This window comes from Dendrobates tinctorius, unplaced genomic scaffold (genome assembly GCF_039654945.1).
Source record: "Dendrobates tinctorius isolate UK_male_01 unplaced genomic scaffold, ASM3965494v1 ptg000177l, whole genome shotgun sequence".
Taxonomy (NCBI): domain Eukaryota; kingdom Metazoa; phylum Chordata; class Amphibia; order Anura; family Dendrobatidae; genus Dendrobates; species Dendrobates tinctorius.
In genome coordinates, this window is record NW_027361844.1 from 6,384,177 (window position 1) to 6,456,265 (window position 72,089).

Sequence of the window (72,089 nt, forward strand, 5' to 3'; positions counted from 1 at the left end):
CATTAGAAGAGCCTTTATTCATCAATTTTAGGAAAACACAAAATGAAGGTAAATAGAATAATTTCAGTATTTCAATTGTTGCATTCTTTCTTTTCCGCTTGTCCTAGCTGACATTTTTGTTTTGTTTTGTATAGGTAAGAAAATGGTTTACCTGGAAGCCCTTTCTGGACTCTTGGGAACTGTGGAAGACATTTTAGAATTCACAAATATGCAAATAAAGTTCGTGGAGCCTCATTTAAGAGTCTCAAACACCGGACTAGCCAAATCTTCCTCCAGGGAAGGACCCAGCCAAGGAGTGCCTTTGCCGTACCCCAACGCGCGTTTCGGAGAAGTTCCTTCCTCAGGGGGCGTGTGCTAAGGCCGATATCTGCGCAATTTATAGGATAATCACGGGGACCCTTAATTATGCCCGGTGTGTGTAAGACCTTCCCCCCCATCCCAACATGGCAACCACCGCTGGCGCTGACACACAACAGAGCCCCGTGATGTCAGATGCCAGACAGTGGGCAGAAGGGAGGAGGAGAAAGGTGACATCATCCTGCACGTCAACCCGCGCAAGCGCAGACCACACTATTGCAGCAGCGGCCATCTTAGAAAGGGGCAAATCAAAAATAAACAGCATAATACATAATAAACATATATCGCCGCATTACATAGTGCGATCAGATGTCCAAAAGGGAGATTCAGACCGCAAGTAAGGATGAATATATAAAGATTACACGCAAATAAATGACAATATATCATATGAAATCACATTAGTTGAAACATGAATAAGGGCACATTTATATGCTTGATAACCCTTTAGGACCAAAAAAGTTTTTTATATGGGGGCAACAATTGCCATGGAAGCACTTATACAAACTATAATTATCTAGAACAGTTGGATACTATAAACTATGCATAGAAAGCACAGAACATATATAACATTAATACCTAATTATGTTTTTTATTAGATAATAAAAAAATAAAAAATACATTCATAAACTTTTTGGTCTATATGTTGAATGGAGAACCACGGGCCAGAGCTTCAAGATGTTGGTAGACAAAAGTGGGGAACAACCGAAGGCTGGTATATATCAGATCCACCCCGAAATTGAACAGACGACGGCCAAATTGGAAAACACAAGGTCACTAGAGTTAAAAACAAAAAATAATTAAAACACACACTACAAAAGTGTCACATAAGCGGACATAGGCCTATAGAAAAGGAGCAAAAGAAAGGCATTCATTAAGACCACGTGGATGGACTGTCTTAAGCTGCCATATCCATTTTGATTCAAGCTGACCGAGTCACTTAGACAAACTACCACCCCTGATATCAATTCTTAGGGCATCAATGCCTCTAACTTTCAACTGGGTAGCATCACAAGCGTGATGATCCTTGAAGTGGCGTGGAATGGTCTTCAGGGTGGTGGAGTACTCATGTGTACGCGCTGCCTGGATCCCCAACACATGCTCCCTTACCCTCACTTTAAACTGGCGTGTAGTGAGGCCGACATAAATCAAATCACAGGGGCAAGTAGCATAGTAGATGACATACCTTGTGGTACAGGTAATGCTTTGGCGGATGGCATAAGTCCTAGTACCACTGGAATCAGAAAAGGAATTGCTACGTACTACATTGGGGCATGCCACGCAGCCACCACATGGGACACAACCCACCCTGGGAGTAAGAGCATTCAAAAATGTAGTTGGTTTTTCTGCAGAATAATGGCTGTTAACCAGATGGTCTCTGAGATTTTTAGCACGCCGGAAAGACATGGATGGTTTGTCTGTTAAAAAACTCTTCATAATCGGATCAATCTGTAAAATGGGCCACGCTTTCTTTAATGCCTGACGTACAGAATCTGATCTAGAACTAAATGTTGTCAAAAATCTAACGGTCTGATTTGTGTTCACAGGTCTAGTTAATTGAGAACGGTACAATAAATCCTGACGGGAAGTGTATTTCGCCCTATTAAAGGCCTTCTTAATAGACCTGCGGCTGTAGCCACGTGCTAGAAAGCATTGACGTAGAATTTCTGCCTGCCGAAAAAAATCATTATCTGTAGAACAGATCCTACGAAGCCTTAAAAATTGACCCACTGGGACAGCTCGAATAATATGTTTAGGGTGGCTAGAAGTTGCATGCAATACTAGATTAGTGGCGGTTGTCTTCCTGTAGATGTCAGTCTGCAACACCCCAGCATGGTCCCTCCTAATGGTAACATCAAGGAAATCCAAAGATTTAGTACTGTGTGTAAAAGTAAGATGAATGTTGCGGTCATTGGTGTTCAGGAAGATCATTAACTGATCAAGGTCGACGGGCGTGCCCTGCCAGACGAAGAATATATCATCAATGTACCGTGTCCAAAAGGGGACACGGCACATTGAGATACCCTCGTCTGACATAAAGAGGTCCCTCTCCCACAGCCCCAGGAATAGACCAGCATAGGAGGGCGCGTAGGCCGCTCCCATAGCGGTCCCCTGGAGCTGCAGGTAGAAGGACCCCTTAAACACAAAAAAATTGTGTGTGAGGGCGAACTCGAATAGTTCCAGCAGGAGGTCCCTCAACCCCAATGTGAGGTTAGATGTGCTAAGAAAAAATTTGACAGCCTTAAGGCCGTCTGTATGTTTGATATTAGTGTAGAGGGACTCTACATCTGCTGAAACTAAAAGAGATTCACCCTCAAGGCAAAGCCCGTCGACCCTGCGCAGTAGATCACCAGTGTCTCGGAGGAACGAGGGAAGGTTTATTACTAGAGGTTGGAGATGGAAATCAATCTATCTGTTGACGTTTTCAAGAAAATTCCCCCGTCCTGAGACAATGGGTCTCCCGGGTGGCATAGAGGAATCCTTATGAATTTTTGGAAGGCGATACAGGGTAGAGATCCGAGGCTCTGGTACCAGTAATGCACTAAAGAGAGCCTTGGTGATAATGCCGTCCTGTACCGATCTTTTCAAAATGGTTTCCAAATGGGGGGAATATGTAGAGAGAGGGTTATATGTAAGTTTTTTATAACAGATGTTATTGTTAAGCTGTCGAAAAGCCTCTCTCTCATACATATCCACCGGCCACAGGACGACATTACCACCTTTATCTGCTGGTTTAATTAAAATCCCCGGTAAATCCTGAAGTGATCTCAGCCTGCATCTCTCTTCGTTGGTCAAATTGTCATTCAAAATAAATCTAGGGATCTTGTATAATTCCTCCGTGACTAGTCGTACAAACATGTCTATGTTTGCACAAGAAGCTAACGGGGGAAATTTCTTGGACCTTGGACGGATAGAGGGAGTAATCTTACCTCCATCACTCTCGTTTCCAGATGCCAATTCCTCCAATATGTCTAATGCCGCTTGTTCCTCCTCTGTGGGAAATAGGGATCGAGTGTCATTAGAATGAAATTATCGCCTGAACAACAATGACCGCGCAAATAGGTGGAGATCCTTAATGGTATCAAATAAGTCAAATCTAGAAGTTGGAGAAAAGGAGAGCCCTCTACTGAGGAGTCGCACATCAACATCAGAAAGGCAAAAGTCACTAAGATTAATCACCTTATTGTCATATTTAGATGTTGAAGACCCCAAATTCCTTTTGTAGGGATGAAAAGTATGGTCTCGTAATCTTGCCACCTCATTGTTTGTAGTGGATGCAGTAGAAGCCGAAGACAGATCCGAACGTCCACTCAAAGAAGAAATGGATAAGGCAGATGAAGCCTTACGTATGGAGGAATGGTTATTGGAATTATGTTTCCACATATACACTTTCTTGGATTGATAATCTTTGGAGTCTCAATTACATTTCAAGATTTGAGAGTCCTGAATTTTTTCCACCATAACATCCATGGATTTGTCCAAATCCATTTCAAATTTCTGCATCCTTTCAACTGGACACATAGCACGAAATTCATTAAGCGCTGTATCAATCAAATTGTCCAAGTTACTGATGACTGAGGTATTGTGTTCAATCAGCAACTGCAGAAAAGATGCCGAACAAGTGTTGCATGCTTCCTCCCATTTGATGATGAAATTTTCACCATCAATAGGGAATGAAGGGATTACCCTAACCCTGAGACCCCTTGGTATCATATTGCTTTTCATATACTTGTCAAGAAAGGACCTATTTCACCATAATTTTGACCTTTTGTTAAGCATATTTTTGATCGTAGAAAATTTATCTTCCAATCCTATGTCCAAAGGCTGTGATGTATCAGCTGTATTAGTGCCATACACCTGATCCATTTGAGAAAGCCAGGTTTTTTCTCTGGCACGAAAGTCCATGTTGCTGACCAAGGCACCTGTGCATAACACAGTAAAATTGAATAATGAGAACAAATGGTAGCAAAATGAGCTGGAATACTTAGTCAACCACATATTAACACTGAATGTGCTGGTGACCACCATCAAGATTCCAGCACATCATCATTTTAGAATTCACGTCACACTACAATTTTGTGGTATTTAGTCTGCCATTCACTTAAATGTCCAAAGCTTTAAATGTAGGCTATGTGCAATCATTAAGTGTCAGAAAGCTGAGAGGCTTTACATTGAGATTGCATTTTTATTACTACAGGTTAAACAATTGTATTTTAGTTAGAAAAGCCGGATGTTGGAATTTACCTCGTTGAAATCATTGTAGTATGTAATCCACAGACAAATTATGGTAAGAAGTTATGTTTAACTGCTTTTTTGTTCTTGTGCAACACCCACACATTTCACAATGACAAATGCAGTAAAAGCTCTTGTCTTAGGATTGGTTTTAATGCATTGTGGTGAAATGATGTGCATGCACAGAACTATGGCCTTTTGCTCATTACAAGAGCATCTTTGACAAAAAGAAACTTTAAATTATACGATTGTGAGGACATTTTGGACCTTCTATCAAGAAAGCATTATATCAGAACAACACTGAAGATGTGTGGCTTTTATTTATCTTGATTTTTGCAAAACACCATATCAAGGTAAGTGAAGCAACTTTATTATTTAATTTCATTAATTGGATCTAATCTACTCTGTGCTAATTGATACGTTTTTTGGTTTTGCTTTTTTTTGTAGGTCACAGCAATCCAGATATGGAAGCATTTTCTGGATCCTTGGAATCCATGGTAGACATTGTAGAATTCGTTTAATGCTCCACCTGGATGGTAAGCATTTACTTCACCGTTCTATCACATTTTCAAAGCTTTATTCTCAGACAATTTGCAATCATCAGGTCTCAGAAAGCCAAGAGCCTTTACATTGAGATTGCATTTTGCATTACTACAAAATAATCATTGTGTTTCGATTAAAAAAAAAAGGAAAGACCAACCTCAATCCAGGTGATTTCTTTCTTGCAGTAGCTACAGTGTGTTATCTTCAGGCTAATTAGGGTGAGGAATTTGTGTTCAACTGCTTGGTTGTTCCTGTGCCATACACAGAAGTCTCACAATGATAAATACAGTAGAAGCTCTTGTCAAAGACTCGATTTCACTACATCGTTGTGAAATGATGTGCATGCTCAGAGCTTAAGGTGTAAACTACTTGCGTATTGTATGGGCCCTGGAATGATTCAAGCACTTTTTAGAACAGTAGGACATTTCCACCATCTTTGACAAAGAAGATGTTTAACTACTTTTTTGTTCCTTTGCAGTACCCACACATTTCACAATGACAAATGCAGTAAAAGCTCTTGTCTTACGATTGGTTTTACTGCCTTGTGGTGAAATGATGTGCATGCACATAACTATGGCCTTTTGCTCATTGCATGAGCATTTTTGACAAAAGGAAACTTTAAATTATATGATTGTGAGGACATTTTGGACCTTCCATCAAGAAAGGAATATATCAGAAGAACATTGAAGATGTGTGGCTTTTAGTTATCGTTTTTTGTAAAACGCTATATCAAAGTAAGTGGAGCAACTTTATTATTTAATTTCATCATTTGGATGTAATCTACTCTGTGCTAATTGATAAGTGTTTTGGTTTTTCTTTTTTTCTCGGTCACAACAATCCAGATCTGGAAGCATTTTCTGGACCCTTGGAATCCATGGTAGACATTGTAGAATTCGGTTAATACTCCAACTGGATGGTAAGCATTTACTTCACCGTTCTATCACATATTCAATGCTTTATTTGAAGACAATTTGCAATCATCAAGTGTCAGAAAGCCAAAAGCCTTTACATTGAGATTGAATTTTGCATTACTACAAACTAATCTTTTGTGTTTCCGTTAAAAAAATTGAAAGACCATTCTCAATCCAGACGATTTCTTTTTTGCAGTACCTAAAGTATATTTTCTTCAGGCCAAATACAGTGAGAAATTTGTGTTCAACTGCTTGATTATTCCTGTGCCATACTCAGAAATTTCACAATGATAAATACAGTAGAAGCTGTTGTTAAAGACTCGATTTTACTACATTGTTGTGAAATGATGTGCATACTTAGAGCTTAGGGTGTAAACTACTTGTGTGTTGTATGGGCCATGGCATGATTCAGGCACTTTTTAGAAGAAGAGTAGGACGTTTCTACCATCATTTACAAAATAGCGTCAGCTAAATGCTGCATCTTGAGGACATTTTGGAACTTTTATCAAGAAAGGATTCCATTAGAAGAACCTAGAAGGCCTTTATTCATCAATTTTAGGAAAGCACTAAACGAAGGTAAATAGAACAATTTCAGCATTTCAATTGTTGCATTCTTTCTCTCTCCTACGCCTCATTGGGGGGACACAGAGACAGTGGTTGTTATGCTACTTGCCACTAGGAGGACACTAAGTAAACCAGAAAAAAAGTTAACTCCTCCCCTGCAGTATACACCCTCTCGCTGGATGAGATATCTCTAGTTCATGCTTAGTGTCTGTAGGAGGCACTTGGGTCTAGCTTCTGATCCCACCGTTTTTATTTTATTTTTGAATTTTTCTGTAAATTTGTATTTTTTAATTAACCGAGTAAAGGGGGCGACAGTTCCTTTCTACGGCCCACTCTCCCCCGAACCAACAACAGGCAAGCACGAGGAGTATACTTCCCCATACACTTTCCTGCAATGTTTGGGGCTGATTCCTCTGGCAAAGTTTCCGGTAATCCACGGATGAGGGCAGGTGCACGGATTGGAGAAGACTGGATGGTGCTTCTGAAGGCCCTGAATCAGCCCCATAGCTCTCCATCCCTCTACCTTAGGGAGGATCAATTGAGCATGCCCCTTTAAGAACTCCTCCAGCTCTGCTACATCAGCCCAGGAGAATGAGAGCCTGCATGGATGGCCAGGAAAGCGCTGAGCACTGTAGTTGAGGTATGGGGTCGGGTCCTGGCCCCCGAGAGAAGCGCTGACTTAGCGTCAGCGGCGGTGCACAGGTCCCCCATCGCGGCTCCCCCTCGGTGCTACTGTGGGTAGCCCGAAAAAAATTTAGCCCCCGGCTTTTCCCGGCCTGCTAGGCCGCAATTTCAATAGCGCCACCCACTAGCACCGTCCCGCCCCCGGTGCCTACCGCGGGTAGGCTAAAAATTTAGTCCCCGGCTTTTCAGGCGTACTAGGCCGCAATTTGAATAGCGCCGCCCACGCTATTATCGCCGCCCCCTCGTCCTGGTGCCTCTCATCCCTGACGAGATGCGCAATCCTAATCTCAGGGGCCATATCTTTTTACCTCAGCCTGCTCTGGAGAGCTGTGAGGTGAGCATTCTGCCGGAATCCGGGTGACACCGCAGGGCCACCGCTATTCCTTCCGGGGGACACAGCACAGGACTGGGTAAGCTGCATCTGCCCTCACATTAAAGCTTAACCCCTTCCCGGCACATTCTCTGCAGCTGCAGACAGACTGCCGTTAACACTTTCAGGAGCGCTATGTCTCAATCTAAGGAGGCTAAACGGGCTGCTAAAAAGCGCACTGCATTTTTTACCATCTCTACCACTTGCAAGTCTGCCTTACCCAGTTCACAGACTAATCCATTATGCACAGACTGCGACCTGGCCTGCGCCCCGACCTACGCTCAATCGCCCCTCGCCGCCGCTGCTGACTGGCTTCCTGCGTTTAGTACCCCTGAGTGGGCTGCGTCCCTGTCACGGTCGGTGGAGCCTCGACCCAGGCTATTTTCTCCCTCCAGGAGGACTCTTTAACCCAGAGAGTGTCCTTACCCCCCGAGGAAGGCTCTGGCATCGGCCGGGAACTGTCCACCAGCAGGGGCCGTACTCATTCAAGGGATGGTCAGGTCTCTAGAAAGCGAACCCATGATGCGTCTCCTAGTCCCGTTCGCGCCTCAGTATCTGCGACTCCTGTCTCTCGCTCTCCCTCTCCTGGAGTTCTCAGCGAGCACGACTCTGAATTCGAATCTGACACGTCAGCCCCTCAGAATCCCCCATATGATCAAGAGTTGCTTGATTCTCTTATAGAACAACAGGATTCTGAAGTTGTATGAGGATAATGTTCCGGCTCCAGTACATCCTATTTCACTTAAGAAAACCAAGTGTGTGTACAGTGTGGTGCAGTGACCACTGTGTCCACTAGGGGGCACTGTATGGATGTCCCAGGAGAGTGGATGAATGGCAAGATACTGAATGACCGTTATGTATCTCAAGGTGGGTGACCTTGAGATGGAGATTTATGTGTGTGTTAATCAGCAGTGATATTGCTGAGGTGCTGGCTCAATGTGTCAGGGACTAGTTACCTACAAACCCACCCAGGGGGTGTGTTTTAAGATCTTTCCTGGTATAGGAGTCAGACTCACCGGCCTATAGTTGCCTGGGTCCACCTTCTTCCCCTTTTTGAAGATAGGAACAACATTTGCTCTTCTCCAGTCTTCTGGGACTTCTCCAAGAATTTTCAAAGATTATGGAGAGGGGTTCAAAAATTTCTTCCGCTATCTCCTTCAGTACTCTGTGGTGTAATTCATCTGGACCTGGAGACTTGAATTCATTTAGGTTAGCTAAGTGTTTCCTCACTATCTTTCTGTTTATAGATATCCTGGATTCTTCTATTCCCTTAATAGGACAGTGAAGAACAGTTGATGTTACATTTCCTTTCTGAGAGAAAACAGATGCAAAATAGGAATTTTAAAGTTCGGCCTTCTCAACATCCTGTCTTACCATGTCATCATTTTCATCCTGTAAAAATCCTATAGCATCTTTGACTTTTCTTTTACTTTTGACATATCCCCAAAATCCTTTATTATTGCTTTTGACATCTCTTGCAAGCCTCGATTCATTGTCAGCTTTAGTAATCTGATTTGTGCCCAGCAGGTTCTGCAGACAGCATTATATTCTTCTTTAGATATGCCTCCCTCTTTCCATTTTATAAACATTTTTTTCTTCCTTTTTAGCATGTGCTTAAGTTCTGTGTTCATCCATCCTGGCTTCCTTAAATGCTTCCTATTCTTCCCTCTTTTCGGAATTGTTAACAATTGTGCTTTGAGAATTTCATTTTTCAAGATTTCCCATCCTTCCTGGACATTTTTGTCTTTAATGATATCCAGCCATTGGATCCCTCCAATTCTCTTTCTGAATCCCTTAAAATCTGCCTTTCTGAAATCTAACCTTGACGTCTGAGTCTTCACAGGTCTTCCTCCTCTAGTTATCCAAAATTCTAAAATAGCATGGTCGCTACCTCCTAGGGTCCCAGCCACTTTTACCTCCTCAACCATTTCCACCCTGTTTATAAGAATTAGATCCAAGGTAGCAGTTCCCCTTGCTTTCTCCCCTACCTTTTGGAAGATAAAGTTGTCAGCAAGAGAGGATAAGAATTTCCTTGACCTCTTAGTTTTGCCTGAGAGAGATTCCCAACAAATGTCTGGATAGTTGAAATCTCCCATGACAACTATGTCATAGTTTTTGGAGAACTTGGCCATTTGATGCCTAAAGAGTTCATCCATATCTTCAGCTTGCACAGGCGGCCTGTAGTAAATGCCTACAATGGTGTCATTTCCATTGTTCTGTCCTTGTATTCTTACCCAAACAGTTTCCACAGAACTCCCAGTCTCTGAAGCTTCAATCTCTGTGCAGATATACGCGTTTCTAACATACAATGCGACACCTCCTCCTCGTTTATCAAGTCTGTTTCTTGCAAATAAGTTGTATCCTTCTAGTCTTGTATTCCAATCATGTGTATTGTCCCACCGAGTTTCAGTGATTCCAATCACATCATATTTCTTTTCCTATGTTAGTAGTTCCAATTCTCCTTGTTTGTTGCCCATGCTTTGTGCATTAGTATAGAAAAATTTTAGTTTGTGATTGGTTTCTCTTTCTCCAATATTTTTATTAATTAGATTCTTTTGTCTTTGTTCTTCCTTTCCACTTCTAATAGCAGAGTTCTCAATAGCATTTGTCAGGTGTATGACTTTTTCTGGTTTTTTGCTTCCTTTCCCATGTTGTTCTAGTTTAAAACTCTCCTTACAAGTGTAGCAAGGCGACTTCCAAATACATGTTTTCCAGTCTTCGTAAGGGGCACCCCATCTCTAGCAAGTAGTCCATCGTAAAGGTAATTCACTCTGTGATCCATAAATCCAAATCATTGCTAACGGCACCATCGACGTGGCCAGTTTTTCACCTGCAGAATCTTATTCCACCTCCATGTTCCATGGCCATCCACTGGGAGGATGGAAGAGAAGACCACCTACGCTCCCAGTTCTTTCACTTTCTTGCCTGTCGTAACGGAATAATCAGGTCATGGATCCCGATGGTGCCTCTGCTGCCCAAAAAGAGTGGATATTTTTGTGGGAGAATCAGGGTCGCATTATGTCCTTCATGAAGTCCATCGGTTTCCGATGGTCCGCTTTACAGGCCGCTGACCCAGGGAATGCTATTCAGCTTGCTAGTCTCCAGCAGGAGCTTGTTCAGCAGCGCAACACTCAGGCCCACATATTGAGTAATATGGCCTCTGTGGATGACCGTCTGCTCTCTCTTCAATCTGCCGCCTCAACTTTGGTGCAGGCGTCGGCCCGAACCCCTGACTCTACTCCTCATCCCCCACCTGGCCTTGGTAAACCGCCCCAGTTTAATGGCAATCCCAAGCTTTGCAGGGATTTTTTAAATCAGTGTTGTCAACATTTTGAGTTGTTGCCACAGCAATACCCCACTGATCGGGCTAAGGTGGCGTTTGTGGTTTCACATCTGGAGGGTGAGGCGTTGGCTTGGATAAATCCTTTGTGGGAGCGAGACGATCCCATACTCTGAGTTGGAAATTTTTTAGGAAACTTTCCACAGAGTGTTTGATGAACCAGGTCGCCTGGCCTCTACCACTGAGTCCCTCTTTAATCTCCGCCAAGGTTTACATTTAATTACTGTTGGGCAATACGGGGTGGTTCCAATAGGTCAGTTCACTCAGGGTGGGTTGGTATCTCAGCCCAGAGGGTCCACTCCAAGAGTCGTAACAGAATAATCAGGTCATGGATCCCGCTGGTGCCTCTGCTGCCCAAAAATGAGTGGATATTTTTGCGGGAGAATCAGGGTCGCATTATGTCCTTCATGAAGTCCATGGATTTCCGATGGTCCGCTTTACAGGCCGCTGACCCAGGGAATGCTATTCAGCTTGCTAATCTCCAGCAGGAGTTTGTTCAGCAGCGCAACACTCAGGCCCACATATTGAGTAATATGGCCTCAGTGGATGACCGTCTGCTCTCTCTTCAATCTGCAGCCTTGACTTTGGTGCAGGCGTCGGCTTGAACCCCTGACTCTACTCCTCATCCCCCACCTCGCCTTGGTAAACCACCCCAGTTTAATGGTGATCCCAAGCTTTGCAGGGATTTTTTAAATCACTGTCGTCTGCATTTTGAGTTGTTGCCACAGCAATACCCCACTGATCGGGCTAAGGTGGCGTTTGTGGTTTCACATCTGGAGGGTGAGGCGTTGGCTTGGGTAAATCCCTTGTGGGAGCGAGACGATCCCATAGTCTCTCAGCTGCAAATTTTTTTGGAAACCTTCCACAGAGTGTTTGATGAACCGGGTTGCCTGGCCTCTACCACTGAGTCCCTCTTTAATCTACGCGAAGGTTCACTTACTGTTGGGCAATACGTCATTTGTTTTCGAACTCTGGCTTCAAAGTTGGGGTGGACTCCTGGCTCGCTGGTCGAAATACTCCAACCTCTCTCGAGGATTTGATTTCTCTTGCTGCACGTATTGATTTACGATTTCAGGAGCGTTCTCTTGAGGCGGCTCGAGATTGGAGACCTACTATCTCATCTCTAACCATCCACAGGCATCTTAGCCCAGGTTCTTCGGTGTCTTCTTCCGCAGCAGCTGCTGATTCTATGCAGGTGGATCGTCTTAAAATGGCGGAGCAATGCCGTCATGAGAGACGCGTGCAAGGCTTATGTCTATACTGTGGAGATGGTTCTCACTTGCTTCATTCCTGCCCAGTGCGGCCAGGAATCTCCTCTACCTAAGACAGGTAAGAGAGGCCTCCATAGGTGTATGTGATTCCTATCTACCTTTAACCCTGACTGTTCAGTGGTTCTCAGGTCCTAAACACTATTCTGAGGTGGTTTACGTGGATTCAGGGGTGGCAGGGAACTTCCTCAGGCTTGAAGAAGTTGAGAAGTACCAGATCCCAGTTAGGACCCTGGAGAATCCTCGTTGGATTGCTTCTGTGGATGGAAGGCCTTTACCTGAGGCGGTCACTAAGGTTACCAAGGAGCAGAAGTTGCAAGTTGGGGTTCTGCATCGGGAAAGGATTGCCATCTATGTTCTATCTGACATGGCCCACGCTCTTCTTGGTCTTCCCTGGCTAAGGACACATGAGCCAACCCATGATTGATGCTCTGGTAACATACTTCGCTGGGGTCAGTACTGCCAGGAGAGTTGCCGGCTGCCAGTTCGACCCTTTGGGATGTCACTTGCTCCTTCTGTTCCCGTTGGATTAACCGCTGTCTACTGGCCCTTCTCGGATGTCTTCAACAAGAAGGAGGCAGAGTCCTACGCATCAGCCGTATGACTGCCCGATTGAACTCATTCCTGGTTCGACCCCTCCTAGAGGCAGAATATACCCCCTCTCTTCAGTGGAGACCCAGGCCATATCATACTATATCCAAGAAAATCTGGCAAGGGGCTTTATTCGAAAGTCCTCCTCTCCCGCAGACACGGGTTTCTTCTTTGTTAAAAAGAAGGACGGCTTCCTTCGACCCTGTATTGACCTGAGAGGCTTGAATAACATCACGGTCAAGAACAGGTATCCTCTTCCACCAATTCTGGAGCTTTTTGATCGTTTGAGGGGAGCACAGATTTTTATGAAACTAGACCTTCATGGTGCCTACAACCTGAAACGTGGGATGGAAATTACGAGTACCTGGTCATGACCTTTGGCCTCTGAAACGCACCCGCTGTATTTCAGGAGTTTGTTAATGACATTTTTCGAGACCCTCTGTATTACTGCGTTGTAGTATATTTGGACGATCGTCTCTTTTTCTCTCCGGATCTGTCATCTCATCGGCAAGACGTTCGCCAAGTGCTGTTACGTTTAAGAGAGAACCGTCTCTATGCCAAGATCGAGAAGTGTGTCTTTGGGCAAACTCCGTTACCATTTTTGGGACACATTATCTTGGAATCCTGCCTGAACATGGATTCGGAGAAAGTATCAGCCATAACCAAATGGCCACTGCCTCTCGGGGTAAAAGCCATCCAACAGTTTCTTGGATTCGTAAACTATTACAGGCAGTTCATCCCACATTTTCCTCATTATCTAAGCCTATCTCGGCTCTTGTCCGTAAGGGAGCCAACTCCCACATCTGGTCTCTGGAGGCTAAAGATGCCTTTTTGTCTCTAAAGCAAGCCGCTGCAGCTGCCCCTGTGCTTCATTATCATGAGACTAACAAGTCGTTCATGCTTGGAGGTGGATGCCTCCTCCACGGGAGCTGGAGCAGTGCTTCTCCAAAGATCCCCTTCCGGTCGCTTAGTCACCTGCGATATTTTCTACAAGGCATTTTCTTCTGCTGAGCGCAATTATTCCCTCAGAGACAGAGTTGTTGGCCATCAAACTGACACTTGAGGAATGGTGGTACCTTCTAGAGGGGGCGGCCCATCTCCGTAATTTTCTCCGACCACAAGAATCTGTCCTACATCCGGTCGGCTCAAAGACTTAACCCCTGGCAGGCCAGATGGTCCCTTTTCTTTGCCCGCTTCGATTTTGAATTTCACTTCCGATCAGGCCATTTTAACGTCAAGGTCGATGCTTTGTCTAGGTCTTTCCAGCCAGCTGATGCAGAGGAGGATCCTTCTCACATCATAGATCCCTCCAGGATTATAACGTTGACTCCCCTAGGTCTTGCTAACTTACCCCCGGGGAGGACGTTTGTCGCCGAGAATAACAGAAAGAAAGTGCTGCTTTGGGGCCATTCATCCAAGATTGCCGGTCATGCGGGGATAAAGAAGACTAACTATCTCATATCTCGCCACTATTGGTGGTCCTCTTTACGCCAAGACATCGAGGAGTTTATATCTTCATGTCCCTCATGCGACAAGAACAAGATTCCGAGGCAACTTCACTCTGGTACTATGTAGCCTCTCCCGGTACCTTCAGCCCCATGGCAACATATCGCCATGGATTTGATCACAAATCTCCCTTGATCCTGTGGTTGTACGGTAATCTTGGTGGTCGTGGATCGGTTCTCTAAGATGGCTCACTTTATCCCTCTGCCGGGTTTCCCCTCTGCCTCCGAATTGGCCAAGCCTTTTATTGCTCATACATTTCAGCATTCATGGATTCCCGTAACGCATTGTTTCCGACAGAGGAATTCAGTTTACTTCTCGGTTTTGGAGAGTTCTCTGCAAGCTTATGAACGTAACTTTGGATTTTTCTTTGGACTATCACCCCCAGACCAACGGTCAGGTGGAACATACCAACCAGATCTTGACATTGTACGTTCGCCATTTTTCAAATGCTCACCAGGATAATTTGGTCTGTCTTCTTCCTTGGGCCGAATTATGCCTATAACAATTATCCTAGTGACTCCTCCAACAAGTCTCCTTTTTTCATTGTCTCGGGACAAAATGCTAATATGCACCTGCAGGTTCCACCAGTCTCGGGTGTACCAACAGCTGACTCCTTGTCCGAGGAGTTTTCTAAAATTTGGGAGGAGCCCAAAGAAGCACTTATCAAAGCTGGTGACAGGATGAAGAGACATGCTGACAAAAGATGTTTGGACCCATCTCCATACCTTCCCGGTGACAAAGTATGGCTATCTTCCAAGTTTATCCGGCTTAAAAGTCCTTCCTGCAAGTTGAGTCCTCGATACGTCGGTCCCTTTGAGATCTTGGGACGAATGAATGATGTGGCCTACAAATTGACGTTGCCTGCCTTGCTCCGTATTTCCAACACCTTCCTTGTCTCCCTCCTCAAACCCGTGGTGGTTTAATCGCTATTATTCCTCTATCTGTCACACTCCTAACCCTGATTGCCATGAGGACATTTTTTAGGTGAGGGATATACTCTCCATGAAAAGGTGAGAGAGAAAACCTTCTTTTTGATCGATTGCATAGGGTTTGGTCCTGAGGAGAGGTCGTGGGAACCTTGGGAGAACATCACTGCACCTCGTATCTTACAGAGGTTTCTTTCTAGCCTCAAAAGGAGGGGATGTAAAGGGGAAGTACTGTTACAACGACGCACGCCCCCCCAGCAGCAGGATACCTACCTCACTCGGCGTCCCGCTGACGGGCTCTTCCGGAGGTCTCTCCTCAACTTCCGGCTTGGCGGTCATGTCAGGGATCCCATCCACCAGGAACGTGCACCCGGCTGCTTAGGCCGCGGCGGCGGACTTCCTCCAATCATTGTGCTGCCTGACCCGGAAGTACCTCATTCTTGGCCACAGCAACAGGTATTTCAGGATGCTATCTGCTAGAGGAAGCCACTGATTACTACTTCTGCATCTGTGCAGGTCTCAGTGCGGGTGCTTTTATATGCTCAGGTCCTACAGCGTGCGTCTCAGTGCGCCCTATGCACTCTCTGTATCTCAACGTGCTTCCTAGTGCGCGCTCTGCACTCTCTGTATCTCAGTGTGCTTCCCATTGCACGCTCTGTATTCTCCTGTATTTCAGCGTGCTTCCTAGTGCGCGCTCTGCACTCTCTGCATCTCAGCGTGCTTCCCAGTGCACGCTCCGTATTCTCCTGTTTCTCTACTTGCTTCCCAGTGCACGCTCTGTATTCTCCTGTTTCTCTACTTGCTTCCCAGTGCACGCTCTGTATTCTCCTGTTTCTCTACTTGCTTCCCAGTGCATACTCTGCGCTTTACTGTATCCAGCGTGCTCCCATTGCGTCTCGTGTAATCATGGTATTAATTGTTTCACCGCTGAAACAAGTGTATTTTGTGAAATATAAGAGGCTATTCCCATTTTCGAAGACAGATGATAATGAGAAAAAATGTTCCCTAACTCTGTACCTGAGATAAGGTGGTGTTATACTAAGAGTTGTGTATAGAAGATATACATTTAAAATGATACATACAGTATATTGTCATGTATCAGGAAGGTGTTATTACACCTCCGAAGATCTAGAAATAAAGCCTAGATCAATGATTATCAGTAATTAATTTGAAAATTAATTACCTTTTATGTATTTCTTCCAATTTTCTTGTTGTAGTCCACAAAAATTTTTTTTACGCTTCATTATGTCAGTGGGAGCAGTAACCTGTAAAAAGACAAACGTATGATAATATGTTCCTGCTATATGCTATACACACCAATAAGTATAACTCACTAGAGCCAAAATTAATTATCTCAGAGATAATACATGTGGTCAGTCTATCCATAGTTTATTGTCAAAGCTGTAGTCAGTCAGTCCACAGTATACTCTTAAATGTTTTTGTCAGTCCATAGTGAAGAGTAAATATTGTAATCAGCTGGTCCTCCGTCCAGTATAAATACTGTGTTTAATTAGTCCACACCTAGTGTAAATGCTGGTATGAGCTGGTCTACAATTTATAGTGAATATTGTTGTCTGTCACGCCACATAATAGTGTATATTGTTTAGACAGTCATTCCACAGTCTGATATTATTACTGTGCTCAGTCAGACTACACTTAGTGTACATGCTATGGTCAGTCGGTGCACAATGTATTGTAAATGTTGTGGTAAGTCAGTCTCAAAACTAGTATAAATACTGTGCTAGGTCAGTCCACACCTAGTGTATGTTATATGGTCAATTAGTGTACAGTCTACTGTGAATGTTGTGGTCAGTCAGTCCAGAGACTAGTTTAAATTATATAGACAGTCAGTCCACAGTCAGGTATTAATACTGTGCTCAGTCAGTCCACACCTAGTGTATATTATATGGTTAATTAGTGTACAGTCTACTTGTGAATGTTGTGGTCAGTCAGTCCAGAGACTAGTTTAAATTATATAGACAGTCAGTCCACAGTCAGGTATTAATACTGTGCTCAGTCAGTCCACACCTAGTGTAAATTCTTTGGTCAATTAGTGCACAGTCTACTGTGAATGTTGTGGTCTGTCAGTCGACAGTTTTTATAAATACTTTCCTCAGTTCATGGTCACATAGTGTAAATGCTTTGTTCTGTCAGGCTGCGGTCTAGTGTGAATGCTGGGGTCAGTCGCGTGTAATCAAGGTATTGATTGTTTCACCGCTGAAACAAGTGTATTTTATGAAATATAAGAGGGTATTCCCAATTTGGAAGAAAGTTGAAAATGAGAAAAAATGTTCCCGATCTCTGTACCTGAGATAAAGTGGTGTTATACTAAGAGTTGTGTATAGAAGTTATACATTTAAGATAGCACCTGCAGTATATTGTCATGCATCAGGAAGGTGTTATTACACCTCTGCAGATCTAGAACTCAAGCCTAGACCAACATTTATCAGTAATAATTTGAAAATTAATTACCTTCTTTGTTGAATCTATTTTTATTGAAAACAAAAGGCAAAAATAGCATACAAGATATCAAACGTTGTACACCCATCCAGACAAGATCGCAATATAGTCGTCCTCATATATGATTCTGCCAATTGTCTTGCTGGAGTCCACAAAGAAAAATTTTACCCTTCATTATGTCAATTAGAGCAGTAACCTGTAAAAAGACAAACATATGATAATATGTTCCTGCTACATGCTATACACACCAATAAGTATAACTCCCTAGGGCCAAAATTACTTATCTCAGAGATAATGAATGTGGTCAATCTATCCACAGTTTATTGTCAAAGCTGTAGTCAGTCTGTCCACAGTATATTGTAAATGTTGCTTTCAGTCACTCCATAGTGAAATGTTAATATTGTAATCAGTTGGTCCTCCGTCCAGTATAAATACTGTGTTTAATTAGTCATCACCTAGTGTAAATGCTAGGATGAGCCGGTATACAATTTATAATGAACATTGTGGTCCATCAGTCCACAGACTAGTGTAAATTGTATAGACAGTCATTCCACACTTTGATATTATTACTGTGCTCAGTCAGTCTACACTTACCAGCAGTTGCAATACTTTACCCCACTGGTGCTGACCCTGATGATCCCTGTATAGGTGGTTCCAATAGGTCAGTTCACTCAGGGTGGGTTGGTATCTCAGCCCAAAGGGTCCACTCCAAGAGTCGTAACAGAATAATCAGGTCATGGATCCCGCTGGTGCCTCTGCTGCCCAAAAAGAGTGGATATTTTTGCGGGAGAATCAAGGTCGCATTATGTCCTTCATGAAGTCCATGGATTGTCCGCTTTACAGGTTGCTGACCCACAGAATGCTATTCAGCTTGCTAGTCTCCAGCAGGAGCTTGTTCAGCAGCGCAACACGCAGGCCCACATATTGAGTAATATGGCCTCTGTGGATGACCGTCTGCTCTCTCTTCAATCTGCCGCCTCGACTTTGGTGCAGGCGTCGGCTCGTACCCCTGACTCTACTCCTCATCCCCCACCTCGCCTGGGTAAACTGCCCCAGTGTAATGGCGATCCCAAGCTTTGCAGGGATTTTTTAAATCAGTGTCGTCTGCATTTTGAGTTGTTGCCACAGCAATACCCCACTGATCGGGCTACGGTGGCGTTTGTGGTTTCACATCTGGAGGGTGAGGCGTTGGCTTGGGTAAATCCCTTGTGGGAGCGAGACGATCCCATAGTCTCTCAGCTGCAAATTTTTTTGGAAACCTTCCACAGAGTGTTTGATGAACCGGGTTGCCTGGCCTCTACCACTGAGTCCCTCTTTAATCTCCGCCAAGGTTCACTTACTGTTGGGCAATACGCCATTCGTTTTCGCACTCTGGCTTCAAAGTTGGGGTGGACTCCTGGCTCGCTGGTCGAAATACTCCAACCTGTCTCGAGGATTTGATTTCTCTTATTACAGATATTGATTTACGATTTCAGGAGCGTTCTCTTGAGGCTGCTTGAGATTGGAGACCTACTATCTAATCTCTAACCATCCACAGGCATCTTAGCCCAGGTTCTGCGGTGTCTTCTTCCGCAGCAGCTGCTGAATCTATGCAGGTGGATCATCTTAAAATGGCGGAGCAATGCCGTCGTGAGAGACGCGTGCAAGGCTTATGTCTATACTGTGGACATGGTTCTCACTTGCTTCGTTCCTGCCCAGTGCGGCCAGGAAACTCCTCTACCTAAGACAGGTAAGAGAGGCCTCCATAGGTGTATGTGATTCCTCCTCTCCCGCAGATGCGGGTTTCTTCTTTGTTAAAAAGAAGGATGGCTTCCTTCGACCCTGTATTGACTATAGAGGCTTGAATAACATCACGGTCAAGAACAGGTATTCTCTACAACCAATTCTGGAGCTTTTTGATCGTTTGAGGGGAGCACGGATTTTCATCAAACTAGACCTTCATGGTGCCTACAACCTGATCCGTATCCACGCTGGTGACGAGTGGAAGACCGCGTTTAATATGCGGGATGGAAATTACGAGTAGCTGGTCATGACCTTTGGCCTCTGCAACGCACCCGCTGTATTTTAGGAGTTTGTTAATGACATTTTTCGAGACCTCATGTATTACTGCTGTCACAGCGCAGGGTTTTACGCGTCTTCCTGCGCGCGCTGTCCAGCGTGCTCCTGCCTCTCGGCGTGTCCCAGCGCCCGGCCTCCGGCTCCCTTGGCGCTCAGCCTCCTGGGTAAGCTGACGCGCTAGGCCCCGCCCCCAATATGGCGGCACCCACCGCTACATATGGCCGGCGTCAGCTCTGGTAAGACGCCTGATTATCTCATGCGGTGACGCTGTCCGCAGCTTCGCCCTGTGTCCTCAGACCCCTCTTGTTCTCTAAGGAAAAAGTTTTTTGTCAGCTCACCAAACCGTAGCAAATGCGAAGTCTGGAGGAATGCAATCAATCCTGGGCGGTGCAGGGAACTTGGATTCCGGAAAATCTTGTAGGCACAATACTTGGGAGATGTTCCAGCAACTTCGACCAAAGGATGGTTAAAATCAAAAGACTTTATTCCAAAAAAATGATTAAAAACAGAATAGATGCATAAAAAACATATGGTTCACCAATGTGACAGACGCTTACGCGTTTCGGACTAGAGGGTCCTTACTCATAGCTTGTCCTATGAGTAAGGACCCTCTAGTCCGAAACGCGTAAGCGTCTGTCACATTGGTGAACCATATGTTTTTTATGCATCTATTCTGTTTTTAATCATTTTTTTGGAATAAAGTCTTTTGATTTTAACCATCCTTTGGTCGAAGTTGCTGGAACATCTCCCAAGTATTGTCCCTCTTGTTCTCTGTCTTTGCTGCGTTTAGTACCGTGGTTCTTCCTGCCTAACCTCGGTCTGCCTTTCCTGTGCTCTGCCCTCCCTGTCTCCCTGGTGCTTTCTCTCCTCTGTCCTGCTTCCTACTTCCCTCTCCACGTCTCTGTTATTTGCCGTACAGCCTGTATTCATTTGTTTGCTTCTTTACATCTACAGTCTCCGTTCTTGTGCGCCCCTGGGCCTCCGGTTCCGCACCCACTGGGTTACTGCCTCACCCTGTACGCTGCCTCCTGCTCTCTTTCCTCAGTCGTCCCTTTGGTTCCGGCTGTAGCAGCTCTATCCCCGGGAGGTCTGTCCCTAACACTCCCTGTATAGGGTGTGGTCCTCACCTGGGCACTCGCCTCTGGGGGCTCTGGAGCCGTGACCCAGAGGGTCCACTTCCAGGTACACCTTTACTTTTCCTGCCACACCGTAACAGCATAATCAGGCCATGGACCCCGCCGGAGCCACGGCCGCTCAGAAGGAGTTAGTCTTTCTTCGGGAGAATCAGACGAGCATGATGTCCTTCATGAAAACCATGGACTCACGTCTGTCCGCTCTCCAATCCTCCGACCCTGGTAACGCCGCCCAGTTGGCTGGCCTACAACAGGAATTGGCGCAGCAGCGAGACACCCAGTCGCATATCCTCAGCTATATGGCCTCGGTGGACGGTCGGTTGCTCGCATTGCAGGCGGCCGCATCTGCTCCCCCAGCCACGGGTTCCCATCCTCCTCCGCGGTTAGCCAAACCTCCTCGATATAACGGAGACGCCAAGCTATGCCGGGGTTTTTTTAAATCAGTGCCATCTCCATTTTGAGTTGCTGCCCCAGCAGTACCCCTCTGACCGAGCCAAGGTGGCCTTCATCATTTCCCATCTTGAGGGGGACGCTTTGGCTTGGGTCAATCCGCTCTGGGAACAAGATGACCCGGTAGTTACTCAGCTTTCCGTGTTTTTGGATACATTTCGCCGAGGTTTTGACGAACCGGGCCGTTTAGCCTCCACCACTGAGGCTTTATTTAACCTATATCAAGGTTCTTTAACTGTAGGCCAGTATGCCATCCAGTTTAGGACTCTTTCTTCTGACTTAGGTTGGAATAATGAGGCCTTGGTGGGCGCTTTTTGGCAAGGCCTCTCAAGTCGGATAAAAGATGAGCTAGCAGGTCGTGACACCCCCACAGCTCTCGAGGATTTGATCTCTCTAGCGACGCGAATAGACCTCCGCTTTCAGGAGCGTGCCAGGGAGAGAAGGGCTTCTCGTCCACTTTCTTCTGTCCGCAGGCCACCCAGTCCTCGACCTAGGAATCTCCCGTCACCTCCGACACCCGAACCTATGCAGGTGGATCGCCTGAAGCTGTCCGATCAGCGTCGTAGGGAGAGGAGCCTCCACGGTCAGTGCTTCTACTGCGTTAGCGGTTCCCACCTCATCCGAACTTGTCCTGAGCGTCCGGAAAACTTCTTCGCCTAGGCCAGGTAAGAGAGGCCTCCCTAGGTGCACATGATACCTCTCTTCCTCGCACTTTGTCTGTCCTCTTGAATGTTGGTGGGCAGCGGGATTCTCTGGTGGCCTACGTGGACTCAGGTGCCGCCGGGAATTTCATCAGGCTAGAGGAGGTTAATAAGCTGTCAGTTCCCGTCAGGTCCTTGAAAAAACCACAAATTCTCGCCTCCGTAGATGGTCGACCCCTGCTAGAGATGGTTTCGCTAGTTACTCATGAAGTGGTATTGCAGGTAGAGGCGCTGCACAAGGAGAGGATCACGTTTTACATCCTAGCAGGCATTTCTCACCCTATCCTGCTTGGTCTTCCTTGGTTGCGGCTCCACGAGCCCATCTTAGATTGGCATAATGGTAACGTCTTGCGCTGGGGGGGAGTCCTGTCGGGCTCGGTGTCTGATGCCGATGCGTCCCGTAGGTGACCCCTGTCCTTTGCCTGTTCCCCCAGGATTGCCTTCGGTGTACCATGATTTTTTGGATGTTTTTGACAAGAGGGAGGTGGAGACTCTCCCTCCTCACCGTCCCTACGACTGCCCCATCGAGCTCGTCCCAGGTACCACTCCACCTTGTGGGAGAATTTATCCCCTCTCTCCAGCTGAGACCCAGGCCATGTCTGAATACATCCAGGACAATTTGGCCAGGGGCTTCATTTGGAAATCCTCATCCCCTGCTGGAGCAGACTTCTTTTTCGTAAAGAAGAAGGATGGGTCCCTGCGGCCATGCATCGATTATCGTGGCTTGAATCGTATCACAGTGAAGAATAAGTATCCACTACCTCTCATCTCTGAACTTTTTGATCGCTTGAAGGGGGCGCGAGTATTTACCAAGCTTGATCTTCGAGGGGCCTATAACCTGGTTCGGATATGCTCTGGGGACGAGTGGAAGACGGCGTTCAACACGCGGGACGGGCACTATGAGTATTTGGTTATGCCCTTTGGACTTTGCAACGCACCTGCAGTATTCCAAGAACTTGCAAATGATGTCTTCAGAGATCTTCTCTACACCTGTGTCGTAGTCTATCTAGACGACATCTTGGTCTTCTCTTCTGATCTGGCCATGCATCGCCGAGACGTCCGTCAAGTCCTTCTACGTCTCAGAGAGAATCATCTCTTTGCCAAGTTAGAGAAATGTCTCTTTGAGCAAAAGTCCTTGCCTTTTCTTGGTTTTATCGTTTCGGACTCGGGTCTGGAGATGGATCCTGAGAAAGTCTCGGCAGTTCTCAATTGGCCACGTCCTTCCGGAGTCAAGGCAATTCAGCGGTTTTTGGGTTTCGCCAATTATTATAGGCAATTTATCCCGCATTTCTTGTCTTTGGCCAAGCCCATCTCGGCTCTTGTCCGCAAAGGGGCCGATCCCAACCACTGGCCCTCTGAAGCAGAGGCGGCCTTTGCGGCCCTGAAGTTAGAATTCGCCAAGTCTCCGGTACTTCATCGCCCGGATGCCAGCAGGCCATTTATCCTCGAGGTGGACGCATCCTCGGTGGGAGCTGGAGCAGTTCTTCTGCAGAAGTCTTCCTCGGGCCGCACTCTTACCTGCGGATTCTTCTCTAAGGCTTTCTCCGCTCCCGAACGTAACTATGCCGTTGGCGATAGAGAACTCTTGGCCATTAAGATGGCTCTTGAAGAATGGCGCCATCTTCTCGAGGGTGCCCTCCATCCGTTCATCATTTTTACGGACCACAAAAATTTCGCCTATCTTCAGTCCGCCCAAAGGCTCAACCCTCGACAAGCCAGATGGTCATTATTTTTTGAAAGATTTGACTTTGAACTCCACTTCCGACCTGGGGAGAAAAACATCAAGGCGGACGCTCTTTCACGGTCCTTCCAGTTGGTAGACAAGGAGGAGGGTCCAAACCATATCATTGACCCTGCCAAGGTCCTTACCGTGGCCCCAGTAAGGCTGGTCTCCCCACCTTCTGGTAAGACCTTTGTTCGGAGTGGAGATATATTAAAGGTTCTACGTTGGAGTCACTCTTCAAAATTCTCTGGACATGCCGGAATTAGCAAGACTCTCTCGCTGGTCTCCCGCCATTACTGGTGGCCTTCGCTTCATAGGGATGTTCAAGATTTCATCGCCTCCTCTCCTTCTTGCGCCCGGAACAAGGATCCCCGGCATGCTCCTGCGGGTCTCCTGCAGCCGTTGCCAATACCTGCAAACCCATGGACTCACATTGCCATGGACTTCGTCACTGACTTGCCTCCTTCGTCCAGATGAACTGTGATATTGGTGGTCGTGGATCGGTTCTCCAAGATGGCCCACTTCATCGCCCTACCTGGCCTACCTACCACTTCCGAGTTGGCAAAGATCTTCGTGCTTCACATTTTTCGCCTTCATGGGTTTCCTCAACATATTATTTCGGATCGAGGAGTTCAGTTTACGTCCCGTTTTTGGCGACATCTCTGCTGATTACCTAAGATAACGTTAGATTTCTCCTCTGCCTATCACCCCCAGTCGAATGGTCAAGTCGAGCGAGTCAACCAAGCCTTAACATCCTATCTCCGACATTTTTCCAATGCTCACCAAAACGACTGGGCCTCTCTTCTTCCTTGGGCGGAGTTCGCCTACAACAACTATCCTAGTGAAGCCTCCTCCAAATCTCCCTTTTTTGTGGTTTTTGGTCAACACCCAGGTATTCCTCTCCCCGTGTCCCCCACCTCGGGTGTGCCGGCGGTGGATTCCTTGTCCGTGGACTTCTCTCAGATTTGGAGGGAGACCAAAGGGGCCCTTGAGAATGCCAGCCTCAGAATGAAACGTTATGCCGACAAGAGGCGGCTAGACGTTCCCCCGTATCACCCTGGGGATAAGGTTTGGTTAGCTTCTCGGTACATCAGGTTGAAAATCCCCTCCTACAAGTTAGGTCCACGTTACATTGCTCTCTTTGAGGTCTTAAGTCGGATCGACAACGTGGCCTACAAGTTGAGGTTACCCGCCTCACTTAAGATTCCCAACACCTTCCATGTGTCTCTCCTTAAACCAGCCATGTTCAACCACTTTCATCCTGCACCCTCTCTAACCTCCCAACCATGTAGCTCGGATAACACCTTTGAGGTGAAGGATATTTTGGCTAGGAAGACTGTTAGAGGGAGAACTCTGTTTCTAGTTGATTGGAAAGGTTTTGGTCCCGAGGAGAGATCATGGGAACCCTCGGAGAATATTGATGCTCCCCACATCATGAGACGGTTCCTCTCCAACATTAAGAGGAGGGGGCATAAAGAGGGGGGTACTGTCACAGCGCAGGGTCTTACACGTCTTCCTGCGCGCGCTGTCCGGTGCGCTCCTGCCTCTCGGCGCGTCCCCGCGCCCAGCCTCCGGCTCCCTCGGCGCCGGGCTCCTGCCCACGGCGCTCAGCCTCCTGGGTAAGCTGACGCGCTAGGCCCCGCCCCCAATATGGCGGCGCCCACCGCTACATATGGCCGGCGTCAGCTCTGGTAAGACGCCTGATTATCTCATGCGGTGACGCTGTCCGCAGCTTCGCCCTCTGTGTCCTCAGGCCCCTCTTGTTCTCTGTCTTTGCTGCGTTTAGTACCGTGGTTCTTCCTGCCTAACCTCGGTCTGCCTTTCCTGTGCTCTGCCCTCCCTGTCTCCCTGGTGCTTTCCCTCCTCTGTCCTGCTTCCTACTTCCCTCTCCACGTCTGTGTTATTTGTCGTACAGCCTGTATTCATTTGTTTGCTTCTTTACATCTACAGCCTCTGTTCTTGTGCGCCCCTGGGCCTCCGGTTCCGCACCCACTGGGTTACTGCCTCACCCTGTATGCTGCCTCCTGCTCTCTTTCCTCAGTTGTCCCTTTGGTTCCGGCTGTAGCGGCTCTATCCCCGGGAGGACTGTCCCTAACACTCCCTGTATAGGGGGTGGTCCTCACCTGGGCACTCGCCTCTGGGGGCTCTGGAGCCGTGACCCAGAGGGTCCACTTCCAGGTACACCTTTACTTTTCCCGCCACACCGTAACAACTGCATTGTACTATATTTGGACGATATTCTCTTTTTCTCTCCGGATCTGTCATCTCATCGGCAAGACGTTCGCCAAGTGCTGTTACGTTTAAGAGAGAACCGTCTCTATGCCAAGTTCGAGAAGTGTGTCTTTCATCAAACCCCGTTACCATTTTTGGGACACATAATCTCGGAATCCTGCCTGATCATGGATTTGGAGAAAGTATCAGCCATAATCAAATGGCCACTGGCTCTAGGGGTAAAAGCCATCCAACAGCTTCTTGGATTCGTGAACTATTACAGGCAGTTCATTCCACATTTTTCCTCGCTATCTAAGCCTTTCTCGGCTCTTGTCTGTAAGGGAGCCAACTCGCACATCTTGTCTCTGGAGGTTAAAGATGCCTTTTTGTCTCTAAAGCAAGCCTCTGCAGCCACCCCTGTGCTTCATCGTCATGAGACTAACAAGTCGTTCATGCTCGAGGTGGATGCCTCCTCCACGGGAGCTGGAGCAGTGCTTCTCCAAAGATCCCCTTCCGGTCGCTTAGTCACCTGCGGTATTTTCTACAAGGCGTTTTCTTCTGCTGAGCGCAATTATTCCATCAGAGACAGAGAGTTGTTGGCCATCAAACTGACTCTTGAGGAATGGTGGTACCTTCTAGAGGGGGCGGCCCATCCTTTCATAATTTTCTCTGACTACAAGAATCTGTCCTACATCCGGTCGGCTCAAAGACTTAACCTCCGGCAGGCCAGAGGGTCCCTTTTCTTTGCCCGCTTCGATTTTGAACTTCACTTCCGATCAGGCCATTTTACCGTCAAGGTTGATGCTTTGTCTAGGTCTTTCCAGCCAGCTGATGCAGAGGAGGATTCTTCTCACATCATCGATCCCTCCAGGATTATAACATTTACTCCCCTAGGTCTTGCTAACTTACCCCCGGGGAGGACGTTTGTCGCCGAGAATAACAGAAAGAAAGTGCTGCTTTGGGGCCATTCATCCAAGATTGCTGGTCATGCGGGGATAAAGAAGACTTACTCTCTCATATCTCGCCACTATTGGTGGTCAACTTTACGCCAAGACATCAATGAGTTTATATCTTCATGTCCCTCATGCGACAAGAACAAGATTCCGAGGCAACTTCACTCTGGTACTCAGCAGCCTCTCCCGATACATTCAGCCCCATGGCAACATATCACCATGGATTTCATCACAAATTTCCCTCGATCCTTTGGTTGTACGGTAATCTTGGTGGTCTTGGATCGGTTCTCTAAGATGACTCACTTTACCCCTCTGCCGGGTTTGCCCTCTGCCTACGAATTGGCCAAGACTTTTATTGCTCATACCTTCAGCATTCATGGATTGCCTTAACGCATTGTTTCCGACAGAGGAATTCAGTTTACTTCTCGGTTTTGGAGAGTTCTCTGCAAGCTTATGAACGTAACTTTGGATTTTTCTTTGGAATATCACCCCCAGACCAACGGTCAGGTGGAACATAACAATCAGATCTTGACATCGTACCTTCGCCATTTTTCAAATGCTCACCAGGATAATTGGGTCTGTCTTCTTCCTTGGGCCGAATTATGCCTATAACAATTATCCTAGTGAGTCCTCCAACAAGTCTCCTTTTTTCATTGTCTCGAGACAACATCCTAATATGCCCCTGCTGGTTCCACCAGTCTCGGGTGTACCAACAGCTGACTCCTTGTCCATTGAGTTCTCTAAAATTTGGGAGGAGACCAAAGAAGCTCTTGTCAAAGCAGGTGACATGATTAAGAGACATGCCGACGAAAGATGTTTGGATTCACCTCTGTACCTTCCCGGTGACAAAGTATGGCTATCTTCCAAGTTTATCCGGCTTAAAAGTCTTTCCGACAAGTTGAGTCCTCGATACATCGGTCCCTTTGAGATCTTGGGACGAATCAATGATGTGGCCTAAAAGTTGACGTTGCCTGCCTCGCTCCGTATTTCCAACACCTTCCATGTCTCCCTCCTCAAACCCGTGGTGTTTAATCGCTATTATTCCTCTATCTGTCACACTCCTAATCCTGTTAGCCATGAGGACATTTTTGAGGTGAGGGATATACTCGCCATGAAAAAGGTGAGAGGGAAAACCTTCTTTTTGATCGATTGGATAGGGTTTGGTCCTGAGGAGAGGTCGTGGGAACTTTGGGAGAACATCACTGCACCTCGTATCTTAACCCCTTCATGACCCAGCCTATTTTGACCTTAATGACCTGGCCATTTTTTGCAATTCTGACCAGTGTCCCTTTATGAGGTAATAACTCTGGAACGCTTCAACGCATCCTAGCGATTCTGAGATTGTTTTTTCGTGACATATTGGGCTTCATGTTAGTGGTAAATTTAGATCGATAATTTTTGCGTTTATTTGTGAAAAAATCAGAAATTTGGGGAAAATTGTGAAAATTTCGCAATTTTCAAATTTTGAATTTTTATTCTGTTAAACTAGAGAGTTATGTGACACAAAATAGTTACTAAATAACATTTCCCACATGTCTACTTTACATCAGCACAATTTTGGAAGCAAAATATTTTTTTGTTAGGAAGTTATAAGGGTTAAAAGTTGACCAGCGATTTCTCATTTTTACAACAAAATTTACAAAACCATTTTTTTTAGGGACCACCTCACATTTGAAGTTACTTTGAGGGGTCTATATGGTAGAAAATACCCAAAAGTGACACCATTCTAAAAACTGCACCCCTCAAGCTACTCAAAACTACATTCAAGAAGATTATTAACCCTTTAGGTGTTTCACAGGAACTAAAGCAACATGGAAGGAAAAAAAGGACATTTTAATTTTTCCAACAAAAATTTTCTTTCAGCATCAATTTTTTCATTTTTCACATGGGCAACAGGATAAAATGGATCCTAAAATTTGTTGGGCAATTTCCCCTGAGTACACCGATACCTCATATGTGGTCAAAAACCACTGTTTGGGCGCACGGCAGGGCTCAGAAGGGAAGGAGCGCCATTTGACTTTTTGAATGGAAAATATGCTGGAATATTTAGCGCTTGCCATGTCGCGTTTGGAGAGTCGCTGTGTGCCTAAACACTGGAGCTCCCCCACAAGTGACCCCATTTTGGAAACTAGACCCCCCAAGGAACTTATCTAGATGCATATTGATCACTTTGAACCCCCAGGTGCTTCTCAAATTGATCCGTAAAAAAAAAAAAAGTACTTTTTTTCACAAAAATTATCTTTTAGCCTCAGTTTTTTCATTTTCACATGGGCAACAGGATAAAATGGATCCTAAAATTAGTTGGGCAATTTCTCCTGAGTACACCGATACCTCATATGTGGTCATAAACCACTGTTTGGGTGCACGGCAGGGCCTGGAAGGGAAGGAGCGCCATTTGACTTTTTGAATGGAAAATTAGCTCCAATCGTTATCGGACACCATGTCGCGTTTGGAGAGCCCCTGTGTACCTAAACATTGGAGCTCCCCCACAAGTGACACAATTTTGGAACCTAGACCCCTTAAGGAACTTATCTAGATGTGTAGTGAGCACTTTGAACCCCCAAGTGCTTCACAAAAGTTTATAACATAGAGCAGTGAAAATAAAAAATAATTTTTTTTCCTCAAAAATGATTTTTTAGCACGCTATTTTTTATTTTCACAAGGGTAACAGGAGAAATTGAACCAAAAAAGTTGTTGTCCAGATTGTCCTGAGTACGCTGGTACCCCATATGTGGGGGGGGCACTGTTTGGGTGCACGGCAGGGCGCAGAAGGGAATGAGCGCCATTTGACTTTTTGAAATGAAAATTAGCTCCAATCGTTAGCGGACACCATGTCGTGTTTGGAGAGCCCCTGTGTGCCTAAACTTTGGAGCTCCCCCACAAATGACCCCATTTTGGAAACTAGACCCCCTAAGGAACTTATCTAGCTTCATGGTGAGCACTTTGAACCCCCAGGTGATTCACAGAAGTTTATAATGCAGAGCAGTGAAAATAAAAAATCTTTTTTTTTCCTAAAAAAATTTTTTTTAGTTGCCAATTTTTTATTTTCACAAGGGTACTAGGATAAATTGGACCCCAAAAGTTGTTGTCCAGTTTGTCCTGAGTACGCTGGTACCCCATATGTGGGGGGGAACCACTGTTTGGGCACACGTTGGGGCTCAGCAGGGAAGTAGTGACATTTTGAAATGCTGACTTTGATGGAATGGTCTGCGGGCGTCATGTTACATTTGCTGAGCCCCTGTGTGCCTAAACAGTAGAAACCCCCCACAAGTGACCCCATTTTGGAAACTAGACCCCCCCAAGGAACTTATCTAGATGTGTGGTGAGCACCTTGAACCCCCAAGTGCTTCACAGAAGTTTATAATGCAGAGCCGTGAAAATTAAAAATCATTTTTTTTCCCTCAAAAAAAATGAATTTTAGCACGCAATTTTTTTTTCACAAGGGTAACAGGAGAAATTGGACCCCAAAAGTTGTTGTCCAGTTTGTCCTGAGTACGCTGATACCTCATATGTGGGGGATGACCACTGTATGGGCACACGTCAGGGCTCGGAAGGGAAGTAGTGACGTTTTGGTATGCAGACTTTGATGGAATGGTCTGCGGGCATCATGTTACATTTGCAGAGCCCTTGATGTACCTAAACTGTGGAAACCCCCCACAAGTGACCCCATTTTGGAAACTAGACCCCCCAAGGAACTTATCTAGATGTGTGGTGAGCACCTTGAACCCCGAAGAGCTTCACAGAAGATTGTAACGCAGAGCCATGAAAATAAAAAATCTTTTTTTTTCCTCAAAAAATGAATTTTTAGCTCGCAATTTTTTATTTTCACAAGGGTAACAGGAGAAATTGGACCCCAAAAGTTGTTGTCCAGTTTGCCCTGAGTATGCTGATACCCCATATGTGGGGAGGGACCATTGTTTGGGCACACGTCAGGGCTCGGAAGGGAAGTAGTGACGTTTTGAAATACCGACTTGATCGAATGGTCTGCGGGCATCATGTTACGTTTGCAGAGCCTCTGATGTGCCTAAACAGTGGAAACCCCCCACAAGTGACCCCATTTTGGAAACTAGACCACCAAGGAACTTATCTAGATGTGTGGTGAGCAGCACTTTGAACCCCCAAGTGCTTCACAGAAGTTTATAATGCAGAACCGTGAAAATAAAAAATCTTTTTTTTACTCAAAAAATGATTTTTTAGCCCGCAATTTTTTATTTTCACAAGGGTAACAGGAGAAATTGGACCCCAAAAGTTGTTGTCCAGTTTGTCCTGAGTACGCTGGTACCCCATATGTGGGGGGGAACCATTGTTTGGGCACACGTCAAGGCTCGGAATGGAAGTAGTGACGTTTTGAAATGCAGACTTTGATGGAATAGTCTGCGGTCGTCATTATGTTTGCAGAGCCCCTGATGTGCCTAAACAGTGGAAACCCCCCACAAGTGACCCCATTTTGGAAACTACACCTTCCAAGGAACGTATGTAAGATGTGTTGTGAGCACTTTGAACCCCCAAGTGCTTCACAGAAGTTTATAATGCAGAGATGTGAAAATGAAAAAATCATTTTTTTCCACAAAAATAATTTTTTAGCCCCCAATTTTTTATTTTCCCAAGGGTAACATGAGAAATTAGTCCCCAAAAGTTGTTGTGCAATTTTTCCTGAGTACGCTGATACCTCATATGTTGGGGTAAACCACTGTTTGGGCACACGTCAGGGCTTGGAAGGGAGGGAGCACCGTTTGACTTTTTGAACGCAAAATTGGCTGGAATCAATGGTTGCACCATGTCGCGTTTGGCGACCCCCTGATGTGCCTAAACAGTGGAAACCCCTCAATTCTAACTCCAACCCTAACCCCAACACACCCCTAACCACAGCCCTAACCCTAACACATCCCTAACCACAAGCCTAACCCTAATTCCAACGCTAATCCTAATTCCAACCCTAACCCTAACCCTCTTTCCAACCCTAACCCTCTTTCCAATCCTAACCCTAACCCTCTTTCCAACCCTAACCCTCTTTCCAACCCTAACCCTCTTTCCAACCCTAACCCTAACCCTCTTTCCAACCCTAACCCTAACCCTCTTTCCAACCCTAACCCTAACCCTATTTCCAACCCTAACCCTAACCCTCTTTTCAACCCTAACCCTAACCCTCTTTTCAACCCTAACCCTAACCCTAATGGAAAAATAAAAATAAAAATATTTTCTTTATTTTATTAGTTGTGCCTACCTATGGGGGTGATAATCGGGGGGTTTATTTACTTTTTCTTTCATTTTGATCACTGTGAGAGTGATCAAAATGAAAGAATTGAATCTGCAGCCGGCAGATTCGGGCGGGCGCACTGCGCATGCGCCCGCCATTTTCTAAGATGGCGGCGCCCATGAACCGGACCCGCCGGACACCGGGAGCGACACGGGGACTTAGAAGGTGCCGGGGGAGGTGAGATGGGGTGAGGGGGTTATCGGAAGCTGGCGGGGAGCAGAGGGAATGGGAGGGGGGCAGATCATGACAGCGGCGGCAGATCGCCGCTGTCATTCAGTTGCGGGGGGGGCGATCGCCGGTGGGGGGGTGGAATCGGTGTCTCCAGCCATGTCCGATGCTACAGCAGCATCGGCCATGGCTGGATTGTAATATTTCATCAATTTTCATTGATGAAATATTACTATCGCTCTGATTGGCTGTTAAAAGTGAAACAGCCAATCAGAGCGATCGTAGCCACGTGGGGGCGAAGCCACGCCCCCTGTGGCGAAGAACAAAGCCCCCTGTATCTGCGGGTCGGGTGACCTTTCAGTGACCTAGGTCACCCGACCCGCAGGGGGGCTTTAAAGTCATGACGCCACATAGGCGTCATGGGTCGTTCTGGCACGACTTTTCATGACGCCTACGTGGCGTCAAAGGTCGTGAAGGGGTTAAAGAGGTTTCTTTCTAGCCTCAAAAGGAGGGGATGTAAAGGGGGAGGTACTGTTATAACGCCGCACGCCCCCCAGCAGCAGGATACTTACCTCACTCGGCATGCCGCTGACCGGGCTCTTCCGGAGGTCTCTCCTCAACTTCCGGCTTGGCAGGCATGTCAGGGATCCATCCACCAGGAACACGCACCCAGCTGCTAAGGCCGCGGAGGCGCACTTCCTCCGATCATTATGTTGCCTGACCCGGAAGTACCTTATTCTTGGCCACAGCAACAGGTATTTCAGGATGCTATCTGCTAGAGGAAGCCACTGATTACAACTTCCGCATCTGTGCAGGTCTCAGTGCGGGTGCTTTTATATGCTCAGGTCCTACAGCATGCGTCTCAGTGCGCGCTATGCGCTCTCTGTATCTCAACGTGCTTCCCATTGCACGCTCTGTATTCTCCTGTATTTTAGCGTGTTTTCTAGTGCGCGCTCTGCACTCTCTGCATCTCAGCATGCTTCCCAGTGCACGCTCTGTATTCTCCTGCTTCTCTACTTGCTTTCCAGTGCACGCTCGGTATTCTCCTGTATCTTAGCGTGCTTCCTAGTGCACGCTCTGCACTCTCTGTATCTCAGCGTGCTTCCCATTGCACGCTCTGTAGTCTCCTGTATTTCAGCGTGCTTCCTAGTGTGCGCTCTGCACTCTCTGCATCTCAGCGTGCTTCCAGTGCACGCTCTGTATTCTCCTGTTTCTCTACTTGCTTCCCACTGCACGGTCTGTATTCTCCTATTTCTCTACTTGCTTCCCAGTGCATGCTCTGCGTTTTACTGTATCCAGCGTGTTCCCATTGCGTCTCGTGTAATCATGGTATTAATTGTTTCACCGCTGAAACAAGTGTATTTTGTGAAATATAAGAGGGTATTCCCAATTTCGAAGACAGATGATAATGAGAAAAAATGTTCCCTAACTCTGTACCTGAGATAAGGTGGTGTTATACTAAGAGTTGTGTATAGAAGATATACATTTAAAAGAACACATACAGTATATTGTCATGTATCAGGAAGGTGTTATTACACCTCCGCAGATCTAGAAATAAAGCCTAGATCAATGATTATCAGTAATTAATTTGAAAATTAATTACCTTTTATGTATTTCTTCCAATTGTCTTGTTGTAGGCCACAAAGAAAATTTTTACGCTTCATTATGCCAATGGGAGCAGTAAACTGTAAAAAGACAAACGTATGATAATATGTTCCTGCTACATGCTATACACACCAATAAGTATAACTCACTAGAGCCAAAATTTCTTATCTCAGAGATTATACATGTAGTCAATCTATCCACAGTTTATTGTCAAAGCTGTAGTCAGTCAGCCCACAGTATACTCTTAAATGTTTTTGTCAGTCCATAGTGAAGAATAAATATTGTAATCAGTTGGTCCTCCATCCAGTATAAGTACTGTGTTTAATTAGTCCACACCTAGTGTAAATGCTGGGATGAGCTGGTCTACAATTTATAGTGAATATTGTGGTCTGTCATGCCACATAATAGTGTAAATTGTATAGACAGTCATTCCACAGTCTGATATTATTACTGTGCTCAGTCAGACTACACTTAGTGTACATGCTATGGTCAGTCGGTGCACAATGTATTGTAAATGTTGTGGTAAGTCAGTCCCAAAACTAGTATAAATACTGTGCTAGGTCAGTCCACACCTAGTGTATGTTATATGGTCAATTAGTGCACAGTCTACTCTGAATGTTGTGGTCAGTAAGTCCACAGACTAGTTTAAATGATATAGACAGTCAGTCCACAGTCTGGTATTATTACTGTGGTAAGTCGGTCCAAACTTAATGTAAATGCTATGGTCAGTCGGTGCACAATCTATTGTAAATGTTGTGGTAAGTCAGTCCTAAGTCTGGTATTAATACTGTGCCCAGTCAGTCCACACCTAGTGTATATTATATGGTTAATTAGTGTACAGTCTACTGTGAATGTTGTGGTCAGTGAGTCCAGAGACTAGTTTAAATTATATAGACAGTCAGTCCACAGTCAGGTATTAATACTGTGCTCAGTCAGTCCACACCTAGTGTAAATTCTTTGGTCAATTAGTGCATAGTCTACTGTGAATGTTGTGGTCAGTCAGTCGACATATTTTATAAATACTTTCCTCAGTTTATGGTCACATAGTGTAAATGCTGTGTTCTGTCAGGCTGCCGTCTAGTGTGAATGCTAGGGTCAGTCTCGTGTAATCAAGGTATTGATTGTTTCACCGCTGAAACAAGTGTATTTTATGAAATATAAGAGGGTATTCCCAATTTGGAAGAAAGTTGATAATGAGAAACAATGTTCCCTATCTCTGTACCTGATATAAAGTGGTGTTATACTAAGAGTTGTGTATAGAAGATATACATTTAAGAGAGCACCTACAGTATATTGTCATGTATCAGGAAGGTGTTATTACACCTCCAAGAAAAGGAAGAAAGGTCCAGCTCCAGAAATTTAAAATCCAGGATCTGAGTCTAAGAGCATTTGTGCTCGAAACGCGTACAGAGACCTGGAGAATATCCCCATGCGGTGAACTTTGTTGCCGTTATTTGATCACAAGCAGCCATGAATGTATTTTAAACATGATACAATAAAAATCCTGGATTTTAAATTTCTGGAGCTGGACCTTTCTTCCTTTTCTTGGAGTCATTATACGTCCTGGCAGAGACGTGTCCGCGCTCAGAGCTTTTCAATAGTTCTTACGAACTTACAAGAGGTGAGCTGAAATTTATCTTTTTCAGTTATTACACCTCCACAGATCTAGAACTCAAGCCTAGACCAACAATTATCAGTAATAATTTGAAAATTAATTACCTTTTATGTCATTCTTCCAATTGTCTTGCTGAAGTCTACAAAGAAAAATTTTACCCTTCATTATGTCAATTAGAGCAGTAACCTGTAAAAATACAAACGTATGATAATATGTTCCTGCTACATGCTGTCAGGAACACCGCACTGCACTTACTCACTGAGCCAGTGCCCGTGTCCTGAGTACAAAGACTGTGCACAAAGATACCTGCGGAGCGGGCAGCAGTGGTGACAATGCATGCTCCAGGACCTGAAGCACGTGACTGCTGGGGGCGTGGCCTAAGCTCCACAGAGCTAGGAGCTGCAGGGAAACTCCTAGAAAGGTAACTACAGGACAATGTTACCAAGGGGCATAGACAGAGACAGAAACCAGATAAAGTCGAGGTCAAAGCACGAGATAGCAATACAGTACCAAAGGATTAGACAGAAAGGACAGTCAGGACGTAGCAATAGATCAGAAAACCAGAACGGGCATTAGACGGTACAATAGGGGTAACCTGTAACGGAGTAACGATAGCTAAGCCAGGAGGTCAGAACCAGAAAAGACAATTGTACAAAAACGAGAGGCGGAGTACAGAGTGAAGGAACAAGCCAGGTCATACACGGGAAGCAAACAAACAACGCAGAGTAAACGCACACCAGGGGTCAGACACACCAGAACAGCAGTATAACTGACAGAGAATGCTAGTTTGGAGTGAGTAGAAATACCCCTCCCAGATCCAAAGAGAGGCCAGCAAAAGTTAACCCTGTCAGAACAGGACATTAACCATGTCCTAACCATGACAGTACCCCCCTCTTAATGGGGGGCCACTGGACCCCCAGGTTTCTCAGGGTACCTGGCATGAAAAGCCTGCACCAGTCGATCAGCGTGCACCAAACTGGCCGGAACCCACGACAGATCCTCAACGGAATATCCCTTCCAATGGATAAGGTACTGAAGTCTCCGGCGCACCCACCGCGAATCAAAGATGCGCCCTACCTCGTACTCCAGTTGACCCTCTACCAACACTGGTGGAGCCACAGATGAGGGATCTTCTCTAACTGTCACCACAAGTTTTAATAGGGACCTGTGGAAGGCGTTAGATATTTTGAAGGAGGTGGGCAAGTGTAATCTGTATGCCACCGGGTTGATGACCTCTACAATCTTGTATGGGCCAATAAATTTGGGGCCCAACTTCATAGAGGGTATTTTAAGTTTGCTGTTACGGGTGGACAACCAGACTTTTTCCCCCACTGTCAGTAGTAAGGGGGCTGTATTACTCGTCAAAAAGAAATCTGACAGGTACCACGCCCCTATCAAAGTGTATCAAACACGCCCCTTTTATACAATTTGATATCAAATTGTTATAAAAGGGCTGTGTTTGATACACTTTTATACAATTTGATATCAAATTGTATATAAAAAGGTATTATAGGACAAAATATTTATATGTCGAATTATTTTCTCTTTTATTCTACTTTTAATAAAGTAGAATAAAAGTAGAATAAAAGGATCATGATTGAATCACTTTTATATCATTCGCTATTGTTTGATATAAAAGGATGTGTTTGATACGCTTTTATATGACCAATAAAGGAAACTTTTACAGCCATTGGGTATTTTATTTATTTGACCATTATTTTAATAAAGGAAACATTTGATTCGAATTGTAAATAAAAATGAGAGATGCTATTTTTATAAAAAAGATAATAGTGTTTATTGAACAACAATCAAATACATTTTTATAAAGCATTACATTTGGCATTTATACTGTTATTTTAGAAGCACATTCAATTATATTTTATTTATCACACAGCTCTGCACTTAATCAAATCAATATATACATATATATATATTTATATATATATATATAAATATATAATACAGGGCAATATAAGCTCTGTGTGTATTTTCTGTGCTGCTTGCATTTCAGTGATGCAGAAGGGGAGCTAGGGCAGATGTAACAACATCCTGGGAGCTTTCCCATAGGACTTAAGGAATGCAGAAAATCGAATACAGACAGGATGTACCATTGCAATACAATAGGGACTAGGTATTTTAATTGAACAGACCATAAAGGTCAAAGATGAAAAGAGATACAGATGTAAAGATGACAATTTGATAAGTTGTTAAGGTATGGACTTATAATAGGGTTACGATATTTTAACTGAACAGTCCAGAAAGGTCAAAGTTGAAATGACATACAGATGTAACCATGACAAGATGATAAGTTGTTATGGTGTGGGCTTACAATAGGGTCACGATATTTTAATTGAACAGACCAGAAAGGCCACTATTTACACAACTATCTCAACAAAAGCAACTGATAAACAGATGTCACTGCAACCTAGACACTTTCCCGTGTTAACTTCATTTTAATAATAAAGGAATCCTACATATTGCACAGTGATAAGCAACGCTGCTTAAATATAAAAGAATGTTTGCAGGGGGAATAGTTTGATTCAAGTAAATCTTGCTTTACAGATTTATATACTAAATTATCATTATGATTTAAGTCATCAGTAAAATGTTGCAAAATCTCATGGAATGAAAGGCCCCTTGCAAGTTTCTTTAGGATATACACGCAATAATGGCCGCACACCGTGCTATAATTATTTTGAATTTGCCTGTCTTGATAGCAGAATAATTCGCTATTTCTCTTTAGGAAGATTATAAATTCATCCGGAAAAAGTATGCTGTCTGGTGAGAGGCCATAACTGTCAAAGAATATTGCATTCTTTTCATTGCAAAGTAAAATTAATATCCAATGTTTGCCGCTCTGATTGGACCGGTCTGTATTTACGATGTACGCCGCAGGCCTCTGAGTTACTCTATTTGACGGTAGCAAGTCACACGGATACACCCCATGAAATATGGCCTCTGTATAGTGATCGGCTTTCAATAACGTAGCGAGCTGCAGGGAATCCATCATCAGTAGAAATCATACAATACTTCACGGCGGTTATTAATTTCTAGAATAGATGAATTCACACCGTATACCACCATATTTATCGTATGAGGGGTGGCTAGCGCAAATCGGACTTCAGAACGCAGGTTCCCAGTTTTTATGAGAGAGAAGTGACCTCCAGGTTCTTGGTCGGCTGATAAATCAAATGCAAAAAATGTATAGCCGTCCATAAATTCTTCTCGGTCAATTGCCAGTGCACAATCGGCCTTCTGCTTTCCAGAAATATGGGCAAGAGCCATATACTCTCTTACAGCTAATTCAATATTGAAATTAGGTTGGAATGGCTGGGAGGGTATCTGCTGACCATCCAAATATAAAGCCGCATGGTTTACAATATAATGATGAAAGTACAGTGGATTTTTATTATACGTCCCGCTAAAGGCCTCATTATCTACAAAGCCCAATATAATTACTCGCGGAATAGCTCCTAAAAATAGATTTTCTATATTAGAAATTCGGGTGCCCCCAGGTATGCTGTACACTTTCATACAGGCCCTATCAATAGCATATTTTGCTGTAGCAGATAGTAAGGCCTGAGAGTGACCAATCCTCACAGCGGGAGCCACCTGGACTCTTTTTACATAGAGACATGCGTTCAGAATCTGTACTTTGAGCGGGTCTGGGTCAGCAGAAACCAAACAGAATGCATCTTTATTTCGTGTCAGCTTGATTTTAAGGTCAAGTCCATTCAATATAAGCTTCGGCTGATTAAAAATGTCGCTAAAAATTGGACCGAGCAAATCGACGGGCTTCGAGTGAGCTACTGCATGAGCCCGCTTGTTGAAGCCCACATTGGCGCCATCCAGGATTCGTACATCATGATGTCCAGCGGTATCTTTATAGAATAATCCTGATGTGAATTGCGAGGCTAAAGTCTGTGCGCTGTAATTTAGCAGAGTTTCAATGTAGGCCCTATAGCTGTATAGATTGTCTGATTGTGAGATGAGGCGATCACCCAGGGTGACATCAACTTGATTAAAAAGAGTCGCTAATGGATAGTTAATGAGAGCTACACGGGCTCCATCCGCGATGGCAGAATTATCTTGTTTTACGACCCGGCAACTTATGTAAAGTAGGGTATTATTTAAATCATAATAATATTCACCACTTCCCGATATGAAAAATTCAAGTGGTGCATTGTCTGCCAGAGCTGCAATAGGCTGAACTTCAATGAATATCGATTTCTCAACAGAAACCTGCGTAGGAGGTATTTGAAAAATATCCAGTTCTGATTTCATGCACTCCACCGAAGCATCATGTATGAAGGCCATGTTATATATAATATATTTATTTTATATATTTTTCCTAAAAGATGTCTTCAACACTGCGTCTTACTCTTTTCTGGCGTTTGCGTCTTGCGGGTGTGATTTTATTCATGAGCATTGGTGGTGGCGAATAGCGAACACGCCTTTTTCTTTTTTTCTGTTTTTTAGCAACATAAACAATACCGGAGCCTTCCTGAGGAGGTGTGTTTAGCCTATTCATAGCGGCTGCTGAGAAAGAGGCAATGGCGTCCTTAGCAATATTTGAAACAGCTGTCTTTACATGGGGTTTTACTAATTCGAGTCCTTTTCTCAATAGAGGAACCGCTTTTCTAAATAAGCCTCTAAATATTCCTGCAAGTCCAGCCCCATACATGTACTCATCACCCCGAAATCCCTCTAATCCGTGACCTGTCTGAGCAATATAGTAGCGGGCATAAATGGCCGGATCTCCGTAAACACGTTGCGACACCATTTTGACGTGTCAATCACGACGCGGTCTGAAATGTAATCGCAAAATAGTTTTTCCGTACTTGAATTTAACAGGCGTACCCTGATCAGTCAAGATAGAGATGCTTACAGAATCAAAGTGCTGTTTGCATAGAGGTACATAATCAGGTCTTGTGTATTGAAGTGTGATGATCTCCCCACTTTTACCAGTCACCTGCGCAGTTCTCAGAAGCTGGACGTAAGAATCTCCGACTAGTTGATGGTTAATAATGTCTGAGTAAACAAATAAGGTATAAAATCCGTTCATGATATCTGCGTAGCTCTTCTTGGGGCTAATCACACTATTATCATAGGCCTCAATATAAGGTGGTAGTCCTAAAATATGAGACAATTTTGGTCCTGGAGCAAAATGTATCGTGGGGGAATCCGATAGAGTAACACTTCTCCTCACTTCGTCAAACCGGAGCTTTAACCCCTCCGGGGCAATCTTAGAATTTTCAATCCGTTCATTAATAGCCCTTATAAGGTCCGAAATATTTAAATAATAGCCTGCTTTTACAAAATATTCTCTTAGAACATCCCCTCGTTTTCCAAGAAAAAATGTGCCTTCGCTATTTTCGAAAGTAAACCAGGTGTGGGGATACTGAAATTCTGTGAGGGCTACTTCATACGGGCCTACAAGATGTACAGGCTTTGCCAGTTTAGTGGTAAAATTCGAAATCGTGTTGTCTGGGAATAGCTTACTTGACGCATTACACGCTAGGGTAATATAAAATGATCCAGAATCCATGATTAGAGGTCCGTCAGCTGGTTTTCTTTAATCCAAGTATTAAATTTTTCCGGATATCCCTTCCATTTAACGAGATACAGGGTGGACCCTCTGACGCGCTTTTTTCTTAACACTTTTTCTATTTTGTAGATGCGATTCTCATCCGATGTGACTTTTTGTAGTTCCTCCTTATAAAATGACCCAATCACAGGTTCTCCATACAAATCCACGATTTTGTAGAGGGGGAATTGGAATTTTGTGTTAATTTCGGATATGATAAATATTTCATCGGTATATGATTGTTCATATGCTTTCATAAATGTACGTTTATATTGGACCAAACGTACATTGTCGCCAATTTTAAAAGAAGGATTAATACGTTTATTTTTCATGCTCGAGTCATAAATATTTTTCCATATTTGTAGTGAATTTTTGCTTGTAACATCAATTGGTCTACATCGAATGGTAGAATGATAGGTTCGATTGTAGCTATCAACCAAATCTGGTAAAATATCAATATACCTATTAGTGTTATTTTTTGTAAAATACCGCCACATTCGAGTTTTTAATGTACGATTAAACCGCTCCACAATAGAGGCCTTAACTGCATTATTCGTAAGATAATGTAGAATATCATACGTTTTACAAAGGCGCTTCATCGACGAATTAATAAATTCTTTGCCCCGATCCGTCTGTAATTTCTTCGGTATGCGCTTATCATTTTGAAATATCAGCTCGAATGAACAGGCTACAGCGGCCCCAGTCTTGTTTGATAAGGCTACGCACCACGCAAATTTTGATAGGCAATCAATCACGGTAAGGATATATTTAACATTATCATTTTCCTTCGAATAGTCAATTAAACTCACTAAATCTCCTTGCCACAATGCATCCATGTTTGAGACCATGATCTTATTTGTCAGAAATCTTTTTCTCACAGGTTTGTGCAACAAATAGCTATCCTGGTTATTTAACCAATCACGCACAATTGATTTTTTAATTCCGTAATCTCTAGTTTCTCTATATAATTTATCAATTCCGCCATAGGAGCCGGAGGCATTAGGAGTAAAATACTGGTTCTCTAATATTTTTTCATTGTGTCAAGAAGACATCGTCTCATGAACCAATGCCGTCTTTATCAGAAAATCAAAATGTATAAAATGAAATTAAATGTGGAATGTAATACAAATATATCATGCTTGATATCATTATAATATGAGTATACCATGATTGTTTGGGCCAGCATGATGGGCTGTAACTGGGAGGCTCTTGTGGGTGTTAACTGGAGGTGTAGACTTTCTGCTGATTGCTTGAGACCTTTTGGTGAGGCGTAACTGGGCTGTGAATCTAGGTGGAGCGATCCTGCTGTCTGGCTTTAAAACAGGCCATTAGGTGGTGCCCTTACACACATTCAGCGGCTGAGACACCATTCCTGTTATACTGGACAGCAACTTCTACTCTTTAAAATAGTAAGTATTAACACATTATTTAATTAATATTGTGGTCAATTGCTGTATAGTAATATTTATTATATAGGATATAATTGTATTTTCCTTAGAATAGATTTACTCATTTAGAAGAAATTTAGATATTTAATACAATATTTATTTGATGTATAATTATTTAATTGATGTTCACCTATAATTTTATTTGCCTTTTGTATCAATTATCATATAGTATATAAAATGTATTTCTTCGGCATAGACTTAGATTATAATTTATTTTATAGTACTTCCCACCGCATAGTTATAGTTAATAATTTTAAAAGTATAATAGTATTCTCAATTTAAATCATTTTAGTTAAGATGGAAGCCTACGATTTTGAACAAGCCGAGCCTCTTCTTACGAGCACACAATGCGACCAACTAGGTAGGTCTTATATTGAATATAATGAACGGAGTGTTAGACAATCTGATTAAAGTTTTGTTTTGTATATTAATTATATAATATTTTGCTCTTTTTCAGAAGAGTCACTAAACAGCGCCTTTCCTCAGTTACTTCAGACTTTGGATTCCATAGATGCATACCCTTTAGCACCTTTTAATGCTGGCGGAGAATCAAGTACTGCAACTTCACATTATGCTATCACTGGTAAGCCGTATATTTGTATAATAACTGCTTTAATCATATGTAGACGTGAAACTAAATACAATTTCTCATACAGATGCTGAGATGCTGCAAGCGGACGATAAGCAAGAAAACGTCCATGTTACTGAAGAGCCTTTAAATCTGGTGAATCCGCTGCGGAGGCAACAAACATATCAAAAAGGTAAGAACATATGGAAAAAGTAACATCTCTTTGAAAAAAGAGTCCGTATGTATGTAGGGATGAAATTTCCCCTAATTTCTTATACAGGTGACCAACACTTGAAAGAATGCTATAATGTTGATGGGCCCATGGTTTCTAACAATCCTAAAAAGCCGCGGAAACCACGAAACACATCGCTCAAGATTAGGGCACCCAGGGTTTCTATCAGGCCTAGCGGGAAACCAAAAAATATGGCGCTGCTGTTTCGAAAAGGTACTGTGAGCTTGAAAACAATAGATAATCAGTATCGTGAAGAAAATCATTTCAGGCATGTCTAATAGTTTTATTTTATTTACGGCAGATAAACGAGCGGCAAGAAAAAGGCTATATTCAAATGAAAATACATACATCCCACTGACGGTGAATAGTGAGACGACTATTAACCCAGAGCGTGCAGAAGACCAATACCCAGAACAATCTTGTAAGTATATATTTCGTTTTTCTGTAATAATGATAATAATCTTTATTTATTTAGAGCTTACATATTCTGCAGAGATTTATAATTCAGCTTTTCCTAGACATCCAGGCATAAGTAACAGTTATCAAAACAATAATTAAAGCAAAATTAGTGAGGCCCCTGCTCATAAGGGGTACAACCTAAAATACTATCTTTATACAAACACTTATATGTGTTTCTTCACTATCTGGTACATGTAACATTTCCATTGTTACTCAAGCTTCATGGACATCTGACACATGTAACTTTTTCTTTTAGATACAAAGAATATGCTAAAAAAAGATGCACAGCCGTTGCTGCAGCCTCAAGTACTGAAGGAGCGTACTTACGGGCCAACGCAGATCCCCCCACAAAGAGTTAATCCGGCAGTGAGATCAACTCCGCTTTCACCAATCATTGTTCTGTCGGATGAAGAAATTCCTCTGAAACGCAAGCAACCTAGGAAGGCGGTACCGAAGTCTTCGACCCGAAAATATAACGCCGCCTCAGCTGCACCCAATAATACACATTCAATCATTTCCGTGGACGGTGTGGCACAAGCTGAACGTGAAGCCATCAACAGAGAAATTGATCAGCTTGCTGAGGGTAAGAAGACCTCTAATCTGGACAATATACGTGTGTGTCATACTATACACCCTGCAGATATTACTTTTGCAGGAACGTCTAATGAATTTGCAATTGTACATCCTTTAAAGAGACGAACAGTATCAACCCAGACCCAGGGGGCAAGTAAAAAACAAAAAGTACATAATACCCCAATTACCCCTGGGTGGCCTGAAGAACAGTATAAGGTGTTTCATGATATGGCGCCTCAGTACCTAAATTACAAAAACGTTATTACTCATCTTAAATATTTCTGTGACACTTATGAAAGGTTACAAACTGCAGCCCCAACACCTGACATTGTTGATGAGCTATATGCATTCCAAAGAGACTGTGCAGATGGTCCATCAGTCTTTGTGAAATCAAATAAACATAATTCAATGTGACTAGGCTTGGTTGGTTATGGTCTGCAGAAACTGTCTAAAATATCTCCACAAAGGGGTTATAGATCGAGAACAATTAAACGCGCTCAAAGGTTGTTGATTAGCGCAAGACGATCACTAGCAGCTAGAAGCCTGCGAGAGCCAACTCACAGACCGATAACTACACAAAACCCTCAGCTGTTGATACATGCACAGAGTCCCTCGTTTCACAGCCATGATCCCCCTAGGGGTGTTAGCCCCGATGTGTCTCCAATCGCTCAAAGCTTTGAGCCTCTTGAAACACAGGCTGAAAATGTACATGATGTTGCAGCTGACGGTCATGTTGATGAAAATGTACGGGACATAGATGAAAATGGACATGATGATGCATCTGATGGTTATGTTGATGATAATGTACAGGACGTAGATCATTCAGTATTTTTACAACATTTTTATCACCATCAAAGAGATGTCCGCAATTTCAATGCTCGCATGTATATTGATCATTTCAGATTTGTAAATTTAGACCGCATTCAATCATTCGTAGAGGCCCTAAACATTGTGCATGGAGCCATTCAGTCTTTACTGGACAGAGTTATCAGAGACATTGACCCTGGAGACTTTGTTCAGTTAAGGCTTGAAGGCGGTGACACGTTAGATCCCATTTTCACTACAAAACAGACAAGGGAGGAATTTAGTTCTGAAGCATTCTTAAATGCCGTAGCTCGCACATTGCAAAGCAATGCTGAATGCTTAGCAAACAGCTCCCTGAAATTAGTCATAACAATTATTAAAAACAGACGCGGTGGCATAAAAAGACGTCTGAAATCTATAGCGAGTAGTCAAATCATTAAGCAAAAGAAACGATGGCTTTACGACTATAATAATTACAGCACAAATTTGTGCTTTGCCGCTAGCGTGTGCGCCCTGATCACCAACACCGATGTTGGTGATACAGTTTTACTGAATTGTGCTAAATCCATACACGCGGCCCTGGCCATCCCTGAGGACCAGCTTATAAGTTTTAGTGATATTGAAGCTTTTGAGAAACATCTGGGTGTCAACATTAAAGTATTATACTACAGTCAGGGCGACTGGCGATATTTTCAAACAGGTAATACCCCTAGTGCTAGAACTATTTTCATATTGCATCATGATAATCACTACTACGGTATCAAAAATATGAAGGGTTTTATCGGCGCGGATTACTTTTGTGAAAGATGCAATTCGTTGTTTCATCACAAATTTAATCATTCGTGTCAATATTTTTGCAAGGCTTGTCAAAGAGAGAGTTGTGTGGAGAGAACCGACACGGATCAGCCACCTCGCTGTCCAATTTGTCGTGTGTTTTGTCGGTCCAGTGAGTGCTTAGACCTCCACACTCATTTATCTGCAGATAATTCAACATTCTGCAGACTTAAAATATTTTGTGATAAATGTCATCATTTTGTCCCCAGAGAAAGTGATTCTGAACATAAATGTAAAGGGTTGCGCTGTCCTGTCTGTCACAGACGTTTAAATAAATTTGATGAGCACCTTTGTTACATGCGCCGGTATGTACCAAAGGAGGCGACAGATCAATATATATTTTATGACTTTGAATGTATGCAGGAGACAGGTACTCACATCCCAAATTATATTTATGCTACGACGCTGTATGGTAGCCCCTCCTGGGAGTTTGAAGGTAAATCAGCAACTCATGATTTTGTGCAATTCTTTACATCCGGTAAATTTTCTGGATATACGTTTATAGCCCACAATGCTGGAAGATACGATGCATACTTTATTGTTAAGGAACTGATTTCTGAAAAACTCTGTGTGAAATTAATATCCCGAGGTGGCCGTCTCTTGTGTGTAACACTGCCTGATTTGGAACTGAGGTTTATTGACTCCCTAAATTTCATACCGATGAAACTTAGTAAGATGCCACAGGCTATGGGGTTCTCAGGCTCAAAAGGACATTTCCCCCACTTTTTTAACACCGAAGAAAATCAAAACTATGTGGGCCCCCTACCAGCTGTAAAATATTATGGGGTAGAGTACATGTCACCTAGTGAGAAAGGGGAATTCATGGAGTGGTATGAGACGCAGGAAAATACAACTTTTGACTTTAATTCTGAACTAAAGTCTTACTGTAAACAAGATGTTGAGATTCTGAGACACTCATGTGAACTTTACAGGGAGCGTGTCATGGAAATGACGCAGAAAAATGTTAAAATATACTGTAAGCAAGAAAAGAAAAAAATTGAAGTGTCCAGATGTGTTGATCCTTTTCAACTCGTAACCCTTGCATCTGTATGTATGTCAATGTACAGGTTTAAATTTCTTCCAAAAAAGACCATTGCCATTTTACCGGGTGATAATTAATTATCACAAGACACAAAAACGGTTTTCATCACCCGCTATACAGTGGCTCATGTATGTATCCCACACAGAGAACATAGCAATCCAACATGCTTTAAGAGGTGGTGAAAAACGAGTTGGGAAATATTTTTTAGACGGTTATGCCTATGTTAATGAGAGACATATCGCATTCGAATTTCAGGGGTGTTTTTATCATGGGTGTCCAATCTGCTATAATGAATACGATTCAAATAAGGTCACAAACACCTCCTATGGTCAATTATATTATGCCTTTTTAGCTAAAAAACGTTTTCTGCAGTGGTGTGGCTACACAGTGAGAGTCCTGTGGGAACATGAATGGAATGAAATGATTCAAAAAGATTCTAATCTTCAATCATTTCTTCTCCAAATGGAATTCCCAGTCCCTTTAGACCCCCGCGATGCTCTTTATGGGGGCCGTACTAATGCCATTAAACTTTATCACCAACTGAAGCCTGGGGAGACGCTACATTACTATGATTTCACCAGCCTGTATCCTTTTGTAAACAAAACTAAAACATATCCCATTGGTCATCCACACATTATCTATGAGGATTTTGGGTTCATTAAAAAATACTTTGGAATTGCCAAAGTCAAGGTCTACCCTCCGAGGGATTTATTTTTTCCTGTTCTACCGGTAAAACTCAACAAAAAGTTATTGTTTCCTCTATGCTACACATGCTCTGTAAATTCGCAGACAGAGGAATGTACACATAGTGATGAAGAGCGGGCTCTGACAGGTACATGGTGCACTATAGAGCTTGAGATGGCCATAGAGAAAGGCTATAGGATAGCCCACATCTATGAAATTTGGGATTTTCCTAAAACCAGTGACCGCCTGTTTTCTCGGTACATTAAATTACATCTTAGGGATAAGCAGGAGGCCTCAGGCTATCCTAGCTGGTGCACTGATGACAGTAAGAAACAACAGTACATTGATTCCTTTCTTGAAAAAGAAGGGGTTCAATTACGCTCTGAAAATATAGGAGAGAACCCTGCTAAGAGACAGATCTCCAAACTTTTCTTAAATTCTTTATGGGGAAAGTTTGCCCAGAAATCTAATTTACCATGCACCAGCATTATTAGCGATCCTGATGAACTGTTTCAACATGTTTTTTTACCGTATTACGATGTTTCGATGTTGCATTTTATTGATGATGAAACCGCAACAATAGATTGGAAATATACAGAAGGGCACCACACCATCAACAAGAACACAAACATTTTTATAGCCTGTTTTACAACAGCGTATGCTAGACTAGAGCTTTACTCTCTGCTGGACAGGCTGCAGGAAAGGTGCCTTTATCACGATACTGATTCTGTTATCTTTGTGCAGAGAGAAGGTGAGTGGAGTCCTCCTTTAGGTGATTACCTGGGGGAATTGACCAGTGAGATACCTGATGACACTTACATCACTGAGTTTGTATCTGCAGGCCCAAAGACCTACGGATACAAACTCAACACCGGTAAAACTGTCTTAAAAGTGAAGGGAATAACATTAAATGTTGGTAATGCTCAATCTATTAATTTCAGCAGTCTAAAAGATCTTGTTCTGGACTACCCGCGTAATTCTGATTCTGAAACGCAAAAACGTATTGTCGTAGAGCAGCCCGGCATTGTGAAAAATAAAAAGTTCTGGTCCGTTGAAACAAGACTTCTTCGAAAAACCCAAAAGTGTGTTTACACAAAGCGCAGCCTATTAGACGATTTTACCACCGTGCCATTTGGATATTAATTGTGACTCATGATGGACCCACGTTTGCAGCATCCATTCTCGTGTATTCTAGCAGGCCCGTCTAATTCTGGAAAAAGTTACTTTGTAAAACAATTGTTACATAATATTGACACTCATTTTTCTCATAAGCCTGATAATATTGTTTGGTTTTATTCCTGCTGGCAGAAACTATATGATGAAATCTCTCTTTCTTTTCCCTTCATCAGATTTGTGGAGGGTCTGCCGCATACATTCGTAGATGATGAATTATTCCCTCCTGAAAAGGTAAATTTGACTATTGTTGACGATCTCATGGAGAGTGCTAGTGATAACTGCGAAATAGAAAAAGCATTTACCAAGTATGTCCACCACAGAAATCTCAGCATTTTCTACCTGGTACAAAACATATTTTGTCAAGGAAAGAAAAGCCGCACGATAAATTTAAACACAAAGTACATGGTCCTTTTTAATAACCCTCGGGATAAATTGCAAATTGTAACACTAGCGCGACAAATGTATCCAGGAAAAACACGCTATTTCTTAGAAGCTTTTGAGGATGCCACGCGGGTGCCTTATGGGTATTTGTTGCTAGACTTAAGAGCGGATACCCCTGAGGATCTTCGCTTGAGGACGGGCCTGTTTCCTCCAGCGTTACCAGCTGTGTATGTTCAAAAGAAAAATACTTCTAAAAAGTGAATTTTAAACAAAATCAGACATTCTACACTGCGACCATAGTGTTGTAAAGATGTCGGAGAGAATACGGCGTAACTGGAAGCTCTTAAAAACACTGGTGAAAGCCCCACCTTCTATCAGAAAATCTATTTTGTGCAATGCGAGTCATGATTTAATTACAGCTATAGGGGAGATTGCATTAAACATCTTAAAAGGTCGAATCCCTCTGAAAGAGCGACAAAAAAATATACTAAAAAAGTGGTGAAAAGCTATAAAATCCATGAGTAATAAATCTCACAGCATAAAGAAAAAGAAGCAGCTACTGAAGCAGACTGGTGGCTTTATAGGTCCTCTTTTAGGCTTTGCAATCCCAATAATAACAAGCCTGCTTGCCGGCAAATAATGGAACATACCGAGAAAATGTATCTTGTTCCCAAGCAGGAGCTAATCAAACTTCGGCCCCCTATCACAGACATTCGCCAAAGCGTTATCCAACGTCTTGATGGTGAAATTAGTGAGATTTTACAGCGTCGTGACATGCCGGATGACGTGAAAATTAAAAAATATAGTGATGTACTGCAAAGATACTTGGTTCATGCTAAACAAGATGCTAAGGAGCTATCAACTTTAAAGATCATTAACACTCCAGAATCTGATCACCAACAATTGTCAAATTCACCCGTTGATAAAAGCCCCGCTGTCAATGAAATTGTAAGTCATGTAAATCAACGATATAAAAAGAATGCAGAACTTCTACTAAACAAGATGTTGCAAAACACAAATATTACATCGTGGAATGATAAAAGTGAGTTTATTTTCAAAGGAACTGTAATACCCGGCTCTAATATGCTGGATTTGGTGCGTAACACAACTCAGAGCCATGCCCTAACTGGCAGGAATTTACCAAGGGGCTGGAATACATTTATGCACGCTATGGCCGAGTTAAATATGCCATCCACAGTTGTGGGCAATTCCGCAACTAGAGTCCATTTAGATAAATTAAAAATGCCCATGAATGAAACTGATGGCGTGTATAATCCTCGAGCCCTATCCACCCCCAGTCGGGCGATCCGTCCTTTACACTTCTCACCATTAGGTATCACACAAGGGCCACTGATGCCTAAAAAAAGTACTGTTCCATTACTACAGTCCATGTGGCTCACTATGTAACATTGGTTCTGTTCAATTGTAATGCATTAAATTATTATATAAGAAATGTGATGTATATATTTATAATATTAAATATACAAATTGTTATATACGAATGTAACGCTTTTTGTAACACTTTATACTGTCCTGTATTATATATATTTTGATTTGATTAACTGCAGTGCAGTGTGATAAATAAAATGTAATTGAATGTACTTCTAAAATGACAGTGTAAATGTCAAATGTATTGCTTTATAAAATGTATTTGATTGTTGTTCAATAAACACTATTATATTTTTCATAAAAATGGCGTCTCTCATTTTTATTTACAATTCGAATAAAATGTTTCCTTTATTAAAATATTCACCATATAAATAATACACCCATTGAATCGATACTAATTAAAGTATAAAATGTCTATAAAAGGCAAACATTTGATTCCTTTATTAAAATATTGGCCATATACATAATATGCCCAATGAACCGATACTAATTAAAGTATAAAATGTCTATAAAAGGCAAACATTTGATTCCTTTATTAAAATATTGGCCATATACATAATATGCCCAATGAACCGATACTAATTAAAGTTTAAAAAGGATATAAAAGGGTCCTTTATTGGTCATATAAAAGCGTATCAAACACATCCTTTTATATCAAACAATAGCGATTGATATAAAAGTGATTCAATCACGATCCTTTTATTCTACTTTTATTCTACTTTATTAAAAGTAGAATAAAAGAGAAAATAATTCGACATATAAATATTTTGTCCTATAATACCTTTTTATATACAATTTGATATCAAATTGTATAAAAGTGTATCAAACACAGCCCTTTTATAACAATTTGATATCAAATTGTATAAAAGGGGCGTGTTTGATACACTTTGATAGGGGCGTGGTACCTGTCAGATTTCTTTTTGACGAGTAATACAGCCCCCTTACTACTACTGTCAACGCAGGAACCACCTCCCTCCTCCTGTCTGCAAAATGTTTGAACTTTTTCTGGGCTTTGGAGATGTTCCCCTGTACCTCCTTCCAGAGGGTTTTTAATTGTTGTACCATCTCCTCGGCACCAGGGCAATCCGAATCCATACGAGAAAATTCCCCAAACTGCGGAACAAACCCATAATTGACCAGAAAGGGAGACTTTCCGGTAGACTGATTAATCCGACAGTTGAATGCAAATTCTGCCATGGGTAATACCTCACACCAGTCTTCCTGTCTGGAGGAGGCCAGGCATCTCAGAATCTGCTCCAATGACTGGTTGGTGCGTTCCGTTTGTCCGATGGATTCCGGGTGATAGGCAGAGGAGAATGACAACGTGACCCCCAACTTCATACAAAACGCTCTCCAAAACCTGGCCACAAATTGCACACCCCTGTCCGACACCACATTCACAGGCACTCCATGCAGTCGAACAATGTGCTGTATAAACAAGCGGGCCAAGGTTTCAGCGGATGGTAATGCAGGTAACGGCACAAAGTGGGCTTGCTTAGAAAACCTATCAACCACTACCCATACCACTGAGTTGCCCTTGGAAGGTGGAAGATTAGTGATAAAGTCCATGGACAGTTTATCCGGAATTGGCAAAGGCACCAATTCCCCGGCCGTCCGGACCTGAGAGCTTTTAGAGTGCGCGCACACCCCACAAGTATTCACAAACCTTTTTATATCAGTACCCATAGAGGGCCACCAAAAACCCCTAGCTACTGCCCCCCGGGTAGCTGCAATACCAGGGTGTGCACTTAACACAGAGTCATGAAATTCTTGAAGGAGTGTGGGACGGAATTGTTCAGGTAAAAACAATTTACTTGGGGGTTTATTCCTGGGAGCTTGTGCTTGTGCTTCCAGAATCTCTCTCTGTAACTCAGAGGAGATTTCGGCTATAACCACTCCCGGTTGAAGAATGGAGGAATGAGGTTCTGGAGGGGACACAGAATCAAAACTTCGGGATAAGGCATCGGCCTTTACATTTTTAGACCCTGGTCGGAACGTTATGGTAAAATGAAATTGAGAAAAAAAAGTGCCACCGAGCCTGTCTGGGGGTCAGTCTTTTAGCAGACTCGATATAGGCCAGGTTTTTATGATCAGTGATGACCGTAATGGGATGAGCGGCCCCCTCCAAAAAATGCCTCCATTCTTCGAAGGCCAATTTAACTGCTAACAATTCCCTGTTACGACATCATAGTTTCTCTCGGCCGAAGAGAACGTCTTAGAGAAAAAGGCACAGGGTTTGAGGTTAGTCAGGGTAGAGGGGCCCTGTGACAATACTGCCCCCACCCCCACCTCCGAAGCGTCGACCTCGACGATAAAAGGTCTTGACGAATCGGGTTGTACCAACACAGGGGCTGTAGTAAAACACTTCTTTAATGTCAGGAAGGAATTTTTTGCGGCCACGGACCAATTTTTTACATCTGCCCCTTTAAGAGTGAGGTCCGTCAAGGGTTTTACCACCTGCGAGAACCCTTTAATGAACTTCCTATAATAATTAGCGAAGCCCAGAAATCGCTGCAACCCCTTCAGGTCATGAGGCTGCACCCAATCTGTAATGGCCTGAACCTTCCCTGGATCCATGCGGAATCCCTCCCCGGATACAATTACACCCAGAAAAGACAGTTCTTGCATAAAAAATGAGCACTTCTCCAGCTTAGCATACAAATGGTTCTCCCGGAGTCTCATAAGCACCGTACGCAGATGATGTAAGTTCGACTGACTGTCCTCAGAGTAAATCAAGGTGTCATCCAGGTAAATGACTACGTAACGTCCAATCAAGTCAGAAAAAACAACATTAATAAAATTCTGAAAAACCGCAGGAGCGTTAGTGAGGCCAAAGGGTATAACCAGGTTTTCAAACAGCCCCTCAGTTGTCAGGAATGCTATTTTCCATTTGTCCCCCTCCCGGATCCTTAAAAGGTTATAAGCCCCTCATAAATCGAGCTTAGAAAACCATTTGGCACCCGTGAGCTGATTGCATAGATCAGGAATCAACGGGAGAGGGTACGTGTTCTTAACAGTAATTTTGTTCAGTTCTCGAAAGTCAAGGCACGGTCGCAACCCACCATCTTTTTTCTTTACAAAGAAAAACCCCGCTGCCACGGGTGAGACCGAGGGCCGAATATGCCCCTTGCGAAGGCTTTCTTTAATGTACTCTTTCATAGCTTTGCGCTCAGGCCCGGACAAATTAAACAAACGAGCCTTGGGTAATTTGGTTTCAGGTACTAAATCGATAGCACAATCATATGGTCTATGTGGTGGGAGCGCCTCAGCCTCGTTTTCGGAAAACACATCTTTAAAGTCTCTCAGGTACTCCGGAATACCCTCCAGACCGACAGATGACACAGATACGGATTTTATCGGATTGACAAAAGGAACCGGGTTACAACACAGACCATTATCATTACATCCCCATCGGGTGATCTCCCCCTTCACCCAATCAATAAGAGGATTGTGACGTTGCAACCAGGGCATCCCCAATACCAGTCCTGCAGGCAGATTATTCATAATGAAACAACTTAAATTTTCCACATGAGTGAAACCCACTTTCATAGAAAAAACTTCAGACATAAAACAAATTCCATCCCGGGTAAGAGGAGATGAATCCACAGCCACAATTTTAACAGGGTCTTTTAACCTGACTGTCCCTATCTTATTAAGAGTCACAACTTGGGCATCAATCAGATTAATGGAGGAACCACAGTCAACAAAGGCGGTGGTCATAACAGGACCGCCAGCAATTTCCAATTCAACCTGGAGCACCAAAAGCATAGTAGGTTGTCTCTACGGTGCCTTCTCTCTTTCTCCTTAACCGATACTGACCCAACCTTCATGGGCTCAGATACAGGTGCAGAGTCACACAATTTGGGGTACAAGGGAGACTCTTGTTGCATCATTCCTCTAGCACGGAGTCTCCGGTCCATATGGACCGCCTGCATCATGGCGTCCTCCAGGGTATCAGGAGGCGGATGTAATGCCAGAGCGTCCTGCAGACGGTCAGAAAGGCCCCTGCGAAACAACCCCCTCAGGGCGGCGTTGTTCCAGGATACTTCGGCGGTCCAACGTCTAAACTCTGAGCAGAACCATTCAGCAGAGTGCCTCCCCTGTGTCACACTCATTACCTTATCCTCAGCCAGACGCACTCTATCAGGCTCGTCATAGATGTGCCCCAGAGCCTCAAAGAACAAGTTCACTGACATACGTTCAGGAGCAGAGGAAGACAGTGAGAAAGCCCATGCTTGCGGAGCCCCCCAAAGTAGAGAAATAATGACCCCCACCCTCTGGAACCCATCCCCGGAGGAGTGGGGCATTAGAGAAAAAAAAGCTTGCATCCTTCTCTGAAAGATTTGAACTCCTTTTTATCCCCTGAGAAAGGGTCGGGCAATTTGACCGGAGATTCGGGAAACGCTAATGACACATCTCTACCCCCAGAACTAGAAGCCTCTGCATCGACAGCCCCCTGCACAGTAACCACCAACTGTTGCTGGGTATGGACCATCGTGCGCTGTTCCACATTGAGTTTATGGAACATTTGGGCCAGGTGCTTGACCTGATCAGCCAAAGCTTGTATGGGATCCATGAGGATAACACACACTTTTTTTTTTTCTCTTCAGAGGAAAAAAAAACTGAAATGGTCAGTTATAATGTCAGGAACACCGCTCTGCACTTGCCCACTAAGCCAGTGCGCGTGTCCTGAGTACAAAGACTGTGAACAAAGATACCTGCGGAGCGGGCAGCAGTGGTGACAATGCATGCTCCAGGACCTGAAGCATGTGACTGCTGGGCGCGTGGCCTAAGCGCCACAGAGCTAGGAGCTGCAGGGAAACTCCTAGAAAGGTAACTACAGGACAATGTTACCAAGGGGCATAGACAGAGACAGAAACCAGATAAAGTCGAGGTCAAAGCACGAGATAGCAATACAGTACCAAAGGATTAGACAGAAAGGACAGTCAGGACGTAGCAATAGATCAGAAAACCAGAACGGGCATTAGACGGTACAATAGGGGTAACCTGTAACAGAGTAACAAAAGCCAAGACACGAGGTCAGAACCAGAAAAGACAATTGTACAAAAATGAGAGACGGAGTACAGAGTGAAGGAACAAGCCAGGTCATACACGGGAAGCAAACAAACAATACAGAGTAAACGCACACCACGGGTCAGACACACCAGAACAGCAGTATAACTGACAGAGAATGCTAGTTTGGAGTGAGTATAAATACCCCTCCCAGATCCAAAGAGAGGCCAGCAAAAGTTAACCCTGTCAGAACAGGACATTAACCATGTCCTAACCATGACACATGCTATACACACCAATAAGTATAACTCCCTAGGGCAAAAATTACTTATCTCAGAGATAATGAATGTGGTCAATCTATCCACAGTTTATTGTCAAAGCTGTAGTCAGTCTGTCCACAGTATATAGTAAATGTTGCTGTCTGTCACTCCATAGTGAAATGTTAATATTGTAATCAGTTGGTCCTCTGTCCCGTTGGATTACCCGCTGTCTACTGGCCCTTCTCGGATGTCTTCAAAAAGAAGAAGGAAGAGAGTCCTCCGCATCAGCCGTATGAATGCCCGATTGAACTCATTCCTGGTTCGACCCCTCCTAGAGGCAGAATATACCCGCTCTCTTCAGTGGAGACCCAAGCCATATCGTACTATATCCAAGAAAATCTGGCCAGGGGCTTTATTCGAAAGTCCTCCTCTCCCGCAGACGCGGGTTTCATCTTTGTTAAAAAGAAGGACGGCTTCCTTCGACCCTGTATTGACTATATAGGCTTGAATAACATCACGGTCAAGAACAGGTATCCTCTACAACCAATTCTGGAGCTTTTTGATCGTTTGAGGGGAGGATGGATTTTCATTAAACTAGACCTTCATGGTGCCTACAACCTGATCCGTATCCACGCTGGTGACGAGTGGAAGACTGCGTTTAATACGCGGGATGGAAATTACGAGTACCTGGTCATGACCTTTGGCCTCTGCAACGCACCCGCTGTATTTCAGGAGTTTGTTAAAGACAATTTTCGAGACCTCCTGTATTACTGCGTTGTAGTATATTTGGCCGACATTCTCTTTTTCTCTCCGGATCTGTCATCTCATTGGCAAGACATTCGCCAAGTGCTGTTACGTTTAAGAGAGAACCGGCTCTATTCCAAGTTCGAGAAGTGTGTCTTTGAGCAAACCCTGTTACCATTTTTGGGACACATTATCTCGGAATCCTGCCTGAACATGGATTAGGAGAAAGTATCAGCCATAATCAAATGGCCACTGCCTCTCGGGGTAAAAGCCATCCAACAGTTTCTTGGATTCGTGAACTATTACAGGCAGTTCATCCCACATTTTTCCTCGCTATCTAAGCCTATCTCGGCTCTTGTCCGTAAGGGAGCCAACTCCCACATCTGGTCTCTGGAGGCTAAAGATGCCTTTTTGTCTCTAAAGCAAGCCTCTGCAGCCGCCCATGTGCTTCATCGTCATGAGACTAACAAGTCATTCACGCTCTAGGTGGATGCCTCTACCAAGGGAGCTGGAGAGTTGTTGGCCATCAAACTGACTCTTGAGGAATGGTGGTACCTTCTAAAGGGGGCGGCCCATCCTTTCGTAATTTTCTCCGACCACAAGAATCTGTCTTACATCCGGTAGGCTCAAAGACTTAACCCCCGGTAGGCCAGATGGTCCCTTTTCTTTGCACGCTTCGATTTTGAATTTCACTTCTGATCAGGCCATTTTAACGTCAAGGTCGATGCTTTGTCTAGGTCTTTCCAGCCAGCTGATGCAGAGGAGGATCCTTCTCACATCATCGATCCCTCCAGGATTATAACGTTGACTCCCCTAGGTCTTGCTAACTTACCCCCCCGCGGAGGACGTTTGTCGCCGAGAGAAACAGAAAGAAAGTGCTGCTTTGGGGCCATTCATCCAAGATTGCCGGTCATGCGGGGATAAAAAAAAGACTAACTCTCTCATATCTCGCCACTATTGGTGGTCCTCTTTACGCCAAGACATCTAGGAGTTTATATCTTCATGTCCCTCATGCGACAAGAACAAGATTCCGAGGCAACTTTACTCTGGTACTCTGCAGCCTCTCCCGATACCTTCAGCCCCATGTGGCATGTCGCCATAGATTTCATCACAAATCTCCCTCGATCCTTTGGTTGTACGGTAATCTTGGTGGTCGTGGATCGGTACTCTAAGATGGCTGACTTTATCCCTCTGCCTCCGAATTGGCCAAGACATTTATTGCTCATACCTTCAGCATTCATGGATTCCCGTAATGCATTGTTTCCGACAGAGGAGTTCAGTTTACTTCTCGGTTTTGGAGAGCTCTCTGCAAGCTTATGAACGTGACTTTGGATTTTTCTTTGGACTATCACCCCCAGACCAACGGTTAGGTGGAACATACCAACCAGATCTTGACATCGTAACTTCGCCATTTTTCAAATGCTCACCAGGATAATTGGGTCTGTCTTCTTCCTTCGGCCGAATTATGCCTATAGCAATTATCCTAGTGACTCATCCAACAAGTCTCCATTTTTCATTGTCTCGGGACAAAATGCTAACATGCCCCTGCCGCTTCCACCAGTCTCGGGTGTGCCAACAGCTGACTCCTTGTCCGTAGAGTTCTCTAAAATTTGGGAGGAGACCAAAGAAGCACTTGTCAAAGCTGGTGACAGGATGAAGAGACATGCTGACAAAAGATGCTTGGACCCACCTCTGTACCTTCCCGGTGACAAAGTATGGCTATCTTCCAAGTTTATCCGGCTTAAAAGTCCTTCCTACAAGTTGAGTCCTCGATACATCGGTCCCTTTGAGATCTTGGGACGAATCAATGACATGGCCTACAAGTTGACGTTGCCTGCCTCGCTCTGTATTTCCAACACCTTCCATGTCTCCCTCCTCAAACCCGTGATGTTTAATCGCTATTATTCCTCTATCTGTCACACTCCTAATCCTGTTAGCCATGAGGACATTTTTTAGGTGAGGGATATACTCGCCATGAAAAAGGTGAGAGGGAAAACCTTCTTTTTGATCGATTGGATAGGGTTTGGTCCTGAGGAGAGGTCGTGGGAACCTTGGGAGAACATCACTGCACATCGTATCTTAGAGAGGTTTCTTTCTAACCTCAAAAGGAGGGGATGTAAAGGGGGAGGTACTGTTACAACGCCGCATGCCCTCCAGCAGCAGGATACTTACCTCACTCGGCGTGCCGCTGACCAGGCTCTTCCGGAGATCTCTCCTCAACTTCCGGCTTGGCGGGCACGTCAGGGATCCCATCCACCAGGAACACGCACCCGGCTGCTTAGGCCGCGGCGCCGCACTTCCGCCGATCATTATGCTGCCTGACCCAAAAGTACCTCATTCTTGGCCACAGCAACAGGTATTTCAGCATGCTATCTGCTAGAGGAAGCCACTGATTACTACTTCCGCATCTGTGCAGGTCTCAGTGCGGGTGCTTTTATATGCTCAGGTCCTACAGCGTGCGTCTCAGTGCGCGCTATGCACTCTCTGTACCTCAAAGTGCTCCCCAGTGCAAGCTCTGCACTATCTGAATCTCAGCGTGCTCCACAGTGCACGCTCTGCACTCTCTGTATCTCAACGTGCTTCCTAGTGCGCGCTCTGCACTCTCTGTATCTCAGCGTGCTTCCCATTGCACACTCTGTATTCTCCTGTTTCTCTACTTGCTTCACAGTGCACACTCTGTATTCTCCTGTTTCTCTACTTGCTTCCCAGTGCACGCTCTGTATTCTCCTGTTTCTCTACTTGCTTCCCAGTGCATGCTCTGCGCTTTACTGTATCCAGCGTGTTCCCATTGCGTCTCGTGTAATCATGGTATTAATTGTTTCACCGCTGAAACAAGTGTATTTTGTGAAATATAAGAGGGTATTCCCAATTTCGAAGACAGATGATAATGAGAAAAAATGTTCCCTAACTCTGTACCTGAGATAAGGTGGTGTTATACTAAGAGTTGTGTATAGAAGATATACATTTAAAATAACACATACAGTATATTGTCATGTATCAGGAAGGTGTTATTACACCTCCGCAGTTCTAGAAATAAAGCCTAGATCAATGATTATCAGTAATTAATTTGAAAATTAATTACCTTCTATGTATTTCTTCCAATTGTCTTGTTGTAGTCCACAAAGAAAAATTTTACGCTTCATTATGTCAATGGGAGCAGTAACCTGTAAAAAGACAAACGTATGATAATATGTTCCTGCTACATGCTATACACACCAATAAGTATGACTCACTAAAGCCAAAATTACTTATTTCAGAGATAATACATGTGGTCAATTTATCCACAGTTTATTGTCAAAGCTGTAGTCAGTCAGTCCACAGTATACTCTTAAATGTTTTTGTCAGTCCATAGTGAAGAGTTAAAATTGTAATCAGTTGGTCCTCCGTCCAGCATATATACTGTGTTTAATTAGTCCACACCTAGTGTAAATGCTGGGATGAGCTGGTCTACAATTTATAGTGAATATTATGGTCTGTCATGCCACATAATTGTGTAAATTGTATAGACAGTCATTCCACAGTCTGATATTATTACTGTGCTCAGTCAGACTACACTTAGTGTACATGCTATGGTCAGTCGGTGCACAATGTATTGTAAATGTTGTGGTAAGTCAGTCCCAAAACTAGTATAAATACTCTGCTAGCTCAGTCCACACCTAGTGCATGTTATATGGTCAAGTAGTGTACAGTCTACTGTGAATGTTGTGGTCAGTCAGTCCACAGACTAGTTTAAATAATATAGACAGTCAGTCCACAGTCTGGTATTATTACTGTGGTCAGTCGGTCCAAACTTAATGTAAATGCTATGGTCAGTCGGTACACAATCGATTGTAAATGTCGTGGTAAGTCAGCCCTAAGTCTGGTATTAATACTGTGCTCAGTCAGTCCACACCTAGTGTAAATTCTTTGGTCAATTAGTGTACAGTCTACTGTGAATGTTGTGGTCATTCCAGAGACTAGTTTAAATTATATAGACAGTCAGTCCACAGTCAGGTATTAATACTGTGCTCTGTCAGTCCACACCTAGTGTAAATTCTTTGGTCAATTAGTGCACAGTTTACTGTGAATGTTGTGGTCTGTCAGTCAACAGTTTTTATAAATACTTTCCTCAGTTTATGGTCACATAGTGTAAATGCTGTGTTCTGTCAGGCTGCGGTCTAGTGTGAATGCTGGGGTCAATCTCGTGTAATCAAGGTATTGATTGTTTCACCGCTGAAACAAGTGTATTTTATGAAAGATAAGAGGGTATTCCCAATTTGGAAGAAAGTTGATAATGAGAAAAAATGTTCCCTATCTCTGTACCTGAGATAAAGTGGTGTTATACTAAGAGTTGTGTATAGAAGATATACATTTAAGATAGCACCTACAGGTTATTGTCATTGATCAGGAAGGTGTTATTACACCTCCGCAGATCTGGAACTCAAGCCTAGACCAACAATTATCAGTAATAATTTGAAAATTAATTACCTTTTATGTGATTCTTCCAATTGTCTTGCTGGAGTCCACAAAGAAAAATTTTACCCTTCATTATGTCAATTAGAGCAGTAACCTGTAAAAAGACAAACGTATGATAATATGTTCCTGCTACATGCTATACACACCAATAAGTATAACTCCCTAGGGCCAAAATTACTTATCGCAGAGATAATGAATGTGGTCAATCTATCCACAGTTTATTGTCAAAGCTGTAGTCAGTCTGTCCACAGTATATTGTAAATATTGCTGTCAGTCACACCTTAGTGAATTGTTAATATTGTAAACAGTTGGTCCTCCGTCCAGTATAAATACTGTGTTTAATTAGTCATCACCTAGTGTAAATGCTAGGATGAGCCGGTATACAATTTATCATGAACATTGTGGTCCGTCAGTCCACAGACTAGTGTAAATTGTAGACAGTCATTCCACAGTTTGATATTATTACTGTGCTCAGTCAGTCTACACTTACCAGCAGTTGCAATACTTTACCCCACTGGTGCGGACTCTGATGATCCCTGTATAGGGGGTGGCTCCAACAGGTCAGTTCACTCAGGGTGGGTTGGTATCTCAGCCCAGAGGGTCCACTCCAAGAGTAGTAACAGCATAATCAGGTCCTGGATCCCGCTGGTGCCTCTGCTGCCCAAAAAGAGTGGATATTTTTGCGGGAGAATCAGGGTCGCATTATGTCCTTCATGAAGTCCATGGATTTCCGATGGTCCGCTTTACAGGCCGCTGACCCAGGGAATGCTTTTCAGCTTGCTAGTCTCCAGCAGGAGCTTGTTCTGCAGCGCAACACTCAGGCCCACATATTGAGTAATATGGCCTCTATGGATGACCGTCTGCTCTCTCTTCAATCTGCCGCCTCGACTTTGGTGCAGGTGTCGGCCCGTACCCCTGACTCTACTCCTCATCCCCCACCTCGCCTTGGTAAACCGCCCCAGTTTAATAGCGATCCCAAGCTTTGCAGGGATTTTTTAAATCAGTGTCATCTGCATTTTGAGTTGTTGCCACAGCAATACCCCACTGATCGGGCTAAGGTGGCGCTTGTGGTTTCACATCAGGAGGGTGAGGCGTTGGCTTGGATAAATCCCTTGTGGGAGCGAGACGATCCCATAGTCTCTCAGTTGCAAAATTTTTGGAAACCTTCCACAGAGTGTTTGATGAATCGGGTCACCTGGACTCTACCACTGAGTCCCTCTTTAATCTCTGCCAAGGTTCACTTACTGTTGGGCAATACGCCATTCATTTTCGCACTCTGGCTTCAAAGTTGGGGTGGACTCCTGGTTCGCTGGTCGAAATACTCAAACCTCTCTAGAGGATTTGATTTCTCTTGCTACACGTATTGATTTACGATTTCAGGAGCGTTCTCTTGAGGCTGCTCGAGATTGGAGACCTACTATCTCATCTCTAACCATCCACAGGCATCTTAGCCCAGGTTCTGCAGTGCCTTCTTCCGCAGCAGCTGCTGAATCTATGCAGGTGGATCATCTTAAAATGGCGGAGCAATGCCGTCGTGAGAGACGCGTGCAAGGCTTATGTCTATACTGTGGACATGGTTCTCACTTGCTTCGTTCCTGCCCAGTGCGGCCAGGAAACTCCTCTACCTAAGACAGGTAAGAGAGGCCTCCATAGGTGTATGTGATTCCTATCTACCTTTAACCCTGACTGTTCAGTGGTTCTCAGGTCCTAAACGCTATTCTGAGGTGGTTTACGTGGATTCGGGCATGGCAGGGAACTTCCTCAGGCTTGATGAAGTTGAGAAGTACCAGATCCCAGTTAGGACCCTGGAGAATCCTCGTTGGATTGCTTCTGTGGATGGAAGGCCTTTACCTGAGGCGGTCACTAAGGTTACCAAGGAGCTGAAGTTGCAAGTTGGGGTTCTGCATCGAGAGAGGATTGCCATCTATTTTGTATCTGACATGGCCCACGCTCTTCTTCTTGGTCTTCCCTGGCTAAGGACACATGAGCCAACCCATGATTGACGCTCTGGTAACATACTTCGCTGGGGTCAGTACTGCCAGGAGAGGTGCCGGCTGCCAGTTCGACCCTTTGGGATGTCACTGCCTCCTTCTGTTTCTGTTGGATTACCCGCTGTCTACTGGCCCTTCTCGGATGTCTTCCGCAGACGCGGGTTTCTTCTTTGTTAAAAAGAAGGACGGCTTCCTTCGATCCTGTATTGACTATAGAGGCTTGAATAACATCACGGTCAAGAACAGGTATCCTCTACCACCAATTCTGGAGCTTTTTGATCGTTTGAGGGGAGCACGGATTTTCATCAAACTAGACCTTCATGGTGCCTACAACCTGATCCGTATCCACGCTGGTGACGAGTGGAAGACCGCGTTTAATACGCGGGATGGAAATTACAAGTACCTGGTCATGACCTTTGGCCTCTGCAACGCACCTGCTGTATTTCAGGAGCTTGTTAATGACATTTTTCAAGACCTCCTGTATTACTGCGTTGTAGTATATTTGGACGTTATTCTCTTTTTCTCTCCGGATCTGTCATCTCATCGGCAAGATGTTTGCCAAGCGCTGTTACGTTTAAGAGAGAACCGTTTCTATGCCAAGTTCGAGAAGTGTGTCTTTGAGCAAACCCCGTTACCATTTTTGGGACATATTATCTCAGAATCTGGACTGAACATGGATTCGGAGAAAGTATCAGCCATAATCAAAAGGCCACTGCCTGTCGGGGTAAAAGCCATCCAACAGTTTCTTGGATTCGTGAACTATTACAGGCAGTTCATCCCACATTTTTCCTCGCTATCTAAGCCTATCTTGGCTCTTGTGCGTAAGGGAGCCAACTCCCACATCTGGTCTCTGGAGACTAAAGATGCTATTTTGTTTCTAAAGCAAGCCTCTGCAGCCGCTCCTGTGCTTCATTATCATGAGACTAATAAGTCGTTCATGCTCGAGCTGGATGGCTCCTCCACGGGAGCTGGAGCAGTGCTTCTCCAAAGATCCCCTTCCGGTCGTTTAGTCACCTGCGGTATTTTCTACAAGGTGTTTTCTTCTGCTGAGCGCAATTATTCCATCAGAGACAGAGAGTTGTTGGCCATCAAACTGACTCTTGAGGAATGGTGGTACCTTCTAGAGGGGGCGGCCCATCTTTTCGTAATTTTCTCTGACTACAAGAATCTGTCCTACGTCCGGTCGGCTCAAAAACTTAACCTCCGGCAGGCCAGATGGTCCCTTTTCTTTGCCCGCTTCGATTTTGAACTTCACTTCCGATCAGGCCATTTTACTGTCAAGGTCGATGCTTTGTCTAGTTCTTTTCAGCCAGCTGATGCAGAGGAGGATCCTTCTCACATCATCAATCCCTCCAGGATTATAACGTGGACTCACCTAGGTCTTGCTAACTTACCCCCGGAGAGGACGTTTGTCTCCGAGAATAACAGAAAGAAAGTGCTGCTTTGGGGCCATTCATCCAAGATTGCCGGTCATGCGGGGATAAAGAAGACTTACTCTCTCATATCTCGCCACTATTGGTGGTCAACTTTACTCCAAGACATCGAGGAGTTCATATCTTCATGTACCTCATGCGACAAGAACAAGATTCCGAGACAACTTCACTCTGGTACTCTTCAGCTTCTCCCGGTATCTTCAGCCCCATGACAACATATCGCCATGGATTTCATCTCAAATCTCCCTCGATCCTTTGTTTGTATGGTAATCTTTGTGGTCGTGGATCGGTTCTCTAAGATGGCTCACTTTATCCCTCTGCCGGGTTTGCCCTCTGTCTCCGAATTGGCCAAGACTTTTATTGCTCATACCTTCAGCATTCATGGATTCCCGCAACGCATTGTTTCCGACAGACGAGTTCAGTTTACTTCTCGGTTTTGGAGAGCTCTCTGCAAGCTTATGAACGTGACTTTGGATTTTTCTATGGAATATCACCCCCAGACCAACGGTCAGGTGGAACATACCAACCAGATCTTAATATCGTACCTTCGCCATTTTTCCAATGCTCACCAGGATAATTTGGTCTGTCTTCTTCCTTGGGCCGAATTATGCCTATAACAATTATCCTAGTGACTCCTCCATCAAGTCTCCTTTTTTCAGTGTCCCGAGACAACATCCTAACATGCCCCTGCCGATTCCACCAGTCTCGGGTGTACCAACAGCTGACTCCTTGTCTGTGGAGATCTCTAAAATTTGGGAGGAGACCAAAGAAACTCTTGTCAAAGCAGGTGACAGGATGAAGAGACATGCTGACAAAAGATGTTTGGACCCACCTCCGTACCTTCCCGGTGACAAAGTATGGCTATCTTCCAAGTTTATCCGGCTTAAAAGTCTTTCCTACAAGTTGAGTCCTCGATACATCAGTCCCTTTGAGATCTTGGGACGAATCAATGACGTGGCCTACAAGTTGACATTGCCTGCCTCGCTCCGTATTTCCAACACCTTCCATGTCTCCCTCCTCAAACCCGTGGTGTTTATTCGCTATGATTCCTCTGTCACACTCCTAATCCTGTTAGCCATGAGGACATTTTTGAGGTGAGGGATATACTCTCCATGAAAAAGGTGACAGGGAAAACATTCTTTTTGATCGATTGGATAGGGTTTGGTCCTGAGGAGAGGTTGTGGAAACCTTGGGAGAACATCACTGCACCTCGCATCTTAGAGAGGTTTCTTTCTAGTCTCAAAAGGAGGGGATATAAAGGGGGAGGTACTGTTACAACGCCGCACACCCCCCAGCAGCAGCACACTTACCTCACTTGGCGTGCAGCTGACCGGGCTCTACTGGGGGTCTCTCCTCAACTTCTGGCTTGGCGGGCACGTCAGGGATCCCATCCACCAGGAACACGCACCCGGCTGCTTAGGCCGCGGCGGCGCACTTCCTCCGATCATTATGCTGTCTGACCCGGAAGTACCTCATTCTTGGCAACAGCAACAGGTAATTCAGGATGCTTTCTGCTAGAGGAAGCCACTGATTACTACATTATCTGTGCAGGTTTTAGTGCGGGTGCATTTCTATGCTCAGGTCCTACAGCGTGCTTCTCAGTGCGCGCTTTGCACTCTCTGTATCTGAACGTGCTCCCCAGTGCAAGCTCTGCACTATCTGAATCTAAGCGTGCTCCCCAGTGCACGCTGTGCTCTCTCTGTATCTCAGCGTGCTTTCTAGTGCGCGCTCTGCACTCTCTGTATCTCAGCGTGCTTCCCATTGCACGCTCTGTATTCTCCTGTATTTCAGTGTGCTTCCTAGTGCACGCTCTGCACTCTATCTCAGAGTGCTTCTCAGTGCACGCTCTGTATTCTCCTGGTTCTCTACTTGCTTCCCAGTGCATGCACTACACTTTCCTGTATCTCAGCGTGCTTCCCAGTGCATGCTCTGTGCTTTACTGTATCCAGTAATCATGGTATTAATTGTTTCACCGCTGAAACAAGTGTATTTTGTGAATTATAAGAGGGTATTCCCAATTTCGAAGACAGAAGATAATGAGAACAAATGTTCCCTAACTCTGTACCTGAGATAAGGTGGTGTTATACTAAGAGTTGTGTATAGAAGATATACATTTAAAATAACACATACAGTATATTGTCATGTATCAGGAAGGTGTTATTACACCTCCGCAAATCTAGAAATAAAGCCTAGATCAATGATTATCAGTAATTAATTTGAAAATTAATTACTTTTTTTTGTATTTCTTCCAATTGTCTTGTTGTAGTCCACAAAGAAAAATGTTACGCTTCATTATGTCAATGGGAGCAGTAACCTGTAAAAAGACAAACATATGATAATATGTTCCTGCTACATGCTATACACACCAATAAGTATAACTCGATAGGGCCAAAATTTCTTATCTCAGTGATAATACATGTGGTTAATCTATCCACAGTTTATTGTCAAAGCTGTAGTCAGTCAGTCCACAGTATGCTCTTAAATGTTTTTGTCAGTCCATAGTGAAGTGTAAATATTGTAATCAGTTGGTCCTCCGTCCAGTATAAATACTGTGTTTAATTAGTTCACACCTAGTGTAAATGCTGGGATGAGCTGGTCTACAATTTATAGTGAATATTGTGGTCTGTAACTCCACATAATAGTGTAAATTGTATAGACAGTCATTCCACAGTCTGATATTATTACTGTGCTCAGTCAGACTACACTTAGTGTACATGCTATGGTCAGTCGGTGCACAATGTATTGTTAATGTTGTGGTAAGTCAGTCGACAGTTTTTATAAATACTTTCCTCAGTTTATGGTCACATAGTGTAAATGCTGTTTTCTGTCAGGCTGCGGTCTAGTGTGAATGCTGGGGTCGGTCTCGTGTAATCAAGGTATTGATTGTTTCACCGCTGAAACAAGTGTATTTTATGAAATATAAGAGGGTATTCTCAATTTGGAAGAAAGTTGATAATGAGAAAAAATGTTCCCTATCTCTGTACCTGAGATAAAGTGGTGTTTTAGTAAGAGTTGTATATAGAAGATATACATTTAAGATAGCACCTACAGTATATTGTCATGTATCAGGAAGATGTTATTACACCTCCGCAGATCTATAACTCAAGCCTAGACCAACAATTATCAGTAATTAATTTGAAAATTAATTACCTTTTATGTGATTCTTCCAATTGTCTTGCTGGAGTCCACAAAGAAAAATTTTTCCCTTCATTATGTCAATTAGAGCAGTAACCTGTAAAAAGACAAACGTATGATAATATGTTCCTGCTACATGTTATACACACCAATAAGTATAACTCAATAGGGCCAAAATTACTTGCTTCAGAGAAAATGAATGTGGTCAATCTATCCACAGTTTATTGATCTTCACCAAACTAGACCTTCGTGGTGCCTACAACCTGATCCGTATCCGCGCTGATGGCAAGTGGAAAATCGAATTTAATACGCGGGATGGACATTATGAGTACCTGGTCATGCCCTTTGGCCTCTGCAATGCACCCACTGTTTTTCAGAAATTTGTTAATGATATTTTTCGAGACCTCCTGTACTCCTGCGTTTCCTGCATTGTAGTATATCTGGACGATATTCTCTTCCGGATCTGTCATCTCATCGTCAAGACGTTCGACAAATGCTGTTACGTTTAAGAGAGAACAGCCTCTATGCCAAGTTCGAGAAGTGTGTGTTTGACCAAACCTCGTTACCATTTTTGGGACACATTATCCCGGACTTCGGCCTGTAGATGGATCCGTAGAAAGTATCAGCCATAATCAACTGACCACTGCCTCTCAGGGTAAAAGCCATCCAATGGTTTCTTGGATTAGCAAACTATTACAGGCAGTTCATCCCACATTTTTCCTCGCTATCTAAGCCTATCTCGGCTCTTGTTCGTAAGGGAGCCAACTCCCACATCTAGTCTCTGGAGGCTAAAGATGCCTTTTTGTCTCTAAAGAAGGCCTTTGCAGCTGCCCATGTGCTTCATCGTCCTGAGACTAACAAGCTGTTCTTTCTTGAGTGGATGCCTCCTCCATGGGAGCTGGAGCAGTGCTTCTCCAAAGATCCCCTTCCGGTCTCTTAGTCACCTGCGGTATTTTCTCCAAGGTGTTTTATTCTGCTGAGCGCAATTATTCCATCAGAGACAGAGAGTTATTGGCCATCAAACTGACTCTTGACGAATGGTGGTACCTTCTTGATGGGGCGGCCCATCCTTTCGTAATTTTCTCTGACCACAAGAATCTGTGCTACATCCAGTCGGCTCAGAGACTTAATCCCCGACAGGCCACATGGTAACTTTTCTTTGCCCTCTTCGATTTTGAACTTCACTTCTGACCAGGCCATAGGAACGTCAAGGCCGAAGCTATGTCTAGGTCTTTCCAGCCAGCTGATGCAGAATAGGATCCTTCTGACATCATCGATCCCTCCAGGATCATCATAACTCCCCTAGGTCTTGCCAATTTACCCCCGGGGAGGACGTTTGTTGCTGAGAATAGCAGAAAGAAAGTGCTGCTTTGGAGCCATTCATCCAAGATTGCCGGTCATGCGGGGATAAAGACTTACTCTCTCATATCTCGCCACTATTGGTGGTCCTTTTGACGCAAAGACATCGATGAGTTTATATCTTCATATCCCTCATGCGCCAAGAACAAAATTCCGAGGCAACTTCCCTCTGGTACTCTGCAGCCTCTCCCGGAACCTTCAGCCCCATAGCAACATATCGCCATGGATTTAATCATAAATCTCCCTCGATCCTCTGGTTGTACTGTTATCTTGGTGGTTGTGGATCGATTCTCTAAGATGGCTCATTTTATCCCTCTGCCGGGTTTACCCTCTGCCTCCGAATTTGCCAAGACTTTTATTGCTCATATCTTCAGCATTCATGGATTCCCGTAGCGCAATGTGTACGACAGAGGTGTTCAGTTCACTTCCTGGTTTTGGAGAGCTCTCTGCAAGCTTATGAACGTGACTTTGGATTTTTCTTCTGCCTATCACCCCCATCAATGACATTGTACCATTGCCATTTTTCCAATGCTCACCAGGATAATTGGGTCTGTCTTCTTCCTTGGGCCGAATTTGCCTATAACAATCATCCTAGTGACTCCTCCAACAAGTCTCCTTTTTTCATTGTCTCGGGACAACATCCTAATATGCCCCTGCTGGATCCACCTGTATCGGGTGTACCAACAGCTGACTCTTTGTCCGGGAAGTTCCCTCAAATTTGGGAGGAGACCAAAGGGTCTCTTGTCAAAGCCAGTGACAGGATGAAGACACATGATGACAAAAGATGTTTGGACCCACCTGCGTACCTTCTCGGTGACAAAGTATGGCTATCTTCCAAGTTTATCCAGCTGAAAAATCCTTCCTAAAAGTTGAGTCCTCGATACATCGGTCCCTTCAAGATCTTGGGACTAATCAATGACGTGGCCAACAAGTTGAAGTTGCCAGCCTCGCTCTGTATTCCCAACACCTTCCATGTCTCCCTCCTCAAACCCGTGGTATTTAATCACTATTATTCCTCTATCTATCACACTCCTAGTCCTGTTAGCCATGAGAACGTTTTTGAGGTGTGGGATACACTCGCCATGAAAAACGTGAGAGGGAATACCTTCTTTTTGATTGATTGGAAAGGGTTTGGTCTTGAGGAGAGGTCGTGGGAACCTTGGGAGAACATCATTGCAAGTCGTATCTTAGAGAGGTTTCTTTCCAGCCTCAAGAGAAGGGGATGTTAAAGGGGAGGCACTGTTACAGCGCCGCACACCCCCCAGCTCCGGAAAACTTACCTTACTCGGCGTGCCACTGACCGGGCTCTTCCAGGGGTCTCTCCTCAGCTTCCGGCTTTGCGGGCACGTCAGGGATCCCATCCACCAAGAACACGCACCCGGCTGCTTAGGCCGTGGTGGCGCACTTCCTCCGATCATTATGCTGCATGACCAAGAAGTACCTCATTCTGGGCAACGGCAAAAGGTATTTCAGGCTGCTTCCTGCTAGATGAAGCACCTGACTATTACTTCTGCATCTGTGCTGGTCTCAGTGCGGGTGCTTTTCTATGCTCAGGTCCCACAGCGTGCTTCCCAGTGTGCCTTCTGCACTCTCTGTATCTCAGCGTGCTCCCCAGTGCAAGCTCTGCACTAACTGAATCTCAGCGTGCTCCACAGTGCGTACTCTGCACTCCATGTATCTCAGCATGCATCCCAGTGCGTGCTCTGCACTCTCTGTATCTCAGCGTGCTTCCCAGTGCACACTATGCACTCTTTGTATCTCAGCGTGCTTCCCAGTGTGCGCTCTGCACTCTCTGTATCTCAGCGTGCTTCCCAGTGTGTGTTCTGCACTCTCTGTATCTCAGCGTGCTTCCCAGTGCACACTCTGCATTCTCTGTATCTTAGCGTGCATCCCAGTGCACGCTTTGCCCTCTGCTGTTTCTCAGCGTGCTTCTCAGTGCATGTTCTGCACTCTTCTGTATCTCTGCGTGCTTCTCAGTGCGTGCTCTGCACTTTCCTGTATCTCAGCGTGCTTCCCAGTGCATGCTCCGAGCTTTTCTGTATCTAGCTTGTTCACAATGCGCGCTCGGCGCTCTCCTAGACCCTGCGTGCACCCCAGGTTGTCGTAGCCCTTTTGGTCTCTTTCGAGCTGGCCTCCTGGTACCAGCATTTGCGGTACTTTAGCCCCCTGGGTCTGCCCCTGACTCTCCCTGTATAGTGGGTGGTTCCATTAGGTCAGCTGGCTCAGGAAGGGATGGTATCTCGGCCCAGAGGGTCCACTCCAGGAGTCGTAACACAGTCTATGGTCACATAGTGTAAATGATGTGTTCTGTCAGGCTGCGTCTAGTGTGAATGCTGTGGTCAGTCTCGTGTAATCATGGTATTGATTATTTCAATGCTGAAACAAGTGTATTTTATGAAATATTAAAGGGTGTTCCCAATTTGGAAGACGGGTGATGATGAGAAAAAATATTCCCTATCTCTGTACCTGAGATAAGGTGGTGTTATACTAAGAGTTGTGTATAGACGATATATATATAAAATAACACACAGAGTATATTGTCATGTATCAGGAAGGTGTTATTACATCTACGCAGATCTAGAACTGAAGTCTAGACCCACAATTATCAGTAATTGATTTGAAAATTAATTACCTTTTATGTGATTCTTCCAATTGTCTTCTTGGAGTCCACAGACAAATTTCACATTTCATTATGTTAATGGGATTCAGTCACCTGTAAAAAGACAAACGTATGATAATATGTTCCTGCTACATGCTATACACACTAATAAGTATAACTCACTTGGGCAAAATTACAGTGGCTGTCCATTCACTACAGGATCCAATTCATAGTACTTGTTCTCATCCACAAAGCTCTCCACAGTGCGGCACCCCCTTAAATCTCCTCCCTCATTTCTG